Source organism: Nelumbo lutea, chromosome 7 (assembly GCF_056320005.1).
Source record: "Nelumbo lutea isolate HS-2025 chromosome 7, American lotus-T2T, whole genome shotgun sequence".
NCBI lineage: Eukaryota > Viridiplantae > Streptophyta > Magnoliopsida > Proteales > Nelumbonaceae > Nelumbo > Nelumbo lutea.
Genome location: NC_142690.1, coordinates 26,762,113 through 26,830,083, shown reverse-complemented (window position 1 = coordinate 26,830,083; position 67,971 = coordinate 26,762,113). Strand labels below are relative to the sequence as shown.

Genomic DNA, 67,971 nt, shown 5'->3' with positions numbered 1-67,971 from the left:
TTCATTGCGAAGTTCTTCCAGCTCGCTTAATTACAGAGCCCGGTGGGATCCATTTTGGGTTAGATCAAAGTTAAACTTTTTGATGGCCCAATAAGCCCGATGCTCTAGTTCTACAGGAAGATGACAAACTTTGCTGAAGACTAACCTATAAGGAGATATTCCAATGGGAGTTTTATACATCATCCGATAAGTCCAAATTGCACCGTCCAATCTGTCGGGCCAATCTTTTCGATCCAACCTAACATATTTTTGTAGAATACTCTTCATATCCTGATTGGAAACTTTCACTTGACCATTCGTTTGGGGATGGTAAGGGGTTGCTATCTTATGAGTGATTCCGTATTTGTGGAGCAAAGCATAGAATTGCGCATTAGTGATATGTAACCCTCCATCACTAATGATTGCTTACGGACACCCAAACCTAGAGAAAATGTTCTTTTGAACAAATTTCATTACAACTTCGTGATCATTGGTCCGGGTTGCTATCGCCTCAATCCATTTTAACTCATAATCAATGACCACCATGATGTATTCATAACCGGATGATGGCAGAAATGGTCTCATGAAATCAATACCCCAAAGATTGAAGATTTTTGCAGTTGGAATGGGATTAAGTGGCATCATGTCTTTACGGGACATATTCCTGACAGGTTGGCATCTTAGGCAATTTTTTATTGAAAGCATGGGCATCCCTAAATAAATTTGGCCAATAAAAGCCATTTTTCAATACTTTGGCCATCGTTTTCTTCCCCAAAAAGTGCCCCCCAAAAGCAAGAGTGTGACAAAAATTGAGGATACTTTGGTGTTCAGACTCAAGGATGCATCTACGGATTACTTGATCTGAATAGATCTGGAATAGCTCAAGGTCTTCCCAGATATAATATTTAAGCTATGAGAAGAATCTGTCCTTCTCATTCTTGGACCACCTTTCAGGAATTTTACCCACCACTAAATAGTTGACAATATGAGCAAACCATGGGGGTGTACAATGGGAAACCGCCAAGAGGTGTTCATCTGGAAAAGAGTAGTCATGCACAAGTTCACTCTTTTCAATTTGAATTTTGGATAGATGATCAATTACTACATTTTAAGAGCCCTTTTTATCCCGAATCTTAAGGTCAAATTCTTGCAAAAGAATGATACATCTGGTGAGCCTAGGTTTGGCCTCTTTCTTAGATAACAAAAGTCTTAAGGCCGATTGATCAGAGTAGACAACAACTTTGGTGCCCAATAGGTACGGGCGAAACTTTTCCAGAGAAAATACTATAGCTAACAGTTCTTTCTCGATAGTGGTGTAATTCAACTGAGCCACAGATAGGATGCACTCGCATAATATACTATCACAAGACATTTATTCACCCTTTGTCCCAAAACTGCTCCGATGGCGTAGTCAGAGGCATCAAACATTATTTCAAAGGGCAATGACCAGTCGGGAGGTTGAAGGATTGGGGCTTTGGTTAGTGCCTCTTTCAAATAATCGAAAGCCTTAAGACAAGACTCGTCGAAATTCAATGGGAAATCCTTCACCAAAAGATTGCATAGAGGCCTAGAGATCTTGTAAAAGTCCTAAATGAACCTATGATAGAAACCAACGTGTCTAAGAAATGAGCGGATTTGCTTGACAAAGGTAGGAGGTGGGAGTTTAGAGATTAGGTCAACTTTTGCCTTATCTACATCGATCCCTCATTTGGAAACTATGTGGCTTAAGACAATACCCTCTTGGACCATGAAATGACTCTTCTCCTAACTGAGTACCAAGTTTGTCTCGACACATTATTGAAGAACTTTTCGTAAGTCTTTCAGACAAGTTTTAAAGGAATCCCCAAAGACAGAGAAATCATCCATAAATATTTCTAGAAAGTTACCTACCATTTCCAACAAAATTGCCATCATATACCTCTGAAAGGTTACTGGTGCATTACGTAATCCAAACGACATTCTTCGAAAAGCGAATGTGCCATATGGACAGGTGAAATTAGTTTGCTCTTGGTCTTCATGGTAAATGACTACTTAGTTATACCCAGAATACCCATCTAAGAAGTAGAAATATTTCTACCCTGCAAGTTTTTCTAGAATCCGGTCAATAAAGGGCAGAGGGAAGTGGTCATTTTTTGTGACGGCATTGAGTTTCCTAAAGTTGATGCATACTTGCCATCCTGTGGTAAGATGGGTGGGGATCACTTCACCTTGATCATTGGTGACCATGGTGAGTCCACCCTTCTTAGGCACCACCTGCATAGGACTTACCCAACTACTATCTGAAATTGGGTAGATAATACCCGCATCCAACCACTTGACTAATTCTTGCTTGACCACTTCTCTCATATTTGGTTTCAACCGCCTTTGCATTCCCCTACTCGGTTTGGCATCCTCCTCCATATAAATATGGTGCATACAAATGGACGGACTAAGACGTCAATCAGTTTCCCTTCTTGTATAGGGGTTAAATTGGCTACTATAATTACTGGTAGTGTTTGGTCAGGTCCTAGAAACACATACTTAAGGGAATTCTAGCTGCGGAAGAAATTCAAGAGAAGGCACGGGTGGTTCACTCTTTAGCTCTGGGAGAGGTTCAACAGTAGGCCAAGACCAAAATGGGTGTGGGGACTTTGTTAAAACATTAGCTTCCTTCATCGGGTCATCCGCAATGACCGGTTCGGTTTCTCCATGGTTTCTACTTACATTTATTGTACAACAATCTTGTTCTGGGTAGGCAAAAGGACTTCCAGACTCATATAGGTCTTCACACTTTCCCTCCTTTTGAAGAGCTAAGATTTCTTTAGTAGTTTCTAACTATGGAACATTGGAGGTTGTAAGATCTTGGTATTGGGGAAGACCTAGGGATTCGTCTCTGGGGTCTACAACCGGCTGACTAAGCATTGAATCATTTTCCCACTGCAGGTTAGCTTCCATGAGTTGAATTACTTGGCTCTCTAATCTTAGGATTGACTGCTGCTGAGCTAAGATCAGCTGTTGGAGCTGCAAAAACCTATCATCAAGTGAATCGGTTTGATAAGGTTGAGGGGAGGTTTGACATGGCTGAGTCAGTTGAGTCGTAGGGTAATCATTGTACTCACAGCGAGTTTGGGCTTCAAACCATTGAGAGTGCACATCTGGCAAGGTGGGTTCTTGGGCTTGGGCCCAATAAGCGAAATTGAACTGATTTTCCCACCCAGGGTTATATGGACTAAAGGATGGGTTAGCATTGCGTTAGGAAAATCCGTTAGCTGCATGTACTTGCTCTAGAATAACCGGTTGACAAGGGCTCGCCGTAGGGCACTGACTAACATGGTGGGCCGGACTTGCACAGATGGAACATGTTGGGCAGGATGACAATGTTGGGAATGGACTAAATTGTTGACGACATGCAAAGACTTGGTCAGGTATTTGGGTCATCCCATTAATCTTGTCCAGTTGTCAAGATACATGGTTCCAATCTATTTGTGGCTTAGGTTGGAAGTAGTTTCTCATTTCACAAACTCTAGCAATTGAATTCATTTTATTTTGTTTTTAAATTTGAAAAAAATATTAATATTTTTTTTTGAAATTTAAATTCAAATTCAGATTTTAAAATTTAAATTCAAATTGAATTTTTAAAATTTAACAAAAAATACAAGAAATTCAAACACACGACCTACGGGCTAAACTAAGGTTTCCTAAACTAGTGGCTCAACCAATGTGAATCCTCTTACGTTCACTTGAAATTACACCACTTCCTTTTGTTAGCCAGGTAAGAGGTGGGGATATGGGAGGCTCCCCTTGCTTTCGCAAGGACCTAATTAAGTAACCACAAAACTCCCTTAGCCTTACCTGTTTAACCTCTTTCCTTAGATACCAACCACCGGTTATGGAAAGTAATTACAAACTTCCCTAAAATTCAGCACACTTTTGAACCAAATGTGAGGCTCCTTAAAGGATCTTGCTATCCAAATTCTAAAATAGGGTTTAGGGTGAACTACACGTGAAGGGTGGTGATTTTTGGGCCAAGGAAGGGTGATGAAATCCCCACCCTATCTTATTTAAGTTGGATTGCCCTTAAATGGATTAACGAAAAAAACACAATCAAATAAAATGAATGCAACTAATTACAATGCATGAATAATTATTTCTAAAATCCAATTCAGCAATATAACATAAAATAATAAAGCAAACTAATTAAGCAAAAGGAACAATTAAAATAATAAAAGGAAAACCTAACACATTCACAACTAGCGATGATAATTTAACAATTAAATAAACATATATGAAACCATAAATGGTGGGATGCAAATGCAAAACTTTTAAAATATTAATTAATTTTTTTATTTTTTTTATTTTTTAATTTTAATTTTTTTAATTCAAAAATTTTAATTTAAATTTCAAATTTTGAAATTATAATTTCAAATTAAAATTAAAATTTCAAAATTTGAAATTATAATTTCAAATTAAAATTAAAATTAAAATTCAGATTCAGATTCAAATTTAAATTTAAATTCAAATTCGAAAATTTAAACAATTTCCTATTTAACAATTAATTATTCAATTAAATAAAAAAGAATTAAATAAGGCAAAAAATAATTATAACAACCAGAAAATAAAAGAATTAATTATGCTAAAAAGATTAACAACTACCAAAATAAATTCTAACAAGGAAATTGCTATTCTAAAAATTAAATCAAAAATAAAATAAACAAAAGAAAATTATGCGGCAATAAATAAAATAAAATAAAATAAACAATTTTTTTAAATAAAAGAAAAACACAAACCTTATAAGACAAAAATTCGAACAAGAAATTAAAATAAAAAAGAGAAATAGATCTAGAAACAAAACAAAAGAAAAATAATACTAAAAAAATAAATCAAATCTAGAAAAATTAATAAAAAATTCGAAAATCACTATTCTACCAAAAAAAGAGTTTGAGATTAAAAACAAAAAAAATTAAAAATAAAATGGGATGAGTACACCTGAAACGCAATCCAATTTCTCTTATCTTCTCTTCTCTCCCGTAGTCCCACAATGCTCCGGTACCCCACCTTTTCCTATTACGTCTTGCAAAATCAAAGAGAAACAAGAATTAAACTAAGATAACAGATCAAGTAATCAAATGAAAATAAAAAATAATGAAACAGATCCAAACAAAGTAAATAAAAAATTTTCTCCATGCTTCCCTGGCAACGACACCAAAACTTGGTGTGTCCGGAAGCGTGTCGTTAACCACTTCGAAACACTAGTTTAATTATTTGTAAATAAGAAAATAAAATTTATTAATGCTGAAATTAAAGGTTTGGAATTAAACAAGACAATAACTAAATTTCAGAAATTAACAAAACAATTTAATAAAAGTGATCCGAAATTCGGATCCAGTGGCGGTAGCTGCAGATTGGCCGGACAGCTTGCAGGAACCCCTCCTAACAAGATCTAGGCATCCTTCCCCTCTTCAGCCCTCGAACCCCTCGAGACACCTTAGCCTTGAATCGGACGAATTCAGATACGCAAAACAGAGAAACGAACAAGAATTAAATCTAAAAGAGTGTTGAAATAAAAATAATGGAAAAGAAAATGAAGAAAAGATAAGAATGGTTGATCAGATCCAGTGGCAATAGTTGCAGATTGGTTGAACAACTTGTAGGAACCCTGCCTGAGAAGAACTAGGTGAATTGAGCTTAGCCTTGTGAACTAGGTGAATTGACCAACCCCTTTTCCAGGGCCCTTGGGGTCTTTTTATAGAGAATGGTGGATAAAACTGGGATTAGAGAGAAAAAAGGGAGGCGCCAGCTGGGTTTTTGTAGAAATATGGGCACCCTAAGGTTTAGAAAGGATTTTGTTCTAAGGTGATCCTAAGATTGATAAAAAAAATGAGTGGGCACCCAATATTATGTGGGACTGAGATTTAATGGCTAAAGACTGAATGGTGAAAATTATAAGTTAGGTGGCTTTTTAGGGTTAGAATGCTAAAAAGAGAATGCCCTATAATGGATAGTGGAGATTAGAAGGGATGGAAGGTGAGGATTTAGTAGTTAGGGTCAGTTAGGGTTTGTTAAGGATGAAAAGAATGAGTGGAGAGATGCCTTAAGGTTTTCTAAGGAGAGAGGAGTATGCTAATACATTAGGAGGGGCGCCATTCTGGGTTTAGTAGATAGGAGGCTCCCTCTTGTGTTTAGTTTTTTCACAAAAACACCCCTTCTCTCAACTGGACTTCACACCAGTTTCCCAAAAACTATATTTCAGCCTTAAAACTCTCCAATTTTTCCTAAGATTTGCATAGAGACCCTTAGAAGTCACAATATTGAATTTAACTGGGAAAATGAGACATTTTGACTATTCTAAGGCAAAAAATACCCCCTGAAATGGTGCCCTTAAGGCATCAAACTACAAAGTTATCATTAACTAGTTCATCTCTTCTCTTAGATATCTTTGAGGCACTCTACCTTATAGGATATTTTTTCTCATCATCATCATCACCATCATCCTTAGATTTGACTACTTATGTTAATGTTGATTGGGCATGATGCCCTGTCACAAGAAGGTCCACTCCTAGGTGATTCTCTTGTTTCCTAGAAGTGTAAGAAATGACAAATAGTTTCTAAATAAGTGAAGATCTCTTTAAACAATGATGAAGACAAAGTGGTGTTGTTATGTGATTAGTAACCAAGGTATCCGACTTGCTTCAAAGTGTTGCTGTTGTGGTTGGGAAAATCTCAATCATGTTTTTGTTAATGGATATTTGGTTAATAAATTATGTTAAGGTCCCTTTCATCAATGCTCAACATGTTGTGAATAGGATAAAATTATGATGGGGTCATGTAATTAGAGACTTGCAATCCCATCACTGTGCTAGAATTGTTCCCCTAGTTTTATTTTGAATTGTTTGGGAAGAGAGATGCAATCATAGAATGGAGGGTAAAGAAGTTGCATCATCAATTCTCATTAGAAGAGTTAATAAATGGATATATATTACCTAGGAGTAGCTCTAATAGTCAGTAAAATGAGAGAGAATAGACTAAGATGATTTAGGCACGTGTATAAAAAACCAACAACTATAATAGTTAGAAAAAGTGATTTGTTACACATTGAAGGGGTTAAAGTGTTTGGGGTAGACCAAAAAAGGACATGGTAGAACTAGTAAGAAATGGTTTAAACACTAATTAATAATGGATATAATTTTAAATAGAACAGATTTGAAAAAACAGGATTCATCTAGCCAACCTCACATAATTGGGATAAGACATGAATGATGACAATGATATATAAATCAGTTGTATGACCAACAATGTTGTATGGAGTAGATTGTTAAATGGTAAAAAATACATCTAAAAAATTGGTGTGGAAGAAATGTAAACACTTGGATGGATAAAATGAGAAAAGAAACTGATTGAGCTATGTATTTCATGGGTAAAATATGAATGAATAATGATGTATTTTATTGAAATAAAATGCAATATTAAAAAGTAATTTATTAAGCTCAGTTTGAAAAAAGTACAATGTACAGTACAAATACATACAAAATAATACAACATACAAGGTTTTTGTACTCTACTCGAGACATTTTGACTCGGTCGATTTTTCCGCATTCCTCAACTTTACTCGGTCGATTTTTCCGCATTCCTCAACTTGACTCGGTCGACTCTGCCGATTTCCAAGTTACGAGAAATCTTATATTTACATGCTGTCTATAGCTCCCAACCTGTCTATACTCTATGCGTGCTAAACTGCATTCCTAGAGTGGAATAAACGGGCTTACCAGGAGCGGGTGATGGGTGAGTGGGCGAGCTAATTACAGAACTGAAAAACTGGAAGAAGAAAAGGTCTGTACTTTTAGTGTTTGGGGATGATGGGCTGCTCTCTTCCTTTTCAAATTCACGCTGCAGCAGCTGCCGCCGCCGTCGCAGGTATTACATGTACCCCAAGAAGTGCTCTCATCTCTTTGGCTCCTCGATGCCTCTTCCTCCTTAACCCCAGCACCACTGGTAGTGGTAAAAAGCAAAGTTCACCACATCATCATGAGTGTGGAACTTCTGGTGTGTCGGAGCTGAGCAGCCCCGAACTCGTTGATATGGAGTATGCCGACCTCAAGCTTAGTGAGAAAGTCGGCCAGGTGTTTGATGCTTCGCCTCTTTCTCTCTAGCGTGCGGGTTTTATTCTTGCCTTAGCATTTTGTTTCCTGTTACGAATTAGAAGTAAATGAATGTATGAATGATGAGTTGGTATATTTATTTGGTGGATATGGGGGGTTGACGCAGGTGGGCAACGTTCGAATCCGGCAACATGTGAACCCTCTTAGCTCTTCTTTCTCGGTAAGCCTTCGCTGAACTAGAGGAATTGCTCGTTATCCGCTCTTTGTGAGTTTTTGATGTTCGTGTTTCACAGCTTCACAATGTGTTCGGAATTGTAAATGCAGAAAGAAAGAAGAATTGTGTTTGATGTTTTTTGTGTTTTTGTCCTTTACCGGTGTAACAGGTCCCTGCACAAGCGCCAAACTGGAATGAAGTCTTCAGAGACTCCACGCTGCCGCTCATGGTGGATATCGGCAGCGGTAATTACTACTTCTTTTGCCACTACTGCATCCTATTTGTTCCTTCTTTCTACTCATCCATAATATATAGTACGATCGTACTCTTTTTTTACCCCTTGATAGAGGATTCCCCAAGATAGAAGCATGTTTACGTAGTGTTAGTACATGATAATGATCTCTTACCCGGATTCAGTTCCTAATAACTTGTTTGATTGCCATCTAAACTGATTTCATATTATTGTTTTCCTTTGCATTTTAGACCACAGTCCACCATTCAAAATGGATCCGTACCCAATTGTTGACTTTTTAAGTGTACCCTTGTGCTAGTTGATCTTTTTTGGATGTTCTTGAAAATGAACTCAGTTAGTGGTTTTATTGATAACCTGAAATAGATCTATTTCAGGTGATGAGGATGTGGCTCAAATGCTGCGAAAAACCAAAATGAAATGATTTCTTTCCACATGGTGCCCAAACAGGATATAGATAATCGAAAACCAATGCAAGCACAACTGAAATATGCTTTTAAATTTCCTAATCTGGCATTCTTATGATTCTTTTCTTATTCAGATACTAATGGCTACATATTGCTTAAATAAAATCAAATCAGACTGTACATATTGTGATTGCGCAAATAAATTAGACAAAACTCTGTAGCACTGGATTATGTAGAGTTTTCTACAACAATGCACAAAACACAACCTCTGGATACAATCAAGAGTGACAATAAGTTGGTTATGCCAAGGCCAAACTTTGGGTGGTTTTGGAACCAAACCAATACCTTGCTTGGTTGTTGTGTCAAAAACACCTACCTGAACTTGGAAAAGTAGGTTTACCAGGAACCAACCGGTTTCTTCAGTGAAATACCGGTTGATTGGGGTAGCTAGGGATTTTTTCCCTGCAAAGAGAGGTCTAAGACAAGGGGACCCTCTCTCTCCCTTCCTTTTTACCTTAATAGTGGATGTTTTGAGTGTTATGATCTCTAGAGCCGACTCCAGAAATATTTTTATTGGGTGGAGAGTAGGGAGGCAAGAAGTAGTGGTTACTTATTTGCAATTTGTAGATGATATAATTCTCTTTTGTAAAGGAGAGACTAAGGAGATGATCAATCTGAAATTGTTGGTAGAAGGTTTTGAAAAGGTCTCTAATTTGAGAGTGAATTGGAATAAAAGTTGTATGGCTGGGGTTAATAGATCAGATGAGGAGGTGTCTTCCTTGGCTAGGTTGTTAGGCTGTAAGTGGAGTGATTGGCCTATAAAATACTTGGGTTTACCCTTGGGAGGAAACCCAAAGTTAGAAAGTTTCTGGTACCCAATCTTGGAAAGATTCACAAAGAAATTAGCAGGGTGGAAGAGGAATTACATCTCTTTAGAAGGTAGAATCACTTTAATTAAGCCAACTTTAGCAAATTTGCGAGTGTACTTCCTATCTACCTTCAAAGTGCCTGCCAATGTTGCAAATTAGTTGGAAAAAGTAATGAGAGATTTCCTCTGGGAACCTGGGGAGTCAAAAAAGGATCACCTAGTGAAGTGGGAAGTGGTCTCTAGGACAAAAGACAAAGGGGGTTTAGGGATTGGAAATATCCGTCTAAGAAACACAACACTCTTAGGTAAGTGGTTGTGGAGGTTTCCCAAGGGGCAAGAAAGTTTGTGGCATAAAGTGATGGAAAGCATACATGGATTGGCAGCTAATGGATGGGATGCTAGTCTCAACCCAAAAAGGTCTTCTCGTTCCTCTCCGTGGAAAGACATTGTTGGTAATCTTGCTTGCCTTTTCTCCTTTCATTAGGTATGATGCTTGTTCGGGTAATAAGGTCTTAATGATAGGCACCCTGCCCTTACTCCTTGTCCTTGAACAAATTCAAAGTCATCTCTACTTTTCGTGTTTCTGAAGAGTCGTGGGATTTAGGGTTCAAGAGAGGGTTGAGGGAGTCAGAAATAGGGTTGGCAGATGATCTTTTCTCCCTTCTAAATTCAGTGTTATTGGATCATTCTTGTCCTGATAATAGAATTTGGTCTGAAGAGTCCTCCAGTTGTTTTTCATACTCTTCTTTCTTCAATGCTTTAGTGCACTCTTCCAATTTAGTTTACTCTTTTTCTATAAAAGAAGTGTGGAGTGCTCCTGTACCTCCAAAGGTGAGGGTTTTTTGTTGGGAAGTGGTTCTCCAAAAAATCAACACTTTGGACTTGCTTCAGAAGAAAAAGACCGGATTGGTTCTTATCCCCTCATGTTTGTGTTATGGACACACCGCCCGACAGCGCACTGCGGCGCAGTCATAGGCAGCAACACGCACCGCCCGGCAGTGCCGCACAGCAGCCTGACAGCGCGCAGCACGCACCGCACGGCAGCAGCATGCACCTCATGGCAGCAACACTGCGAGACGCGCGCACCGCCTGGCAGCAGCGGTAGGGCGGGGTCCACACGACAGCTCATCAGGGTGGGTCCACACTTATCTTACCACATCAGCTCTGCTCACCAACTCGCCGACAGTTTCACCATTCCTTATCCCTTATCCTTATCTTATCTTATCTTAAGTAAGAGTTGTGTTACCTTTAGGAAGTAGGTAATTAGGAGTTTGAGTTTAAGTTGGATTACCCTAGCCTAGCCGAATCCAACAAGGAACCCCCTTTTGTAATCTCCTATTTAAGGAGCTATGAGTTGAAGTAAATACATTCAGTTTTCCAGTCAAGAGAAGAGTGAGGAGAGTTCGGGTGGTCTCTTGGACAAATCACCCATTCGGAGAGTTCGGGTGGTCTCTTGGACAAATCACCCATTCGGTTTTCCACAATAGGGTCTGCACGCAAGGGAAGGCGCAAGGGAAAGCAAGAGGTTCTCCCCGTGGACCGACCCGTGACGAGATCCTACGCGCGGGCCCATAACAGTTTGTAGCCTTTGTTTGAAGAGTGGTGAGATGGTAAATCATTTACTACTATCTTGTCCTTTTGTTACTTATTTGGGATTGGGTTTCCTTTCTCTTTGGGTGCAGGTGGGTTCCTCCTACAAGTGTGGTGGATCTTTTTGAATCTAGCTTTTTTCGTCAGTCAAAGAAAAGAGGAAGGGTAATGTGGAGAGCAACAAGGGCAGCAGTTGTTTGGGCAGTGTGGGAAGAGAGAAATAACAGAATCTTTCAAGGGAAAGAAAAATTAGCACATGAAGTCATAGAAGGGATCACCATTAAGGTCATACATTGGCTGAAATTGCTGGATCTGTTCAAGGACTTCTCTGTAGATGACTTAATTAGAGGGTGGAGTACAGTAGCAGCTTCTTCCTGCCCCTCTTTAGCTATCCAAGAGGACTGGTCGCCCCTGTTATCTATGGCTGTTAAGTTAGACTTTGATGGCAATTCTGTAGGTAATCCAGGCCCCTCTGGAATTGGGGGTGTCCTTAGAGCTGGGGGAGTATATGTCCTGGCCCTTTATTCTGGCCCGATAGGACTGGGGGACTCTCTTAGAACAGAAGTGCTGGCACTCCTACAAAGGCTCAAGCTGGCTAAACAGCTGGGTTTTCAGCAGTTGGAAGTGGAGGGAGACTCGAAACTGGTAATAGGTTGGATGCAAACAAACAGCTTAGGCGCCTGGTCCCTTAGACAACCTGTAAGGGACATTATGCAACTAACAAGGGAGCTTGATGTCAGGTTTAAATGGAGTAGGAGATCAGCCAATACAATGGCTGATACTTTAGCAAAGCAAGGAGTTAGTAGGCAGAACCTTTTTTGGGCTTGTTTGTAATTTGATGAAGGGTCACCTTGTTTTTTGAAGGTGACAGTTGTACTAAGTTTCTTAAAGAATTAATGAAAGTTACTGTTTCCAATAAAAAAAACCGGTTGATTGGGGGTCCACATTAAACTCACCAAGAAAATCTCCAAATTCAACCTGTCCTGCTTATCAATTGAATCCTTTTACACCAATGCAGACTTGATAGAACCATGGCTGGATTCAATGCAGTTACCAGGGTGCCGGTTTCTGCACTTGGGCCTTGGCTAGTATACAAGCCTAGATGCATACATAATCACTAGATTTTCTTATTTCTATGTTTTCAAACTGTCAAACAAACAAATAGAGTAAGAGAGAAACTCCTTGTGGTGGACTATTACCATCTATAGTATTTACTCAGAACGGGGGGGAGGGTGTCTTTTCATTGTTCCATTCTTCATGTAACTTCCCATGGCTTTCTTTATTATATTTAGGCTTTTGATACTATGGGTGAATGAATATCTCATTTAGAAATCCTGTTGATGTTGCAAAATATAATGAGGTTAGTTAAGGTTTTACTTGCAAAATGTCATGACTTATGCATGAAGAGTTAGCAAAATAAACACATAGAATATGATTTTACATATTTCATCCCTTCAAAGCCTTTAGAGAGAGTAAAGAAGAAAATACTTTTGACATCAAGCTAACAAGTCAGAATTCCCAGGTAGCGGCAGATTCCTCATATGGCTTGCAAAAAGGTTTCCTGATTCAAAAAATTATTTGGGATTGGAAATACGGCAAAAAGTATGGGCTTAACTCCTACATATACTTTTCATACTTTTCATGTGGGCTTAATTCCTACATGATCTTACTTGTGCAGTTGGTCAAGCGTGCACAGTTGTGGGTGAAAGAATTGTCTCTTAATAACATGTAAGGTTTCATTTCTCTTTCTGGAAAACAGATGAGAGATCACAATTTTATTTTTTACCCTTAAGGATTTTTCTTCTCTTTTGAATCACAGATATTTCATGTTTGCAAATGCCACTGTTTCTTTTGAACAAGTATTATCAACATATCCTGGACCTTTAGTATTAGTCTCTATCCTGGTGAGTGCATAACATGTGGCTTCCATTCTCTTGTACCAAAAGAATTTATAATTTATATGCTTCATGTTTATTTCCTTTAAGACCTACTCTAAGGTTGTTAAATGCAGTAGGGTTGCTCTGAATAGGATCTTGTTCATCATCCCCTTGCAGTGCCCAGATCCACATTTCAAGAAAAGGCATCACAAGAGAAGAGTTGTGCAGAAGCCTTTAGTAGATTCCATTTTAAAGAATTTAAGTGCTGGAGGACAGGTATATTTTCATTAGCAAGAGAGACTATTTGGTTATGATTGTTGGTGTATATTTGGTAGAGATCTGATGAATTTCACCTTGTAAATGTCAGCAAAAAGACTTTTGTTTTCTTCTATTTGTTTGAATAGCAAGGCTATGTTTCTTTAGGAGGTAGGTGTCAACACCCAAAAATGGACACTTGGGCAATTTATCTCCCATTTAGATATCTCCAATAACCAATAAACCATTGCAATGAAGTCCCAAACACATCAAAATCCCTATTTGCCAGGTTTCTGCCCAAACCTCCCTTGTTTACCCCACCTAAGAAACCTCACCTAACCAATCAAACACTACCAAATGACTCTTGATACCTTAAAACCCTTGCCTATCAAATTTCACTTTAAAATTCCTTCGTTTACCCCTTGATCAAAGCAAGATTCTGTTTTAGCTCTTCTTGTTGATTGAGATATATGATCCTTGCATCCCTTGTATCCGAGCATCTTCAAACCAATCAAACCCCACCAAGGCTAGGCCCCTTAGAAATCTCACATACCAAATTTCACCTAAAAATAGCCTCTCTAGCCTTTAAACTGGATAAGATTCCGCTTTGTGAACTGTTATTGGCTTTTATTCAAGACTTTCTATAAAGACCGCTGGAACAGACCAACAGAAAGCAGTTAATTAGTTTTACAAGAGAAGGCCACGTCAACACAACTAATTGTCCACTTGCAACAGTTGTAACAAAAAGGAATTAAAGAATGTAAACGGTATAAGTAGTGAAGCACAAAGGGAAATAAGATAGGAATCTTTCGACATCTCTCTCTCTCTCTCTCTCTCTCTCTCTCTTCCCTTTCAACGAATTCAGGAGGTTGGCTCCCTCGAAGAGCCCTAAGTTAGGCAGGTTCCTAACAAGTTGATATCAGAGCCAGCATGACCAACACAAGAGCCACGTCAGTAGACACCCGAATGGATCAGATGGAAGTAGAGCTCCATCGATTGTCATCAAATCTCAAAGAAATGAAGGAAAGTTTCACCGCTCTCAATCGATTGGAGCAAGTGGCAACGGACAACGTCAAAGGAAGCCAAGAAGAGCATAGTAATGAAAACAACCGCAGAACAGGGCCGACAGCAACAAGAGCAGCACAAATCGACTTCCCCATCTTAGGCGGCGACCCAACTCCTTGGATTCTTAGAGCCGAGCGGTATTTTGATTACCATGAGACACCTGGGCAAGATAGGGTGGCTCTGGCTTTGGTGCATCTTGAGGGGAAAGCTATCCTATGTTTTCAATGGTACCAACGGGGGCACCCTCGTCAATCTTGGGCAGACTTCACTGACGCCATGGCCATCCGTTTTGGATTGTTTGGGTTCGAAGATGACGATGAGAGTTTAGCAAAGCTGCGGCAGGTAGGATCAGTTAAAGGCTACCGGATGGAGATCGTAAAACTGGCCGTGAGAGTCCAAGGGTGGACGGAAAAGGCGCTGGTTGGAAGCTTCATTGGCGGTTTGAAAGAAGAAGTGCGACTGGAAGTAAAGGCGATGCAGCCTACTTCGGTCAAATGCGGCAGCGATAGCAAGATTGCATGAAGACAAGTTCGCTCGAGCCAGAAAGGTGCAACAGCCATGGGGTGCAGTAACCAAGACGGCGGCATTAGACAAGGAGGAAGGAATACTAGGCCCAGGCCCATCGGTACCCTTCAAACGGCTGACCTAGGTAGAGATGCAAGACCGTAGAGACAAACGACTCTATTACAACTACGAAGAGAAATTCGGGCCATGCCATCGGTGCAAGAAACAATAGGTATTTCTCCTTCAAACGGATGCCAAAGAGGAAGACGACTTCACACCGGTTGCGGGGAACCTGACTCAGGGTGGGAAATACAACCCAATGGGACATCGAAAATATCTCTACAAGCCCTTACGGGACTTGCGTCCCCACAAACGAGAGTTGTCGGGCTAATCTAAGGATGCCAACTGTCAATCCTCATAGATAGTGGTAGTTCCCTTAACTTCATAACTCAAGTCTTGGTGGATAAAATGAGACTCCTGGTTCAACCAACAATGGCTTTTATGGTTCATGTGGCCAACGGTAATAGCCTCTCTTACAAAGTATATGCATGGGCTTACTACTAAAGGTTCAGGGTCACCAGTTTTCAGTGGACCTATATCCTCTTCATCTCAGTGGAGCGGACGTGGTGCTAGGCATTCAATGGTTAAGACAACCAAGCTCCGTGATCTGTGACTGGGCCCATCTCACCATGGACTTCAATTAGAGAACTCTACAGTCCATCTACAAGGGCAAACATGCAAGGGACCAAGACCCATTAGTCTTGCAACATTATCAAAGCAAGTGGGAGATCCGGATCAGCCCATATTCATGCACATGGACTCAAATTGGACCAGCCCATCTTTAGCTAACAGCAGCCCAAATGGGCCTGGAGACTTCCAAAGCCGCCTACAACAACTCCTTCAGCAATATGGCAGTGTGTTCAAAGAACCCCAAGAACTTCCACCACATCGAGAGCATGACCACCGCATCCCTCTCATGCTAGGAGCTGCCCCAACCAATGTCACCCTTGCAACACTTAAGGCCCACCAGTTGTCCGCTAAAGAGTCCAAGTGCTCCTTTGGACAAACCAAGTTTGTTACTTGGGACATGTTGTAGAAAACGGAACTGTAGTAGCCAACCCAGATAAAATCTCCAGTATAATGGGCTGGCCGCAACCCAAAAGTGTGAAGTAAATGAGGACCTTCTTGGGCCTGACAGGGTACTATCACCACTTCATAAAAAACTATGGCCTGATAGCTACCCCATTGACCCAATTGCTGAAATGAGATGCCTTTCACTGGTCAACCCAAGCCCAACAAGCTTTTGAGCAGTTGAGACATGCAGTTTCGACACCTCCAACATTAGCACTACCCGATTTCACAAAAGACTTCATCATTGAATGTGATGCCTCCGGTCAAGGTGTTGCGGCTGTCCTCATGCAAGAGGGGCGACCACTAGCCTTTTTCAGCAAGGCCTTAACATCACAAAAGTGGGCTAAATCAGTTTATGAACAAGAATTAATAGCAGTGGTCTTAGCAGTTCAACGTTGGTGATCCTACTTGCTTGGGAGACGGTTCATAATACGGACCGACCATCAAAGTTCGAAATTTTTATTAGAACAAGCAATCCTATCACCGAAACAACATTGATGGATATCCAAACTACTGGGGTACGACTACACAATTGAGTACAAAGCAGGGGCTGCTAACCAGGTGGCTGACGCCCTGTCACAGCACCCACAATCATTTCGGTTACTAGTATCTTTCCCAACATCTCCACTCCTGGATTAGCTTTGAAAAGAAGCTCAATCCCATGTGAAGTTACAGTAGTTGAAAGCCCAAGTATTGGCAAATCCATCACCGCACCCCGGGTATACCATCAAGGATGATCTACTCTTCTTCAAAGGACGCCTGGAAATCCCGACAGATTCCACTCATCTCAGGAAGCTCTTGGAATTGTTCCATGCCTCACCACAGGTGGCCACTCCGGCATCCTACGAACACAAAAACGCATCGCCACACAGTTCCATTGGAAAGACATGCGTACATCCATCCAGAACTTCATAGCCAAGTGTGCAGTATGCCAATAAAATAAGTCAGCCACTACAACACCAGCAGGCCTCTTGCAACCACTCCCAATACCAACCCAAGTCTGGGATGATATATCAATGGATTTCATCACAAGATTGCTCGTTTCTACCAGCAAAATAGTTATCCTTGTGGTAGTAGATAGATTAACGAAATACAGTCATTTTCTACCTCTATCACCCATTTACAGCAGTCACAGTTGCTGAATTGTTCCTCCAGGAAATTGTGTGCCTTTACGGGCTCCCTAGCTCAATTGTGTCAGACAGGGACCCTATTTTTATGAGCCGCTTTTGGGCTGAAGTTTTTTGTCTGCACGGGGTTAAACTCTTCAAGTCAACAAGCTACCACCCCCAATTCGATGGACCCGTGCTTTAAAAGCGAAAGGCGCACAAAAAGCGACAAGTTCCAAATGTGCCTGAGGCGTAAGGTGAGGCGTGCGCCTTTTTGAAAAAGGTGCACAAAATTAAAGAAAAACTAAAAAAATAGAAAAAAACATAGAAATTCTAAGAAATCAGGAAAATATCAAAAAGCAAAGTGGGGGAAGAAAGAAGTAAAGAAAAAACTGAAAAAAAAAGAATGGGGTGGAGCCCTGTTTTACTGTTTTCAAATTAACATTTGCTGATAAAAAAACATTGTGTAACAGTGGGGCGGAGCCCTTGTTTTAGTGTGAAACAGACAAGAAGAAAGGGGCGGAATCCCTATTTTAGTGTAAAATAGTTCCAGAAGAAGAAACACAATGAAAACAAAGATTGAGCGGAGCCCCTGTTTTTCTGTGAACAAAAAGGAGGAGGAGAAGAAGAAGAAGAAAAGAAGAAGAAGGGGGCGGGCAGAACCCTTGTTTTCAGTGTAAAAAGCGAAGAAACAGTAACACAACGAAAAAAAAATGATTGGGTAGAGCCCCTGTTTTTCTGTGAAGAAGAAGAAGTACCTGATGCTGAAAGCCTGAAGAGTTGAAGATGCTGCAGTTAGTCATCCGACTGAGAGATGGTCTCTGATAATCGAACTTCGAAGGTGGCTGTTCGACCGAGTGTCTGAGATAACTGAGACAAGGCTGAATTTGATGATCCAAGAAGAACCAGGGTGCTGAGGGCTCTGAAGATTTTTGTGAAAGCCTTGCATGGCAAGTTTTTTCACTCTCGATTGGGTCTTCAATTTTTTCTTTCAAATATGCCATAATATATCCCAATATTTTGGCACATAGAAGGAAATAAATATTATATGTACGATTATAATCATCTATAAAACTAAATTAAAAAAAAAGAAAGGGCAACTTGCTCGCCTGGACCGCCTGGCACTTGGCCTGAGGCACAGAGGCGAGCGCCTTCCTAAAGTCTGGCCGCCTTGACCCATGTGAGGCGCCAACTCTAGAATGCGCCTCGCCCTCGCCTCGGGCGCTCCTTTTAAAACACTATGATGGACAGACGGAGGCGATTAACAACAGTCTCGAAACATATCTGAGATGCTTCGCGGGAGATCAACCAAGACAATGGGTGAAGTGGATCCACTGGGCTGAGTGGTGGTACAACACCACTTTCCATAGCGCTGCTGGGATGACACCCTTCAGAGCTCTATATGGTTGGGATCCTCCCCCTCTACTTCCTTATAAAAGAGGGACCACCACAGTAGCGACCTTAGAAAGAACAGCTGACACAACGAGATGAGGTGTTAAAGGAACTGAGAAATCATCTCTTACAGGCACAATAATGGATGAAGCGCACCTATGATAAACATCACAAGAATGTCCAATATAAAGTCGGTGATTGGGTGTTTCTCAAATTGCATCCTTTCAGACAAATTTCAGTAGCAAGCCGACAATGAAACAAACTCAGCCCGCGCTATTTTGGACCATTTAAAATCCTTGAGAGGATAGGATCTGTGGCATACAAGCTGCACCTCCCGACTACGTCAAAATTGCACCCTGTATTCCACATCTCCTTACTAAAGAAAGGGCTGAAGCCATGAGTCATTACAAGTGCGACCCTTCCCACATTTTCAGATGAAGGACAAGTGCAGTGGGTGCGCCATGGCGGAAGAGTCATCCCAAAAGCATTAGTTGTTTGGTCTAAACTTCCAGAAGAGGATGCAACCTGGGAATCCTACTTGGATCTGCAATCAAATTTTCCCACATTAGACCTTGAGGGCAAGGTTGCTCTAAAGGAGGGAGGGATTGTAAAGATTGCTGGAATAGACCAATAGAAAGCAGTTAATCAGTTTTACAAGAGAAGGCCACGTCAGCACAACTAATTGTCCACTTGCAACAGCTGTAACAGAAAGGAATTAAAGAATGTAAATAGTGTAAGTAGTGAAGCACAAAGGGAAATAAGATAGGAATCTTTCGGCATCTCTCTCTCTCTCTTTTCCCTTTCAACGAATTCAGGAGGTTGGCTCCCTCGAAGAGCCCTGAGTTAGGTAGGTTCCTAACACTTTCATTCGACCCAATCATACACTTGGTCTGCTCTAGGAATAATCCCATCTATCCAAATCATTTGCCCCTTAGATGGGAATACTCCCTCTCCCTACCCACGAATTTACTTAAATATCCCTTGAGAATTCTAAAATACCCAAAATACCCCTCACTCTTCTCTTCACTAGTATATCCCTATTCTCACTTTTCTTTGGATACTTTTACCCTCGAAAAATTTCAAAATACCTGAACTACCCCCCACTCTTCCTCTTATGAAGAATACCTCACCTTTCACCATACTTGGACTCTCCTACCCTCAAACTTATTTGAAATACCCAAACTACCCCCACCTTGAGCCTATAAATAGGGAGTGAGAAGGGGGCCCAAGACCATTAAAGGAAGCTTTGAGAATCAAGCCACTGCTCCTACCAAGATAAATTACTCTTGCCATGCTAACCTTCTCATTCATTCATTCTTTTTTTTTTTTCTTTCTTTTCTTTCTTTTTGTTTTTTCCATTTTTCTAGGAGGGAGGTTTGAACTATGTATTGTTAGCATCGAACCAGATTGAACAGGAACACCCTCCACCCATTTCTACATTCCTCACTCTTCCCTATTTTCCCCATTCTTTTTCTCCCATTTCTCTTTTTTCATCTTTCTGTGAGACTAAGGGGTGTTCAAACATTTAGAGGGGACTACAGCTGGCATTCTCAAAGCTTGAATAGCTTGATTGAAGATCTCCTCTTCTTGCATTCGAAAGGTGAGCTTCAAGTTCTCATTTCCCTTGAGTAGTAGTGACAATGGCTCTAGGTTTTATCGAAGGGGGTGTCTAAGCTAGTTATGCATTTTGTCCCAAGAATAGGTCTATGCCTTCGATGATCAATGCTGATAGTGCCAAGATTAGAATAGGATCCCTCTGGAATAAGCAAACTGTGGTCCTTGTCTCCTCCACATCATAACAGCGGTGGTTCTAGGTTTTGTCAAAGGTGAACGTACAAGTTAGTTTTGCATCTTGCCCCAGGTGCAACTAAGCCCATCCCTCAGTCGATTGTTACTTCTGTAGTTCAGCCATTGTTGATTTATTCTTTGATTGAGCCTTGAAAAGGGAATAGGGGCTTGCCCTGACATCCATGGCTTTCCCTCCTAAGTAGGCAGTTGGTTTCAAGAGAGGTGTAATGGGGGAGGCCCAGTACCACCATCCTCATTGGACTCCAACCTGAAGAGGGTGAACCGGTGAACAAAAACAAGGCAGCAAGGTGCTAATCCCTTCCAAGGTTCGGTCATTTCCTTATGAGAAAGAGCTTAGAAGTTTGTCCCAGTTCACACCATTTTGGACTTAAGTAGTAGTTGGTTCCATAAGAGGTGTCAAGTGGGGGGGGGGGACCCTGGTACCACAACCTTCATTGGACTCCAATCTGAAGTGCAGCCTGGTATTTGGAGTCACTATGAAGAATTCAGAAGAAAATCATAAATATTTTTTTCTCAGCATAGGAAAACCTCCTTGGGTTCATGGTTTGTGGCAACTTCAAGAGGCTTCAAGTCCGTCGTCAGATCAACCACTGAGTACAGATGTGGCTCTAGCTGAAGTGCAGCAACTGCTGTAAGACTCACGAGGAAAATCCTTGCGCTAGTCACCCTTCAGGTACCTCTGATCATCTTCTTTTGATATTGATCTTCCCATTGCTCTTTGTAAGGGTGTTCGGGCATGTACCAAACACCCTGTTGCTCAGTTTTCTTCCACTTCTCATTTGCCTCCTAAGTATCATGCCTTTATTTCTGCTATTTGTAGTCTGTTTTATGGAGGCCTTAGAATTACCTAAATGGAAAAATGCTGTGTGAGGAAATTTCTTCTCTTCAAAAAAATCACACGTGGGACCTTGTTGATCTTTCAGAAGGAAAGAAGCCTATTGGTTTTAAGTGGTTGTTCATAGTAAAACATCACACTGATCAGATCAGGGGCTGCTTGTGCGTCCTCTTGATTTATTCGAACCAGTGAGTGTAGAATATGAACTAAGAAGAAGAAAGCTTGGAAGGAAGAAGAAGAGATAAAAATAGAAGAAGTCGAATAGGGGTTAGTGGCTGCACCCACTTTACCCTAATATATTAACAATAATAATAATTATAGACAGTCCCTTGAAATAAGTCTAATTACAAAAAAACCTTAATGCCATGAGCATATATAAAATACACCCCCCTAACAACAGGAATTATGAATCATGTAGAATGGAAAAACTCTAGCTTCCCCCATTCTTGACTATGAGGTGTTTGTTGGTTTGCCCAACCTAATAATATGAGGGTTCTTATTTATCAAGTGTAAGTTCTCATGGAGATTCAACTTTTCTTCATTCTATTTATGAAGCAGGCTAGGTATTTGGAGTCACTTTGAAGAAATTTCAAAAGAAAATCATAAACATTTTTTTTCTAAACATAGGAAAACATCCCTAGATTCATGGTCAACGGAAACTCCAAGAGGCTTCAGGTCAAATTTTCAGCCTCACAATAGGATCACCTTGATTAGGTCTTCCCTTGCTAGCTTTCCAGTTTACTGCCTATCAGTTTTCAAGATCCTAGGAGGAGTGGGTAGGAAGCTTGAGAAGATGACGAGGGATTTCTTATGGAAGCTAGGGGAGGGGAAGAGGGACCATAGGGTCTACGAGTGAGCAAATGAGTAACTTCTACTTGGAACCTACCTTGAATTGACCCTACCCAATCTGTTATAGGGTGGAGACTAGAGTGACTGGAGTTTGGTTCCAACCCAAGCTGGTTCTAGGGTCTAGGGGTTTACCCTACCAGAACTGAACTTGCCTTGAAATAAACCCCAAAATACTTTTGAGGATGTTAAAATTTGAACCCAAGCACTTGTGGTTACAAAGGCCATGGTCTCACTTGACCATTGAGTTACTTAAGTGATTTGATTATTTATTTTCATAATATTTGAATGTGTAATGTAAAATGTAATATTTACAAAATTTAAATTATAATGGTAAGCTTTGAACCATATGTTAATATGTTATGATAATCTACATTTTAAATTACTCAATTTAATCAATAAAGATGATATAAGTTTTAAAATTGAAATATCAAGTTTTTAAAGAACATGTTTTCATTTTTTTTGAAGGGGGAGAGTAAAGAAGGAACAGGTTCCATGGATAGATCCTCGAACCGATTCCGGAACCGCTAAGGCTAGAACCGACCTTTACAGGGTAGGTTTTGGTTCCAAAAACCTAGAACCAACTCAACCCATGCTCACCTCTAATAGAGTCAAGTGGGATGTGGTTAACAAAAGTAAAAATTTTGGGGGCCTTGGATTAGGGAACATTTAGAAGAGAAACTTAGCTTTATTTGGCAGTGGCTATGGAGAATGCCTCTAGACAAGGACAAACTGTAGTATAAGCCTATAAGGTTGTGGTGAGTATTCATGAGTTGTTGGATAATGGATGGGATATTGGAGTTTTAGCTAGGGTAACCCAAGCTTCTCCTTGGAAGGCCATAAATGCCATCTTACCTCTCTTTCTTCCTTTTGTTAGGTATGATCTTTGTAGTGGTAATGACATAAAATTCTAGGAACACCTTTAGGTTAGAACCTCCCCTCTTAGGGTCCAGTTCTCTGTCTTCAAAAATGAACCTATATCCAAATTTCTTGATCCTTCTAATTCAAGAAATGGATACGGTTAGGATTTAAATTTTAGAAGGGGTATAAGGGATTCTAATCCCTACTATACTTGCTCTTTTACAAACCCTTGATGAGATCTATCTTGACCCTTCTAAATTTGATGGTTGGATATGGGATCCTTCCTCTTTTGGTTTCTTCCCTTCTGCTTCCTTCTTCAAAGTCTTAACCTAACTCTTTGCTAGTTCTCTACAAACTACAACCTTTTCCTATTAAGGACGTATGGTCTAAGCCTATTCCATCAAGGGTTGGAACTTTCTGTTGCGAAGTATTTCCATGAAAGAATTAATACTTGTGACCTTCTCCAAAAGTATAGACCTAAGTGGTGCTTAGACTTGTTCTTGGCGGGTAGCCCAATGGGATAGCCCAACTCAGCTTGTTCATTGTCGGGCTTGGACATTATTTTGGGCCCACGAGCTCGGGCTTAGGCCCAAAACACTAGGACCTACTTTTTTTGGGTCAGGCTTGGGCTTTCTTGAAAAAGCTTGGTCCGAGTTCAAGTCCAATAATATTTTATATAATAAAAACATTTTCTATATAATAAAAATATATAATATATTTTTTCTTTGTTCCTCTTCTTTTTTCCCAAGCCATAGTGAGATCTTCCAACATTTTGGGTTCTAAGGTCATTTAAATGAATAAATCAGTTTTTCTATTGAGTGAAAAATAAGAAAAAAGGGAAATTGTCTAAAACTCACCATGATTTTTCAGCATTTCTCTTAAACTCACCATAACTTTTCAAAACGTCTAGGGAACCCCATGTCAGTAACTTGACGTTAAAGAGACTAATGGGTTAATAGATTACCATTTTACCCTTTGTTATATTCGACCCATTTTTCAATATTTCAGGAATACCCCTGTTATTGTTCGACCCAAAATCCATTTTCAGCTTCCCACGATGGGTCAACAGGATTCCCAGTTCTGCTGTTAATCTTGAGGTAGCAAAGATACCTGAACAATAATAAAGACGGATCAAATTTGCATTCTCACTAATAGTTTCAATTCTTTGAGGAGACAGGAGTGACAATCTTACTCTTCCGTACCTGGAACAACAATCACTTGAGTCCCTTGCAAAAACTCCATTTCTTCTCCACCTCTCCCAAATACATATAATAAACCCACAAAACATTTTAGCGGACACCCTCTCCAAGAATGGATAGCATTTCCAAAAATTTGCTTAAGCCATTTTGTATAAACATTTCAGAACAAAAAGTTAGCAGTGGATCCCCTCCTTTTAGCCTCATGACTGTAGCTTCAACTTCAGCAAAACTTAGAGGAAACTCATGAATCTCTTCCTGCAAGACCCATTAATGCCAGGCAAACCAATATCTAAAATCCAATTTGAATAATAACCAAAACAAAATCTTCAGAAAAAAATAAACAAATATAGAAACCCACGGTTGCCATCACATGAGAAGTTTAGAGAAGAAAAACAAAAAATATAAGTTTCATCTTAGAGACCCAAAATAAAAACAGGAAAAGCATGCAATCCGTAATTAAGATCCAAAAAATGGGCATTGGATTTGTACTGCCGATTTGGAGTTCAAGGTAGAACTCTGGCTTCAGAACCATTAGAAGGAGAAAAAAGAAGAGGAGGAGCTTACCACTGGTTGGTTCCATGCCATCAAAAAATCGGTTGTGCAGGGTTTTGCTGAAGGTCTTCTCACTTAGTAGATCTAGGGATTGGATGAGAGAGCATGGGAGGGGAGTTTGACTGAGGCTTCCAAATCGCGTTTTGGAAGCTTTCAGAATGGGGTTTTGTAGTTGGGGGCTTAAGAACATTTTAGTCATAAAAATATGTTTAATATGGCTGACTCACCATTCAGGGGCAGTTTGGTCATGAAAATTGCATTTATGTTGACATGGACAACTTTTGTCAATGAACACTAATGGTGCTCTAATGGATGGTGAGTTTTAGAAAACAAAAACTCATTGTCATGGGGTTCCCTAGAAGTTTTGAAAAGTTATGGTGAGTTTAAGAGAAATGCTGAAAAGACATGGCGAGTTTTAGACAATTTCCCATAAAAATATCTTTTTGCCCAATTTACAAGTTGGGCATCAGGCTTTATAGGAGGGCCTGGGCTTGGGCTTAAGATCTAGGTCCATTGGTTGGGCTGAGCCCGAGCTCAAGCTTGAATGTATTCTGTTAATAAAAGAGGCAAAGCCTAGCCCGAATCCGACCCGTGAACAAGTCTAGTGGTTCTTATCCACTCACTAGTGTGTTATATGCAAAGCCAACAATGAGAGTTGCTTTCACTTACTAATCTCCTGTCCTATTGCTATTGGTATTTGAGAATGGTTTTTTCCTGTTCTTTGGCTGATGTGCCAACTGCCAAGCTTGTTTGCTCCAACATTTTTTGCCTGGCCAAAGAAAAGGGGAAGGCTTATGTGGAGATGCACAAGGATAACAATAAATTGGATGATCTGGGAAGAAAATAATTCAAGAATTTTCATGGAAAAGGAAAGGAGCAAAGAAGCCATGATTGAGAGCATTATGATTAGGGTGGCACAATGGATAAAATCTATGGAAACCTTCTCACAACTCTCAACAAATGACATCCTTAGAAAGTGGAAGGAAGTGACTGACTCATCCACAAATAAGATTATCAACAATCGTTTTTGGTCTCCACTGGAAAGAGGATTAATAGAGGTTAATTTTGATGGAAGTAGTTTGGAAATCCAGGGATGTCAAAAATAAGAGGGGTGTTTAAGGATGATGAAGGCCAAATAATTGCTCTGTACTTAGGTAGTTAGGTCCTGTAGAAGTAGGTGACTCTCTAAGGGTGGAAGTTATGGCTATGCTGGAGGGAGTACAAAGGGCAAGAAATTTGAATCTAAGAAAGTTAGTTATTGAAGGAGATTCAAAATTGGTAGTCGGCTGGTTACAAACAAGGTTCAAAATTTCACAATGTGTTAGGTTGTATAAGTCGATATGTATCGTTATGACAAAGGTCTGATACATGGAACATGTGCAAGTCGTGTGTTTGAATCGATACGGGCATGTATCGGCCCTTTTTGAGTTTGTATTGGCTGGTATGGGCCTGAAACAGTCCGATACGTCCTGATGCACTTAATTTGTTTCGGGTCCCCCCTCTCTCATTAATTTGTTTTATGTGTTTGAATCGATACGGGCCCGAATCAGCCCTTTTTGAGTTTGTATTGGCTGGTGTGGGCCTGAAGCAGTCCGATACATCCCAATGCACTTAATTTGTTTTGGGTCCCCCTTCTCTCATTAATTTGTTTCGTGTGTTCGAATCGATACGGGCCTGTATTGGCCCTTTTTGAGTTTGTATTGGCTGGTATGGGCCTGAAACAGTCCGATACATACCAATGCACTTAATTTGTTTCTGGTCCCCCCTCTCTCATTAATTTTGTTAATTTATATTTGAGGCCAAATTCTCTCATTAATTAGTTAATTACTCCTATATTTAAGTACAATTTCTCTCTCATTAATTAGTTAATTACTCCTATATTTAAGACATATTTTCAAATTTGAATTTGAATTCTAGCACCTAATTTGAATTCTCTCACTAATCTCATTTGTTACTCAATTACACAAGCCATTGATTTTAGTTCTTACAATTGTTAGAATATAAACTACAAACTTTAGCAATAGCAAGATTTGAACCTTGGTCATTAGGTTTTAATGACCATAAGTTCACCACTAGACCACATTCCATTTGTTTGTTATGGTCATATGCTTTTTTATTTTTAAGTAAATTTTCTCTTTTCTTAGTGGATGTTTGTCAATAAATGCTAAAATTAATTATTAAATTTATATATTCTTAAATATTAAGACAAGTTATATATTGATTTTTTTTTGAAAATTAATGTATATACATACACAATTTAGTTCTTCCATCATTTTTGAACGGTCACTAATTGCGTCCAGATATCTCACTTTATATAAATCATAAATTATAGGTTTTTACATTTAAATAACTTATTTGCAATAATATAAAACTTGTAATTATTGTTATTTATATATTTTTTTAGGATTTATTTGAGTTTCCAAGCATATGCATGCGTATCTTGATTTTTTCTTCATATCCATGTGTATTCAAAATGTATCCTGATATGTCTCCTAAAATTGTCTTTCTGATACACCTTGTGTTCCTGATATTTGAACCTTGGTTACAAAATGAGGATGTAGGGATGTGGAACTATGGCAACGAGAGAGAAATTTAGATGGCTGACAGAAGACTTGGAAGTGAGGCTACATTGGGTCAAAAGAAGTTCCAATAGTTTGGTAGATTCTTTAGTCAAACGGGGGTGGGAAGAGATCAAATGTTTTGGGTTTAGTTGTAAAGGTCTTTTGGGGAAGAGTGTTTATCTCTCATTGACTATATAACTTTGTTCTTCTTACTTTTTTTTTTTTTAATAAAAGCACGATTATTGATAAAAAAAAGCTGGGGGAGATTATAATATGAGAACATATAAGTGGGATTATCTTATCCACCAAGTCCCATATGATAGTCCTTATGAGGTCATGTCCCTAGCTGCTTCAACATTCAAGTGGGAAAACTCTAGGAGGACAAATAAGGATTAAAGAAGCATAGTCTGCTTTAGTGATTGTGGTTATAAAAGTTTTTTCATCTAAGCCATGTTTTACCTTCAGGAGAAAAATGATGGGAGGTAAACAGGGTGGCCTTTATTTCTATTTTCTGCATGTTCACAACTGACTTTTATCTTCTAGCTGCTTACCTTTTTCCCTTTTGTTCTCTTCCATCTTGTTTAGCGAGAGAGAGAGAGAGAGAGAGAGAGAGAGCAGTTTTCTTTAGCCCTTGGTGTAGATGTGAATGTAACTCAAAAGCATTTTTCTTAACATGGTTGTGTTATAGGTCTATGTTTTGGTTCAAAGTTTAGGCCAGCCCAAGGCCCAAAATAGGATTTTGGGTTTGGTTTGGGCCTACACCTGGCCTGAACCCAAAGTTCGAGTTTGGACCTCAGGCTGGGCCAAGCTCAAACCAGAAGAGCCCAACCCAATGCTCAACTCTATCATTTAAGTCCATCCAAGATCACCAATCCTAAGTGGTCTTCATTTGCCAACTCAATAGTATCAAATTTGAACTTGATAACATCCAAATTTCCATGATGAGAGGAGAAAGGGATTTTGTGGGTTGCATGAACTCCACTCTCAGAAAAGGATCTTGAAATGAGTTGGCAGTACCACTTTGATAACAGAGTCCAAAAAGATGTCCTTGATATCCATGCCTCCATCATCAAGACCCTATCAGTGACTTGAGCACAAAGATAGTGCCAATTTCACAACTTTTAATCTATTTTTTGGTAAAAATAACATCTCTCACACATTATAGGAGCAAATTGCAAGTACACCATAGAGAGAAAAGAGTTTCCATATCTTGGAAGCATTTTTTTTTTGGGTATTACATAGTTTGCATAATAGGGGAACTGGGGGGAGGGACAGAGCAGGGTGCACGTCAGGCTCTCTGGCCATACCATGGAGAGCCTGTAGTTCCATGGGTTTGATCTTGCACCCCTAAACTACTGGGTTATCGGCTATCTTGGAAGCAAATTGGCTAGGGAGACTACTATTATCTAAATTTATTATCTCTTGTTTCCTCTTTTGGTAAATCGCTATTTGCACTCTCTCTCTCTCTCTCTCTCTCTTTATTGCATACCTCCATTCTCTTTTCATTAATTTAACAATGGCTATAACTAATAGTTGTAAATCTGTAATTGCAGTTGAGTTCCTATAATTTAAATTTTGAATTAAAAGTAAGGCCTGTTCTCCTGCAGTGAGTCTATTCTTAGTTTTTCAAGTAAAGAAAAAAATGCAGTATTTTCTTTAACCAATTTCTTGATTAGGTAATTGAATTCTGGGTATATGTGATTCCTACATTTTTAGTCAATCCTCTCTATTTGAAAGTTGAATCCAAATGCTTCTGTGTTAATTTATTTGTTCTTAGTTTGAAATTTCAAATCAGTGTTCATGCTCATTCCCCTGGGCCTATTCTTGATCGAAATATAGAGCTGCAAATCTCTATGTTCATATGCATTTCTCATGAATATTAAGCTTGATTTGCTCATTGAACTGTACCTTTTGGTTTTGCCTCCACATACATTTGGTTGCGGTTTCCACTTGCAAGACGTTTTTTTTTTTTCTTTTAATTGATCGCTTGCAGACTTTATGCTTGGTAATTTCATTTGCTTCTAGGTACTGGAATTACAAGATTTCATTTTCTTAGTAACGATTGTACAGGTTTTCATTCAGTCAGACGTATTTGAAGTGGCACTTGACATGAGGAATCAGTTTGAGTCTCATAATGATATGCTTGAACATATTGATGTCATTGATCCTAGTGTAATATGTGATGATCATGGGTGGCTTTTAAGCAACCCAATGGGGATACGGACTGAAAGGGAGATCCATGCAGAATCTGAAGGGGCAAAAATTTACAGAAGGCTGTACCAGAAACGAATGTGATTTGTCATATTTGTACAATAACACCAAAAGAGAGCACAATTAGTGATGAAGTCCCTCTTTTACTGATGCCTGTTCTTCTGGAATGAACTACTCTATGACTCGAAGCATTCACTGATCCATATTTCTGGTCCTTAGATACGTTTTCCTCCTTTCCCATTCCCCATATTGATGGGTTTAAAAAAGTTACTACTCATTGTTAATTGACTAATTCCTTTCCAATATTTCCAAATTTTGGTCTTTCCCTTCTTTCCTTCTGCACCTACCTTTTACTTCTTATGTTATATCTACCAAATGACCCATGTGATTTCTTAGTTATATCTATTTATAATTAATACATTTGTTTATTGGGAGTTCCCTAGCACACAAGCTCTTTTGCTATGCAAAATATGTTTCTAAAATTTTTCTAGTTTGTTGACCCAATTTGGTGGTATTTATTGTGGTTCGATATTATCTTGCATATAATGTATAGTAATTTTCTTCATTTTTTTTTATGATATTAGGGATTGTTAATGGTGTTCTACAGTTGCTCCATGTCAGTTTTAACGTGGCGTTAACATGTATCTGTAGAGGGTGTTTTGATTTCATATTTGGTGTATGCACGTCAATTTCCCTTAATAGACATTTAAAAATATATTCTTTGTTGTGTGTTTTTTCTGATTTCAAAACCGAGTCTGAAACCCAAAACATGTTCTGAGTTTCTGGTTTCAAAAACACGTTTTATATGGTTATTTAATATCATGTTTCATAAATCATATAATTTTTTTACTACAAAATTTGTTTTTATTTTAAAAACCATTATTTTGGGGGGCATTTACAAAAACATGTTCTTGAACTCCTATTTTGTTTTCAAAGAGAAAAACAAGTTGATTTTGTTCAAAAAACAGTACATGTTTTTGGAATGACAAAATATTAGTTTTTAAAACAAAAGCAATTTTTCTAGTATGGAAATTATATGATTCATGGAACATGATGTTGAATAATCAAATGAAACTTGAAGTGAAAAAAAAAAAAAGAATTAATCAAATGAAACATGTTTTTGAATCCAGATTCAAGAACATGTTTTTGGTTTCAATTTTGAACACAAAAAACACATTCAACCAAGAACATGTTTCTTGTGTTTTTGTTTTGAGAAACAGTCTGCTTTCAAGCAAGGTTTTGATTTGTTTTTGGAATCAGCAACAAGAAAAACAGTTCACATTTATGAAAACAGTTTTTGATTTGGTTTCAGTTTTGCAAATAGAAAACACATGCACAATGGGTCAACCAAGAACATGTTTTTGAATTTTTGTTTTGAGAAACAATCTGTTTTTAAGCTAGATGGTTCCAAAAGTTTGTATTGTTTTCAGAAACGAAATCCAAGGTTTTTAAAACCGAAACAGAGGATGAACCAGCCAGGGGTTTGGTTCTTGGGTATCTGACAAAAAATAAAAAAATAACAACGGTTAAAACCATTTGAATGGTTAACCGCCCGAGTCAGCAGTTTGCTGATCAAAATCAACGGCTTTTGGGAAAAATCCGGTTTTGGGGAAAAATGGAACCAGTCACCTGACTGGTTCTTGACTTTTCTGGTCCAATTGTCTGGTCCGGTCCAGTTTTTAAAACCATGACAAAATCAACTTGTTTTTCTCTTTGAAGACAAAAGCAAAGTTCCAATAACTTGTTTCTGTTTTTATTGCTGATGTGGAGATTTCAAAAACAAATACAAAAACATTCATTTTGTAAAGGCAGTCCTCAATATGATTTTTGCAATAAAAGATGGCGAAAATTAAGAAGATCGGTTATGGTAAGAGGTAGTTCTCTACCTCAGGAATCGTGAAAAAATTTCCATCGATCTGGAGGGATAGATACTGAAAATTGAAGTAGCATTGATGCATTATGTCCAATCTTATTACCATAGATTGCATTGGTTGAAGAATGGTAATGGTGATTGGACCTTAGATTTGAAGGTGATTGAAGACAGTATCTGCAGTTATTTTAAGTCATTAGTCTCAGCTGAACAACCTGGTTTTGAATCTATGTCTGAACACTTACTACTTGTATTAGCTTGGATGAGAATATGCACCTTTGTGCTCCACCTATAGATGAGGAAATTAAAGCAGTTCCTTTAAGTGTGGCCCCTTCTGAAGGCTCTAGACCTTGATGGACTTCATTCTCTATTCTATGGAATGGTTGGAATGTTGTGGGGGAGAACCTTTGCCGTTCATTCGATCTATGTTCCACGCTTCAGCTCACATTTCATCAATTAATGGCATTGTCATTGTTTTGAACCCCAAAAAGGAAGAGGTACAACTGCCTAGTGATTTTTGGCCCATTGAATTTGCAAATATTACCTACAAAATTGTGGCCAAGATATTAGCTAGCGGCCTGAAGCCTTTGTTGCACAAGATCGTCTCTCCATATCAAAATGCCTTCACACCTGGTAGACAAATACTAGACAATATAGATTTGAAAAAGGGAGGTGATGCACTCCATGAGCAAACGCTCCTCAGGTACGAGCTAAAGCTTATGACTATGTTGGATGGTCATTTCTGCTTTTTATTGCATGAAACTTCTGGGTTTTTCTAAGGAGTTTTGCTCTCTTGTGAAACATTGCTTGGCTTCTTCTTCTTCTATGTGAATTCATGTCAATGGCGCACCCAACAGAACATTCAAACCAAGACTGTTCTCTATCTCCATACTTATTTATAATTTATTTGGAGTTATTTTCTAGAATGCTGATGGAGTCCATCATGACCATTGAACTCAAAGGGTTTAAAGTTGGGAGGTCTCATTCAAGCCCGAATCATTGGTTTTTCACTCATGACCTTTCGATTTTTGGTGAAGCAAATATGATTGAAATTCAAAAACTAGAATCCATTCTTGAGCTTTTTTGTGGTTGGTTAGGGCAAGTGGTGAACTTTGACAAATCTTTTCTATATTTTCTTTAGCAAGAATACACCCACCTCCTCAAAGGCAGCTATTACATGAACCGATTGGGAGTGATTGAAATGAGGAAGGATGATGTGCACTTGGGAGGTCCTCTTCTTGATGTTACCGAAAGGCATTCATCTTGGAGATTTATTGTTGATAAGGTGAATTGAAACTTAAGGGGTGGAAATCTGGGATTCTCTCATGCCAGAAAGGCTACTCTCTTTAGATATACACTTGCATCCTTACCCTTTTACCGTATAGTCAGATGTTGTATTTCAATTTCTATTTGTCGAGAACTAAACTCTATATGTAGAGATTTTTGGTGGTGACTAGACCTGTTCATGGGACAGGTAGCTCGATGGCCCGGCCCGGTCCGGCCTGCACCCTAGTTGGGCTTGGTCATGTAATTAGGCCCGCGGGCCTGACCTCGGGCCTAACACAGTAAGTCCGATTGTGTTATGGGCTGGGCTCAGGATTTGTCAAAAAAGCTCGGCTCGACTCAGCATTATATATTTTATAAAATACATAATATGTATTTTATATATTATATAAAATATATAAATAATATAATATTTATTGAATGCATATATTTATAATTTAATATATACATTTTTTTTTATTTTTTTCTTTATAATTTCTCTCTCACTCACTCGCTCTCTCTCTCTCTCTCTCTCTCTCTCTCTATTCAGCTGCTTCAGCAGTAATAACAACATGGGCTAAATTTCGGACTTGGGCCCAAGCCCGGGCTTTGGGCTTTTTATGAGGGTCGGGCTCAAGCCCAAGTTGAAGGCCTGATGGTCGGGCCGGGCTTGGGATCGGGCCTTAAAAAAATCTGTTAATACAGAGTGAAAGCCCGGCCTGGCCCGGCCCATGAACAGGTCTAGTGGTGACCACACATGCCTTCTATGTTTTCAAGGTGAAGAAGAAATTGTTAACCATTTAGGTGGTGTTCAACACTGTGTTCATCTTGTGGGCAGGACCATGGTGTCGTGAACCAGTCCCGTCCACACCCCAATATAGAGTCAACGGGAAAAACTCGAGGATACGTCCCCTCCATGGTTTATTTTTGATCCCATACTTCAATGTCTCTCGAAAACCCTATTATCTGTTTCACATTGCCTTGGAGGTCTCCACCGCTTGCCCGCTGAAGCTCTCCACCGCCCGCCTACTGAAGCTTCTCCGTCACTGCAATTCTCCACCATTGGTAAGTTTCTCTCCGCTCGCTAGTTTCTCTCTCTCTCTCTCTCTCTCTATTTCGCAAAGATTCATATTTCCACAGACAACCTGATGAAAAAATGACAAATGAATGTTAGCTCATTTTTTTTATCAGACAAAACTAATGAATGTTAGCTCATTTCTCTCCGCTCGCTAGTTTCTCTCTTTTTCATCAGACAAAAAATGAATGTTAGTTCAGGAAAAACAATCGCTATTTATCAGAAATGAATGTTAGTTCTCGAGGAAAAACAACTTGCAAATGAAAGGTAGTTTGGTTTCATGTACGTAGCTTTCTGTATCTTTCTGCAAGAGTACTGGCTGTTCATTTTTTTTTTTATCAAAAATGAGCTTTCTGTAGCTTTCATTTCTATCAGAAATGAACTAAAAAAATGTTAGCTCATTTTTTTATCTATCTATGTAGCTCATTCCAAATTTGATTGGGCCAACAGTGCATCTTTGAAAGGTAGTTTGGTTTCATTGGACAATTTCATGTTGAGTGTCTTGTCTTAAAGCAAATTCATCACCTGATGAGAAAACCTTGAAAAACAAGTTTGCAAAAGTTTTTTATATGCTGAGAACAGTAACCTCAACCTCTCAAGTGTTGTGAAACAAAAGATTTCACTTTGATCATCAGATCTCTTCCTTTTTAAAGAAGGGGTCCAGGGTATAGAAACTGGGGGAGAAAAAAAAGATTAATTTATGAATTCTAATATGTAATGGATTGTTTTATCAATTGTTTAAATATTATTTTTAATATTTTTGTCAATCAAATATTAATTATTTTACTTATTATTTTAATTTTTATAAAATTTTAATGTTTTTATCAATAAAATAATATTTTTAAATATTTAAAATATAAAATTTTAATTATTTTACTATTGTTTTATAAAAAAAGTAATATTTATTAGTTAATATTAATTCATTGATGCATTTTTTAAAATATTTATCATATAAAATGCAAAAATTAGATATTTATGATTAACTGTGTATATCATTCATAAAATGTATATGAGATACATGGAATAAAAAAAGTGTGGTGTGGATTAGTCCACACCACGCTACAAAATGCTACTGTGGGTGTGGACTGGTTCAATCCACACAGTTTGCCTACAATACAAAACAAATGTGGACTTTGACGTAGTGTGGATTGGTCCCTGCCACAAGGTGTGGTGTGGACTAGTCTACACCCACCAATTTCTCACCCACACTACAAAACACTCCCTTGTTCTTTCACTACCTAGCAGTCCATCCAATTTGGTTTGCTTCCTCAATGGAAGGAATTGAATATTTGTAGAACCATATCTTACATCAATGGTTAGAAGAATAGTACTATGTTGATAGTCTGTGTTTAAGAATAAGCCCATCAATGATAACTAGGTTTTGATCTCCATTAACACTCATTTTTGATATCCTAAGGCTTTGTACAGAGGATAATGGATCTTCTTCAAGATCTTCAAGTTGTCCCTCACATATACACTCTTTACAATGGTCCAATAAACTTCATTAAAATCAAGGACAATTTGATCCCCAATGGTCCAATAAATTTCAAAATTTCAAGATCTAATTCATCAAAACTCCAATAAACTTCATTAAAGAGAATTACAATGGTCCAATAAATTTCAAAATGTGACTATCCAGTACCTACCGTTAACTAGTTCGTTACTCAGCTATTAAGTGACATTTGAAAAGTAAAAAATGCCCAAAGAATGTCATCTAATTCTCTTTATCAACCATCCAAACATTGACAAATAAAATGAGTAATCCCAAATTCTAGATTCTTCTAAATAGTCACCAACTTTTTTGAATAGAAGAGGCTAGGATTTGGGACTGTTCAGTTTTTTATCAACGTTTGGATGGTTGATAAGGAAAATTAGATGGCATTCGAAGGGTATTTTTGACTTTTCAAATGTCACTTAACGGCTGATTAACGGATTAGTTAACAACATGTACCCCATTATCACATTTTGAAAGTTCAGGTATTGAATTGTCACATTGAAAATTCAAATACTAGATTGTCACATTTTAAAGTTTGATGACCAAATTATCACTCCAACCAAAGTAAAGGGTACTGATCGAAAATATTCCCTAAAATCAGTACATAGGGTGCTTGGAGCTTATCCCATTCAGCAGTAGGGGTGATTGTCAGAAATCATTACTGGGAGGGCTCTAGCCATTAAATGTTCCTCCCTTGAAGAGTTCTCGAAGGCTTAACGTGTATGTGCAAAAGCAATACAATTATTCTCAAATGCAAATATTTTTTTATTTGACATAATCAATGTTTTCCTCTGTGACATTAATGAGAATGGCACATGTTGCTATTGCGATCTAGCCAGATAAATTAGTGAACACTGTCTACCATTTTACTGGTAAAAGCTCTATTTCTACAATTTTTTCATCAACCTACAACCTTATCCCTTTTGTGGATCATTGAATAGTTTTTATTTTTTCAATTAGGTTATTGGAAGAAGGTCAAAGTTGTTGAAGACCCCCCAAGAGAGTACCTGAATCAGAAGATACAGAAGAAGAGTCTGACTTGGAAGAAGAGGATGGAGCCAAAGTATTTTGTCTCTTCTTCCTTGCTGAAAATCACTTTGCTGTTTATGATATGTAGATTCTAGACATTCCGATCTTGTGGGGTTCATCGTCCACAACTGAAAATGTAGAAGAAAAAGGGTCCAAAGACCCGACTGTATAATCCAGAATGGGAGAGAGGAAAAAATGAGATAGGAGTGAGAATTTTCAGATAAAGCCCATTAATTCCAAATTCTTCAATTTGCAGATGACTATATGTTTTACTCAAAAACTATAGTTGCAGCAGTCATTAATTAGATTCAAAGAAGTCCTAGAAAATTATGCAAAAGCCTCTTGGTTGCTCTCAAACTATAACAAGTCAACATTGGAAGTTGGTCAACCTAAGTGATTCAGTCAAACCCGAAACCCGAACATAATCAAATGACTTTGTCATTTGTATAAAATTAAGATGCATGTAATGTGATTTGAGCCTTCACCATTTGTATAAATAACAACTATTATTTCCACCAAGCTGTAAGCTTATGACCAACTTATTTGTTAAGTGGAAGTTAATTTTTTATTTTTTGTTTTAAGACATAAATATAAGATTAATGAGTTTGGACAGGTTGGATTGGGTCAATGTGGGTTTGGGTTGAATTCAATCCATTTAATTTTATATAATTGTGTCATTAATGGGTTGATGAATTAGATGGATTGAGTTGAAACTCAGTCCAAACCAAAGCCAACCCAACCCAACCCGCTCAAAATCATTTAAATTGTGCTTGCTTGCGGTGTAAATAGGACTGGTGTAACTAAACACTTCGGTCATGTATTTGTTGATGTTTGGATGGAGTGTATTTAAATATTGAAAATCAATGCAAAATTCCATTTACATCAAGTTTTGTATTGATAATTGATATAAATATTTATCGTGTAAATATTTACATCGATAATCACACATTTCAATTTACAACGGTTTATAACTTTAAATCAATCGGCGTACAACTCCATCGGTATAATTTTACTTTTTCACCGTATTCAAACACAGCCTTAATTGTTGGACCCATTTGGACATTACTTCACAAAAATTGATCAAAATATCTGGATGCATCAAAGGATTTTTTCTAAATGGATCATTTCTATTATTCTCTAAATTTAGAATTGAAAGATCACACATTGGTTGTGTTTTCCTACAAACAACTTGACGGTTGAACTAAGCCTCTGGCTATTCCGCCGGCATTGGCGCAAGATGATTCCACGTTTTGGTTCTTGCAACTGAGTTTTATATCTTCTAATGTGATATCTGTACATGGGTGCTTGGAGCTACAGTCCAATTTCACAGCCACTTGTGTTGCGGACGTTCCTTGGATGTGTTTGTATGTCACCTTGCTGATTTTTACGCCTGATGCCTGTATACATTATATCACAACCACTGCTAGTAAGCTATTCTTTCTTTTAATTGGGTAATCATGGCCCTAGAGGCCCATCAGGTAAGCAATAATCCTTGGATCTCCTACCCACCCCTCATTATAGCTGTACATTGAGAATATCTCCCATATTTGAATAGGGAGACGTTCCCAATGTACAGCTATAGTGTCGTGTGGGTAGAAGATCTGAATTGGTGGTAACGTACCTGATCAGGGCAGCCTACGTCATGAGGGCAGTAATTTTGATCAATTATAATGGGATTCTGGACATTTTCCATGGTGGCATTTTGGAAAAGGACCCCTTTCACAAATCCGTTGCTGGGCCTTCCCCAGCTCTTAATCCTCAGCCCATTTTGAGTACCGTTAAAAGTAACGGTTTTAACTGTCACGTTTTGCACTCCTGGTTCGTTGAGAGACCGTCCAAGGCTTCCAATGCTGCAGAAAAATTGCTTGAGCGGTGTTTCCCATATCAAAACAACAAGACATATTCATAGTTTTGATTAATTTCGCCTCAATTTCATGAAACTTTGCAAAATCTTCACTCTTTTGATCAGCCTTTGAAGGATTTTTAAAAGATTGAATATAAAAAATGAAAATTTATGTTTAAATATATAGTAGTCTGGCTATAGAACAAATGTGGTGAAAACTGACCATTTGAGGGAATCGGAATCAGAACCAGAATTGGAATTCATCAAAATCAGAATCAAAACGGGATCTATTCTCATAATCTGTTTGGTTTAAATAGAAATGGGAATGAGAATTGGAAATAGCTGGAATGGGATTTCATTCTTAAGGGAGAGGAGAGGGAATACCATTCTACTAGGAATGAGAATGGGATTTTGATTTCGCTCAACCAAATAGTTGAAATTAGAATAACCCATTTCGATTCGGATTTCAAATCCAAACCCCTATTCCCCTAAATCAAATGAGCCCTGAACATTTCAGAAAAAAAATATAAAACTATGAAGAAAAAAACTTAGATGAAATAAATAAAACTTTAAAAGAGTGAAATGGTCCTGTAGAATCTCACAGAACAAATGAATCCCTCAATTCATTTCGTATTGATGCATCATGTGCAGCACATAGTGCAAAGGGTATATCTCACCTGATGCCATGTCCAGGTCCACAAACGATGTTTTCGATCCATAAATTGGTCGTGCCGGGGCCAATTGAAATGCAATCATCTCCGGTCATGATGTTTGATCTCAAGATTGTGACTCCGGTCGACAATTCTACATCAATTCCGTCGGTGTTGGGGCTGTTGCCTGAGGCCATGATCGTGACCCCCTGCAAATAGACGTTCCGGCAACCGTCGATAGCAATGTGGAATAATTTGCTGTTTATCGATGATAATCCTCTTATCACAATGTTTCTTGAGTTAACGAAGGAAAGTGACTGCATAAACAAGCATTAGTAAGGCAAAATTATGAGATATTATAGATGCATTTCTCCTAGTGGGTATCTTAGGTTCAGAAAGTTATTTATGTAAGTAAATGCATTTATTTGAATATAAGTGTTTTTTTTTTTTTGAAAAATGTTCTGATACTATCATGAAGATATTTCTAATACAGGGTGGGGATGTGCTGTGGGTAGCCCCTTGTGGGGAGGAGATGTGATATCGCAGATAAGAAAATATATTTTGTATGAACCCCACAAAAAAAACATAAATATCTTGCTTAATAGAAACCAAAATCCCATATCACTGACCAGCTTTCCCCTCTACAGAAATCCAGAAAACCAACAGGTCCTTAAAAGAAATCAGAGTTTAGATTATTTGTTTACGGGCTTTTGAGAATTTGGTGTACCCTGGCTCCGACTGGGCAACTCTTCCCTGCAGCCTTACAAGCCCACAAAGACGACCCTTGCCCATCAAGGGTCCCTCCAGAAATGGAAACTCCATTGACGCCCTGGAATGTAAGCCAGTATCCAGAGCTGCCGAGAGCCCAGTAGTCGGACGGGGCCACCAGTGTCCCGTCGATACGTATTGTGATGCCTGTGCTTCTGCACGCGCCGCTGAAGACTGCATGGTTGAGTAAATATCTTCCTGGTGGCACGTAAATCATCGCCGAACTGGCCGAACCACATGCCCCTGTCCATGCATTGAGAAATGCGCCAGTCGAGTCAGTTGTGCCGTCTGGTTTGGCACCATAACTGACTACGTTATAACTTGCTGCTGATGCTGCTGTTGAATTGAAGAAGAAAAAGAAGAAGAGAAGTGGGAGAAGAAAATTCATGGGCTTCAACATTTTAATGAGAGAGGGAGAGAGAGAAAGGGAGGAACTGAATGATGGAGAAGTTTTTAGGAGGCTTTTTCAGAGCTATTTATATATAGGATTTGATGGTGCTGGAAATGGAATTAATAAAGGAAATAAACACTGTAAACTAATATTTAAAACCAGAGATTATGGTTAATTACATATGCCATCCATTAACCATTAATGGTTAATGCTGCTGCATGCTCCACCATATCTAAACGTTGATGCATGTAGCCATGCGCTTCGGTTCGCCGGAGAGATTTCAAATTCTTGATCACTAAAAAGGCCAATAGGTCGTTGGATTAATATTGTAACAGCTCGATTGTCACTTTGTTATAACTTTGAGGGGTTAGGTAATAATAGGTTGACAAGATGACAGCAAATCATAAGAAAAAAAGTTTGGGATTTTCTTTAGCTTTTCTTATTATTCTAACAGAAATGAGCAGTAAAAGGGGACTTCTAAAAAGGGTTTCTGTTGAGGAAACGAGATGAATGTTCTTCTCTTTGGATCTTTCTATCACCTTCAACGGTGCAAGTGCACCACTCACGATGGACACGGTGGGTCACGTGCCCGAGCCATGACAATGCCTCGTTTGGGGCACCATGAGCCAGTCACTCTCAACATCAAGGAAAGGAATTAAGGTATTCTCACTTAACTGAAATAAATAAATAAATAAAATAAGAAAAAGAAAGAAAGATGGGTCTCTTCTCTTAAGCATTGCATTTGAGCAACATCGATCTTTTATTCATAGACTTCCTCAATTTGCACTTTGTGTATTACTTTGGGCTTAGTCAAATAATGATTTTAACCAGTGTTTTTAAACTGTTGTTGATTTGGATGGTTGGACCGTTTGATCTGAAATTATTTGGGTAATTGGTTTTATTTCACCTTTAATCCATTTCTTGACAAAAACCATTGATTTGATTAGGACCCGATGATTTAGGCAATTGAACCTTTAATTTATTCAACTTGGAAAATGGTTTTTGGCTGTTTTTTAATTTTATTTATTTTTAAATCAAAATGAGCTACTCTTTCAAGTCAAATGATGTCTCTCTAATATTGTTTTTCCCGACTAGTAATTCTAGAGAAGGGTGCATGTACGGTCTCTGTGCCGTTGTCATCACTGTCAAAGATTGCGAGCAATACTGTATATGACTGGGGTTATCTTTCTAGCCCGGCCCATGGTCTGAGGACAAATTTTATGAGGACTGGATCTAGTCTCGGTCCATCATAGTGTGTAGGGCCCAGCTATTTTTACTTTTCTTTTTCCCTGGTTAAATTTGAAAAGAATATAAATACAAATATATCAATATAAGTATATACAAAATAGTATAAAATATAAGATTTTACACTTTACAAATTTGTATTTAAACTCCTTCCAAACTGAGACTGACGTGCATATCGTCGTCCTACATATGTGGGAGGATCAAATGACGAGCTGATTTCTTCTGCCATAGTATGTGATATTGTAGCAAATGGAAGCCGTAAGGCCCGTAATATAGGACGAGGAGAAGGTGCAAATTAAGTTCGGTAACGATACAGGGGCTGTTTGGTAACAATTGAAATTGCTGAACTAAATGATTTATTATTTTTTAATGATTAAAATGATTAAATAATAAAATATTTTAGGATGGGTTTTTGCTTCAGAAACGGATTTTGAAACGAACGGGTTTTGGGATTTTAAAACCTATGTGTTAAGTGTTAAATTTAAAATATTTTGAATTCTATATAAAGGATAATTGGAAAATATTGGAAATATTGACCTTTGTTGATGTTATTTTATTTGTTTATATGTAACAAGAAATGATAAGAAATTAGATGTGGACATTTGGTCCCAACCTGCCCCACCCAAGATTCAAAATTTTGATATGATATGTCCCGTATCATATCGGGGTGTGACTCCTATAGGGGCTGTATCGGATATATCGTATTGTATTATTGGTTTAACAATACACCCCTACTCGGGGGGTCGTATCAGGGTGTGACCTGGTTTAGGGGGGTAGTTAGACTGACCCCTCTGAACCAATTTCAAAGAAAAAAAAAAAAAAAGGGAGAGTGAGCTTCAATACGGGCTGATACGCCCTACCGATGTATCAGCCTATATCAATATTTTAAACTTTGGCCCCACCCTTAAATGTGGAGAGGATAGGACCGGTCATAAAAGGTTTTGCTTCATATACAAGAAGGGTTTGAATTCTGAAAAATCCAACCCACTATGAATTTTAGAGAGGATAATGTAATTCTGAAAAATTACAAATTATTATTATTATTATTATTAAAATGAAATGATGAAATGTCAGTCAATCCGCTTTCCATTACCTACTCTACGACATCGCATATGAAGACACTTGGTTCGGGAGATGGAGTTACAGGTTCGGTTTTGCCAGGGGAGCTTCGAGGTCACAGAAGAACAATACAACGATGCTCTCGAGATTAATCTCGATCATATCATGTCGACACCAACTATGACAAAAACAACATTCATTCATTCCCAGCTACGGAGATTGGTGGAATGGTTGTTTAAAGATGAGTAGTTGTAGAGCATCTACCCTCATTTTTTAGACAATTTTGTCTCAACAGACTTGTGATGGAAATACTCCGAGGAAACACACCCACCACTCATTTCAATCAAGTACCCAAATCCACACTCTTTTATTTCTTCACACAAATATTCCTAAAAAAAGTAAAAATGTGAACGTCTTCATCCCATTCCTTCATTCGCGACCTTTTCATCTTTCGTTGAGGCTGAAGGGGAAGGATGAGATGCATAGAGGCCAACCGACAGCATGAGATGCAGGAGCCGTTATCGAAAATGATTAAGGCCTTCAACAAATTAAACACTGTGGCCAATGCAGTGAGACCATTGAATAGGTTTTATTCTCTAATATGTCCCTTCACACAAAAGTTCATTAGACTTGAAAGGTAGACGGTATAAATCCATCTATACCTTGTACTGAAACTTAATTAGTTATAATGGGAGTAAAGAGAATCAAACATTATCCCATTTGGTCAACGTGCCACCGATACCATCTCAAAAAACCATTAAACCAAAAAACTTAAACTGTTAAGTGAGATCCTTGAATAGGTTTTATTCTCATACACTCTCATCCTTCAAAAAACTGTGCTGTGCTAGAATTTTCGAGGGCGCTTTTAATGGGAACCTACTTCACCAGCATTATGCAGAAGGGGACTCTTGTTGCTAATGCCTTTCAAGGAATCCCAAGGAAAGGATTCCTTGCTCTTCACTTGATTGCTTTCTTCTCCGGCTACTGCCGGTACCTAGTTGCAGGTTGGTCACTTGCATTTAGTTAATTCGAGTTACAAAGCATCTACCCTCCTTTTCCCCTTCTCTCCTATCACAAACTTTTTCATTCCTAGATTTGAACCTTGAGTTACATTGAGAATAATGGTGGTTTTCTTGGCGTTGGTGACACTTTCCGCATACCAATTAAATTAATTCATTCATTCCAGTAGATGGTCATTTAGGACAATACAGGTATGAGAATCAACTATAAGGAGATTTAGTTTAGGTTGGGAAATGTATTCTATCAGCTCTAGAATGGCTCCCATCCCATGATGTCATGCTATCTATTGAATCTATTCTCTCCCTTTTTGTTGAAGCATTCTTGCCTTCAAGTACTAAGATCATTGTTAACTCGGCGAGATTCGTGTGCGCTGCCTCTGTATACCAATTTCTGTAAGTCTTAGCGATTCCAATGTTACTCTCTGCAAATGGATTCTTATAGTTGCAAAGCATGTAACCATTGAAAACCCTTGAAAAAAAATTGTAGAGAGAGAGAGAGAGAGCGATGTGACATTAACCAGTCAAATCTCCAACGGGATAGAGGTCTTGGTCTAAGCTTTAATGAGTCCAACCACAAAAGGGTATTTTTGGAATTTTGAAATATATATTGATCACATGATGTTATGTGTCAACGGTGTGTGATATAAAGTTAATGGTAGGGGAGGTTTTAAACAATTGAAATAAAACTTAGAGGGTACCTTAAGATAATATGTAAACAGTATGAGTAGAGTTAGTCAATTTACTAAACCTTAAGGGCACTTAAAGCTTATGTCTCATTCTAACAAAGACTTAAGCCTCACATCAAAGTTATGAGCCTTACGCCTTGAAGCAAAACCCATGCCCCTCACCTCAAGGCATACACCTCATGCTTCAAGGCTTAAGCCTTTTAAAACAATGGGCAAGAGAACTTAGGTGGATGGTGGACTTACCTGTTGGTTTCAGTAAGAAAATAGTAGACCACCAGAAATATCAACAAAAAAAATATGATTTATTTAAGGAAAATGATGAGAAATCAACAATCAACGTCAACGGCAAGATATCTGGACTTATCAGCGTGTACAATGACGGCAACGGCATTGTGGGAGTAGGGACTCTTCTCTACTAAGGTGACGATGGTGTTTAAATCTGAATAAAATGCCTATGTCTAGCTGGCACAGACATGGCATCATTATTTCAAAAAACGGTTGAAAAACATTAGCTGTTGGGGGCCAACAGCCTATGCTATTGAGAGAATTTCAGGGAATGCCACGTTATCATGAGAATGGATAAATTAATAATTACATATTAATTTATTTTTACTAGAAACCAAAGCATGGACATGAATAGGTGAACTGCCAGAATGTGCCCAACCCAGAAACTATCTCAACAGCCTATGCTGTTGGGCCCCAACAACCAAAGTTAATCCAAAAACAGTTATAGAACCAAACATGTTAATTTCCACATGTAACCAAAACATGGTTATCTTTCCCATCTTTAATGAACCAAATACAATAAATCTCATTATCTAATTAGTACAGCACATTATATTGGTAACTCTCACTACTTTTCCCATCCTAAAACTCAAATCACAACAGCTAAATTGAAATAGCTAGTAACATCTTTGTCCATGGGAACAATAATGCTGTCAGACAAAGAAATGGAAACTAGGCTACAACAAGTTCCACCAACCCAGCCATTAGCTATTAAAGAAGAAAATTAATCAATAGTTTAAAGTAATTTATTAATTAATTTTGGCATCTGGAAAGGTATTTTAACAAGTTTTAGGGTTGGTTTGGTTTGCAATCAGAATTAGAATTGGAATCAGAATCAAAATTTGTCATAATCGAAATAAGAATGGTTTATTTCCAAAATTTATTTGGTTCAAACAGGAATCAGAATGTGAATTGAAACGAGATGGAATGGGATTTCATTCCCAAGGGAGGGGAAGGGAATGGCTATTCTCTCAAACGGAGAATGCCATTTCCATTCCACTGATTCTGCCTAACCAATTAGTTGGAATTAGAATATTTAATTCCAAACCCTTATTCCTATAAACCAAACGAGCCCTTAATTTTCACCATTGAAGATCAGTATGGAAAATTAGTTCTTGGTTTGCTAAGAACAAGTAATAATCAAAAGAAAAAAAAAAGTAGGGACACAAATTCCAAGTTAGGTTTTCTATCACTTTTCTATGGGTGTGTTTCCTTTAAACTTTAAGGAAAAATAATAAAAAAGAATAAATAGCTAAAAATACTATGAAAACTATACTAGGCATTCCATAACGTGTAGGATAAAGCTCCCACTATGGCTAAGTTTTGCGATGTTATCCATCACCAAGCAATAATAAAAAAATAATAAAAAAAAATTGGGTAAAAGAATTAAACCTCCCCTGAATTCTGTCATAAATACTGAAACATCCCCTCTTTTTTGAAATTGAATTAAGAAGTCCCATATTAAAAGGTATTAAGGGACAAATTCATCAAAATCTGTTAAAATGTGACGTCATATGTGAATTAATTTTCTGAAAAAACCCAAATTTGCCCTTTACGGTTCCTTTTACCAATTCAAATCACTCTCTTTCTCTCGTCACTCTCTATGATGTTGTTTAACTCCACAACAAGCACAAGTTTTGATCAAGGAAGATTTGGTCCGACCTTTCTATTACGTGACATGTGGCAGAAACAACAGCTCGGCAAAAGGGGCCAAGTCTAGGTGGGAAGGGGACACCAGCGGGCTGAACTCCCTATGGGGGGCCCGAACTCACCCTTTGTAACAGCTCGGGATACACCTCGCCGAACTGACCCACTTTGTAACAGCTCGGGATACACTTCGCCGAACTGACCAACTCTGTAACAGCTCGGGATACACTTCGCCGAACTGACCCACTTTGTAACAGCTCGGGATACACTTCGCCGAACTGACCTGCCCTATAAATACCTCCGAGCTCAAGACTTCGCCTCGCTCAGCACTTCGCATCACCTTCTGGACACCAAAACCAAACAAGTCGTACCACGCCTGACACTAAGGAAGTTCGTGCCCAAGGGCACCGCGCCTGACTGACTTGGGATCTGACGTTTGGCCGCAGCACCCTAAATGGCCACTTACCACCGCCACTGACACCGCCATCTCCAGTTAAATGACCGTTAGGCAGTGACGGCTCTGTCTCAGCAGAAAGGATGACAGCCGAATTGACAAGCACAAGGGTAATCTTACTTGACCTGACAAGGGCCCCGGGACGAGTGCACGAAGTGATTATAAGAGCCCTTTGCCCCCCGACAACAAAGGTATGCAAACTTTGCGCTATCTGGTATTACCTTGCTTTTGAAGGATTCTAACTTGAGCTTCGGAGTCTCTACACTGGGTTCCCCCCGAAGCTTTCCCATCTCCGTTTCAGGTTCCCTGCTACCCCGTTCGGAAGCAAGGCAGCGGACAGCTAAGACCGGCCGGATCGCGCTCCATCAATTGGTGCCGTCTGTGGGAAAAACGCTTCAAAAAGCCTCCCTCCAAACTTCGATAACCCCTTTTCTTCAAAAAAAAAAAAACCTAACACTCATGGCCTCCTCCAGCAACACCGGACGTGGCACGGAGACAAATGCCACCGGGGAACAACTTCAAGTCCCCGTGGTGTGCATTGGACAGTTCACCATCCCCCTTTCGGCGGATGGGATCCCCAGCTTGAACGCGCCACAAGTAGTGGCACCCGTAAATCCTCCTACCACAAGCATCCCCTTTCCTCCCCCCATTGAGACAACCTTCACTGAACCGACTGCCGTCTCCCTGGCAGCCAGCCAAAACCGGTTGGAGGACTTGATGCAGTGCATGCGGGCAATGCAAGCCCAAATGCAACAGTTCCAGCAGCACCAACTTCACCAGCACCAAGTGCTGCACAACATCTCCCAGTATCACTATCAACAGCAGTTCCCCCAACTGCCATTGAACCAACCACTACTTCCACCTCGCAACCCCGCTCCGAGGCCGGTCAAGGCCTCCCCGCAGGATGGACGCCCCCACCAGGCGAAGGCCTCCCAGCCCCAGAACCACCCTAACAGCCAGGCTTCGTCCCCAGGCCGAAGAGAGAAAAGTGTCATCCCCGCCTCGCAACCCGCAGGCGGGTCGGGAACCTCACCCGCGAGGTCGGCACCCCGGCGCTCCAAGCCCGAGCTCCTGTTCACCGAAAACCGATTCAGCGCCCTGGCGGCGGACTACCAGCATTCCGGGCCCATCGAGCTCGGTAACACGGAGGCCAGCAGCGCCAGTACAAGGCCCGCTCAACGGTGAAGACGCCGGCGAAGTCGTCGAACTGCCACCCGTGCCTTGTCGGAATCCAGAGGCAAAGACATGAGATCGGACGAGGTAGGGGCTGCCCCGGTTCTCTCGGTTCCTTCCCCCCTCGCATCGGAACTCCTGGTGGTCCCCTTACCCAGAGACTTCAAACTCCCACCTCTGGACAAGTACGACGGGTCATTCGACCCCAACGATCACGTTGACGCCTTTCAATCCCAAATGCACCTCGCCAGGGCCAGCGAATCGTGCATGTGCGTGGCCTTTACCACCACCCTCAGGGGGGTAGCCCGCACTTGGTACAGGAACCTGGCCCCCGGGTCAATAAAGTGTTGGGCCCAGTTCGTGCAGGTCTTTACCGCACACTTCGTCACTAGCCAACGGTGCCCCAGAACAGAAGAGAGCATCTTCGGAGTAGTCCAAAGAGAAGGAGAATCCATTCGGGGCTACATCAAGCGATTCAACGAAGCATGCTTGCAGATACCGCGGTTGGACCCCGCAGTGCAGCTCGCGGCGGCTAAAAGAGGGGTGATGCACAAAGAATTCAAATGGCACATGGTGGCCAACCAGCCTGCAACCGTGGCCGAATTCCTCAAACTCGCAAATAAGTTCATGAGGACAGAGGAAGAAATCAACCAACGAACCGAAGGCGGGAATGAGAAAAGAAAGAGAGAAGGCAAGCTCTCCAACCCGGTGAATAGAAAAATCCCAACCCGGGAGCCGAAGCCGAATCAGTCATTCCGGGCCCCCCTAGCAGTTCGGACGGAATACACGTCGTTAAACACGAGGCGGACGGAGATTTAATGACGATCAAAGATGCCCCGTACGTTAAGTGGCCACCTTGCCTAAAGGGAAATCCGAACGAGAAAAATAAGAATTTGTATTGTAGTTTCCATAGAGACCATGGTCATAGCACCGAACAGTGTAATAACCTCCGGGACGAGATAGAGGGGCTCATCCGTCGCGGATACTTGAGAAAATTTGTGCAGCACAACAATAATAACAATAAGGCAGGTCGGCAAGGGGAGCACGAAAAGGATGCCCCCGAGTCTAGCAACAGACCTGCCGAACCGTTGTAGAAGCAGCCTCCGGAAGAGAGGCTAGTTCGGGGAACCATCCATGTAATAGTGGGAGGTTCGGTGGTAGCGTGGTGTACCTCGGCAGCAGCCCGGACTTCAGTTCGCGAAACGGCCCTCGAAGAACGGATCCCCCCAAAGAGACCAAAGACCGAAGAACCAATCTTCTTTACGGAGGACGACGCGCGAGGAGTCCACTACCCCCATGATGACGCGCTTGTCATTAAACTAAGGATCAGCGACTTCGAGGTCAGGCGCGTACTCGTAGATTCGTGCAGCTCAGTGGACATCCTCTTCAAATCAGCATTTGACCAGCTGCAGTTACAGATGAGCGAGCTGAAGCCCGTGAACACTCCCCTGGTGGGTTTTAGTGGAGAGGAAGTCAGGCCCCTCGGAAAAGTAACTGTCCCGGTGGAAGTCGGCACATGGCCTTGTGCAGTCAGACTCAACCATGATTTCCTGGTAGTCACGACCCCCTCCCCATACAATGCTATAATAGGGCGACCGATCACGCATATCCTACGGGCGGCGGTCTCCACCTACTATTTGGCCATGAAGTTCCCTACGGACTTCGGTGTAGGGGTAGCGCGGGGCGACCAGCTCGAGTCCCGCAAGTGTTATGTTGCCGCCCTGAAGGGAAAAACCAAGGCGGTCGATGACCTCGAACTGGAGCGGCCTACGGAGCAAGGTGAGGAACGAGCTTCGCCTACGGAGGAAACTGTCGCAATCCCGACTTCAGCTACAGACCCAGCTCGCACACTAAGCATCAGAGCTTCCATCGAGGACCCCCTACGAACCGAACTGGTGAGTTTTTTACTTCAAAATTTAGATATTTTTGCCTGGTCTACGGCCGACATGCCTGGCATTAGCCCCGGACTGATAACTCACAAACTTAATACTGACCCTGTAGTCAGACCCGTTAGACAGAAGAAACGCAACTTAGCCCCAGAGCGCTGGAGAGCGGTCGACGAGGAGGTCGAGAAGCTCCTCGCAGCAAACTTCATAAGGGAAGTCCATTACCCGAGCTGGGTGGCCAACCCGGTGTTGGTAAAAAAGGCAATCGGCAAGTGGCGCATGTGCGTCGACTATACCGACCTGAACCGAGCTTGCCCGAAAGATTGCTTCCCCCTCCCCAGAATTGACCGCCTAGTGGACGTGACCTCGGGAAACGAGTTGCTAAGCTTCCTGGACACCTACTCGGGCTACAACCAAGTTAGGATGGACCCATCCGATGAGGAAAAAATCAGCTTCATAACCGAGTTCGGCCTGTATTGCTACAAGGTCATGCCCTTCGGACTAAAAAATGCCGGGGCGACTTTCCAAAGACTTGTAAATAGGCTATTTCGGCCCCTGATTGGTGCGAAGATAGAGTGCTATGTGGACGACATGGTCGTCAAGACTCAGTTTTCACAAGAATTAATACAAGACTTAGATTCTGTTTTCCAAATCATGCGTCAGTTTAGCATGAAGTTGAACCCCAACAAATGTGTCTTCGGCGTCACCTCGGGCAAGTTCCTAGGCTACATTGTGAATCGGCGCGGTATTGAGGCCAACCCGGACAAAATAAAAGCCATTCTAGATATGAGACCACCTCGGAAAGTAAAAGAGGTTCAGAGGTTAAATGGCCGCATAGCCGCTCTAAGCCGCTTCTTGTCCAAGTCAGCAGACCGCTTGCCTACCCTTCTTCAAGGCAGTCAAAGGCAAAGGGTTCGAGTGGACCCAAGACTGCCAGTTCGCGTTCGATGAACTAAAAGGTTACCTCGCTAGTGTGCCAACCTTAGCCCGGCCCGAAGTGGGCGACGTCTTAGAACTGTACCTCTCGGCAAGCGACGAGGCGGTCAGTTCGGTACTAATAAAAGAAACAGACCGGGTCCAGCGACCCATCTATTATGTTAGTAAAATTTTGCAGGGAGCAGAGACAAAGTACCCGGAGATAGAAAAACTAGCATACGCCCTAGTAATAGCAGCTCGGAAACTCCGCCCATACTTCCAGGCTCACACCGTCATCGTCCGGACTAACAAACCTCTTAGACAAGTTTTACTCAAACCCGAGGTTTCCGGTCGACTGACGAAATGGGCCATCGAACTCAGCGAGTACGACCTCCAGTACAAACCGAGAACCGCTATCAAGGCCCAAGCTTTGGCAGATTTTATCGCCGAGTGCACTTTCAGCCACGAAGCCCCACAGGTCGAGCCCGAGATCCCCATTTCGGACGAACCCGGAGCTCCTGAGCCCATAGAGTCCGAACCCCGTGAAGTAGCAGCCAGTGTGGCATCTCTCCTGGTCAGTCGAAGCGCGAACTGGGATGAGGAGCCCTGGATCCTTCACGTGGATGGTTCCTCGAACTGGCAAGGCAGTAGAGCTGGAATAGTCTTGTGCGGCCTGAGCGACACAAAATTAGAATATGCACTACGCTTTGAGTTCGCGGCATCCAACAACGAGGCAGAGTACGAAGCATTGATCGCCGGGCTGGACCTAGCGCGAAAGGTAAAAGCAAAGCACTTGGTCATCTGCAACGATTCTCAGCTCGTGGTGAACCAAGTTACCGGCGAGTACGAAGCACGCGATCTCTCCATGATCGCATATTTGGCCAAAGTAAAAGAAGCCCTGCTGAACTTCCAGTCACACGTCATCAGGAAAATCCCGAGGTCAGAAAACACTGATGCCGACGCCCTGTCCCGGTTAGCCAGTACAAGTCACAACAATATGAGAACTGTGTACATAGAGGACTTACCTCGGCCTAGTATTCTCGGGGGGACAGAGGAGGTCGCTCCTGTCTTGGAGGCAGAGCCGAGCTGGATCGATCCACTCGCGAGCTTCTTGATAGACGAAACCCTCCCTGCAGAACGCAATGCGGCCAAGAGGGTGCAGCGCCAGGCAGCCAGATACGTCATAATAGACGAACGGTTGTACCGACGGTCGTACATGCTCCTCTATTTGCGTTGCCTACGACCTGCCAAAGCCGAGTTCGTACTCCGTGACACTCATGAAGGCCTGTGCGGTGGACACTTGGGGGGCAGAGCACTCACCCAAAAGGCACTTCGACAAGGATACTACTGGCCAACGATGAAGGCAGAAGCTGTCGAGCTCGTCAGAAAATGCGACAAGTGTTACGAAGTGGATAGAAGCCGAACCTCTGGCAACTGTCACGGCTCGAAACATACAGAACTTCTTTTGGAAGAACATAGTATGTCGGTTCGGGTTACCTTGGGTACTAATCTCCGACAACGGCAAACAGTTCGAGGATATCAAGTTCCAAGAATGGTGCCAGAACATGGGGATTCGGCAAATTTCATGTCACTCGCGCACCCGCAGGCAAACGGTCAGACGGAAGTAATGAACAGAGCCATCTTGCGCGGATTGAGAGCACGTCTGGATCGAGCTAAGGGATTGTGGGCCGAAGAGCTACCAAGTGTCTTATGGGCTCACCGAACTACCGAGAAAAGCAGCCACGGGAGAAACCCCCTTCAACCTCACCTACGGCACTGAAGTAGTGATCCCGGTGGAAATCGAAATACCAACATTGCGATTAGAAACATACGATGATCGGATGAACGGAAACGAGTTACGTACCAACCTTGACCTACTGGACGAGGTAAGGGACCTCGCGCACATCCGAACAGCGGCATACCAGCAGCAGGTAGCTCGCTACTACAATAGCAGAGTAAAGCAACGAAGCTTCTGAGTCGGCGACCTGGTCCTTCGTAAGATTATGGTGCCCGAACCCAGCATGGGCAAGCTTGGACCTAATTGGGAAGGGCCCTATAAAGTAAAAAGAGCGCTCGGGGGCGCATACGAACTCGAAACCTTGGAAGGCAAACGAGTACCTCGAGCGTGGAACGTTGTGAACTTAAGGCGATACTACCTATAAACCACCAAGCGAAGTGGACGAAATCAGGTCCTAGGTGCCACGAGGCAAGCCAAGAGGAACTTCGGCGTAGACAAACAAAGAAGAGCATATTATCAACTCGACAAAAAACCAGTTCGCGGCATAAAAGACCGCGGAAATTTAATAACCCGGACAGTGGCAGACAAAGAAACAGTTCGGGGAAGATGAGCAAGGGGAAAAAGACATATTCCATTGCAAGAAACAGTACATTGACAAAAAAAAAAATTTACATGCCCAGAGCCACTTCTTCGCCATCGGAAGGCACTTCAACAACACCCGAAGGCCCTGCCTCTCCTTCAGAGTCCGGCTCGCTATCGGCAGCATTGGCCATCTCCTGAGTTATACGCGAAGTGGTTATGGCACTTACATCGAGGTCGGGGTACGTATTCCGGATCATCCACCTACTCAACTTGAACCCCCTCCTGTAAGAGTCCACCATCAGATCGTCAAAATGCGGAGAGGCAATGTAGTCTTCAACTGCCTTCTTCTTGGCGTCTTCAATGCCTTGGGAAAAAATCTGTGTTCTCTCCCTGATGTCCTCTTGAAGATATTCGACTTGATGCTGCAAATCCAACTTCAAGTCCGCCATATGCTTGACAACTACCCCCATGGCCTTTGTGTCACGCTGAGACCTCGCCTGCCTGGCCATCACGACGCGAGCAGCCTCTTCAGCAGCATAAGCAGTCGCCTCAGCAGCCCAGGTATTTGCCTCTGCAGCACGGAAGGCTTCTTCAGCAGCATGAGCAGCAGCCTCAGCAGCTCGCGCCTGTTGCGAGCTCCTCTCCACTTGGGCCGCCAAGGCATGAATTGAAGAATTCACCTACCAAAAGAAACAAGTGAGCAAATAACAACAGAAGCAACAGAATAAAAAAGGAAGACGGAATCCAACTTACCACCATGGCATGTGTTACGGCACGGCAAGCGACCTGATTCAAGGGAAGATCGGTCCACGCCGCGACCTCCTCAGGGAAAGTAGCGTTCCTACTCTTCTGAAGAGCGTAGTTCGGCGTCAACACGCTCCTAAACTCCCCTTGAGCTCCCGAGCCTGAGGGCCCAGCCCGCGTATGAGCAGACCCAGAGTGAGTAGGAGCACTTGAGTATGCAGGAGCGCCCGTATGAATGGCCTCAGCGTAAGGCGCCCCGGCAGTTTCGTGCACCGGTGGAATCACTTCGGGCTCCCTGGGCAGATCCTCCGGCGTATGGTCTGGAACTTGGGGCTCCTCATCCAGGGGCAGCTCGGTACGAGTTCGCTTGGCGACCCGCTTCCTCCTCTTCATACCTTGGAACAAACGCCCCCCACGAGTTCTCTCCGCGTCCATGACACTTGTAGAAACGAGTTCGACATCAGAAAAAACGAAAAGAACAAAGCAAGCAAGAACCGCATAGCTAGAAACCTACCCGAACTCAGGCTGGCTGCAATAATCTTGGCCTCCGTTAAGTAGTGGTGGCACTTTAAGCCTTGCCGTGCCCATTGCTGGGGGCCCTTCATCGTCTCTTTATCGAGAGTCACGCCTAAATCGGGAGTGGCCTCACCCCACCCGGTCTGAAAGGGCCATCCTTGTGCACTTCGCACGTCGAAGTAGTCCCGCTTCCACGCCGGGACCTTATTAGGAAGATCGTGCAGAAGCTTAAAACCTTAGCGAGGAGAAAGGTAATACGCCCGTCTCCCCCAAGGAAGAGAACCCGCCTGTCTCTTGAGCATCAAGATAGAGGAGAATATCTCTAAGTCCAAGGGGAAGTTCTGCTCACAAAAAAGGAAAACTGTCCCCACCAGGTTTCGAATAGAGTTCGGATGAAGTTGGCCAATGGTGACACCGAAGTGGTTTATGACTTTAACGAGAAGGGGATGGAAAGGAAGTCGCAACCCCGCAGCGAGCTGCTCTCGAAAAATCACGATCTTGTTAGGACCGTGTTCCCAAGGAAAGCTACCCGAAGGAATAAAATATGTGTACCCCCCAGGAAGATTGTAAGACACAAGTATGGATTGAATCTCCTCAGGCATCATGGTCGAAGGACCAAACCTGTCTAGCATCCGACCTCAACGGGAGGTAGACGCCAAACTGTCTGAAGCGACTCGGCCTACTGGTTCATAGTCCTCAAGCTTCACCTCAGGATCACTGAGGCAGTCGGGGGACACGACTCGGTTGGTGGAACCTACATCGGCCCTACTCGAAGAATCGTCTGAGCTATCAAAGCTAGACATTGGGGAAAAGATGGATTCAGGAAAGTACTCACCGGAAAGTTTGAAGAACAAGCCAAAGAACCGTGAAGACTATATACCCGGCCTTGACGCGAGCTGGAAAAGACTTGGACGCAAGCTGAAAGGTTGGACGCGAGCTCAGTAGACACACCGCAGAAGTGACAAACCGACTGGGGTCCCCCACTATTTATAGCTACAGTAACCAAGAATCGACCGCGCAGATCGAAGATGATCTGACAACCCACGTTCTTACTGACCACACGACCCTTAAGGTCGAGACGTGATTGGCGCACGTCTTTCCGAAAAAAGTGAAACGTCAGCGCACGTCTTTCTGAAATCGACATCGCTTCGACACGCGTCTTTTCGAAACTGACGCGCTGCACGTCTCCCTGACAGTCGCCCGCGCACGTACAGCGGTGGCGCGCCTTTTTGAAATGACCCATTTTCACGTCCCAGCGGCGCGAATTGGTTTAAAATTTAAAATGCGCGCTGTCACAACCATCAGCATTCTTGATTAAGCACATTTCCAGCCTTCTCGGAAGCCGAAGGAACCCTAGCGAAAGCAACTCGCGCAGTGAAGATTCGAAGGGCGGGACAAATCCACCTGCTACCTCGCGAAACTCCCCGCACCATGGCAAGACCACCAGGCAAGGAGTGGGGGGCAATTGATGAAGGAAGATTTGGCATGACCTCTCTATTACGTGACATGTGGCAGAAACAACAGCTCGACAAAAGGGGCCAAGCTTAGGCGGGAAGGGGACACCAGCGGACTGAACTCCCTACGGGAGGCCCGAACTCACCCTTTGTAACAGCTCGGGATACACCTCACCGAACTGGCCAACTTTGTAACAGCTCGGGATACACTTCGCCAAACTGACCAACTCTGTAACAGCTCGGGATACACTTCGTCGAACTGACCCACTTTGTAACAGCTCGAGATACACCTCGCCGAACTGACCTGCCCTATAGATACCTCCGAGCTCAAGACTTCGCCTCGCTCAGTACTTCGCATCACCTTCTGGACACCAAAACCAAACAAGTCGTACCACGCCTGACACTAAGGAAGTTCGTGCCCAAGGGCGCCGCGCCTGACTAACTTGGGATCTGACGTTTGGCGGCAGCACCCTAAACGGCCACCTGCCACCGCCACTGACACCACCATCTCCAGTTAGATGACGGTTAGGCAGTGACGGCTCTGTCTCAGCAGAAAGGACGACGGCCGAATTGACAAGCACAAGGGTAATCATACTTGACCTGACAAGGGCCCCGGGACGAGTGCACGAAGTGATTATAAGAGCCCCTGCCCCCCGACAACAGAGGTATGCAAATTTTGTGCTATCTGGTATTACATTTCTTTTGAAGGATTCTAACTTGAGCTTCGAAGCCTCTACACCGGGTTCCCCCCGGAGCTTCCCCATCTCCGTTTCAGGTTCCCTGCTACCCCGTTCGGAAGCAAGGCAGCGGACAGCTAAAACTGGTCGGATCGCGCTCCATCAAGTTTCATCTTCAATACTTCTACAATGAATTGGGTTTGTTTCTCTGCTTTCATCACAAATAATAAAGGTGCCGTGCTCAAAACCGTTCTTTGCAAGATTGAATTCAAGGTTCTGGCCTCTGGGTTTATTTTCTTAGTTGGGATAGTGATAGAGGAACCAAATGAAACCAGGGCGTTAAAATTGTTAGTGTTTGGGTTCGATTTGACAAATGGTTTCAAGTTAAAAGCATGCAAAGGGGTATCCAATGGAAAGTTGGTTGTGTTAGGTGAGAAGAATAGGCAGGAATTGATGTCTTTTGGAGGTCTCAATGATATCAGGCGTGATAAAAGGGACTACGATGTGCTTAAGTTGAATGAGATGATGAGTTTGATTCAGTTCAGGTTTTTTGTTTTGATAATTTGAATAATTATTTATGTTATTTGAGCAAGGATTAAACACTAGAAAAAGAGCACCCCCTAACGTTGTAGAGATGTGTATAATAATTCCTATGTAAATAAACCCAAAGCCCTCTATCTTTCTAATTTAAGTTTCTGTTTTTTTTTTTTTTAATTCCTCTATTTTCAGTTGCAAATGGCTTCAGCAACACCCCCAGATATCTTGTTCCATTTTCAAGCCTCCCCAGGGAAAATCCCATACTTGATCACTTTTATTGGTTTTAAAGTTTAATAATTCTTCCTTTTATTCTATATGAATCCTCTATTTTAATCTTCTTTTTATTCCAAGCTCTTTGAAATATTGGTTGGAAAAAAAAAAAAAAAAGAAACAGCAAGAGAGATTCCCCTATTTTGAAAATGTGAAGTAGTAAGGATAGAAAAGACTTTTTAATGATTCCATTAGATATAATTCTCATCAGGGAGGTCTTAGTCCAATTAAAAAAAAAAACGAGGGGTTGTTTCAGTATTTACAAGAAAACTCAGGGGAAAGTTAGGAGACCTTTGGCAAGTCTTTTTAGGAAGATCTTCTAAAAGCTTAAGACTTCAAAAGAATGATGAGTTTTCATAAATAGATCTTCGAAGACCAAAGACCGTTTGATTTCAATTTTTTTCCAAAGATCTTCTTAAAGGCTAGAAAGACCAAAAGACCATTCGGCAAGTATACTTGCCGGTCCCTCTCACATACATGTTAAATGTGCAGGACCCAATAACACATTCAAACATGCAAATATTACCTGTGGGTCCCATAATACAATTTTAACTAAAGAATCCCTCATTTTCCTCTCCATTTCACCAATATTTAATTTTAAAGCTCAAGATGAACCAAATAGCTGCTCCTCCAAATCTATTTGATCCAAGCCCCGTTAGGTCAATCTAATCCCACAAATGATCTATTCATGGTGTGGCGGTGGGCTTGCCGCCGATGGGCTCGGCCTTGGTCGCAGGTGATTGCCGCTACAAGTGCTGCTGCAAGCTTGCAACTGTTACTACCACTAGAAAGTAGAAACCCCTGCAAAATCGTCGCTACAAAATCACCCACTGTTGCAAAATCACCGACCGCCGTTGCAAGTCGGTCGTCGGACCTGTTACTGCCGCAACTGTTATTGCTAGAGGGTTGGACCTACTGCAAAATCAACGTTTCCGTCGTAGATGAAGTTCACCACCGTCGCCAATCGCCGTGAATTGCCGTCAACCGCTGTGTATTGCCGTCGAACACCGTAGGTGCGACTGCCACAGGTGGTTAGTTGGGTGTGAGGGCTAAGAGGAGGGAAGGGTTAGAACGAAAGTGGAGCCATTCTAACCTTAAGCATGTAAGATTTGGGGTTGGGGATATGGTAGCCATTTAACTTTTTGTTTTTTTATTTTATTAAATCAACAAAAATAAAAATTTATACCCACGAATCGCTGTCTAGGTCGAACAATTTAACGGTTTGATCGCCCTATCAATGGTTTTCTAACTTTTTTAACGTTTTTTTAAAGAATTACCGGTTTATAATATAGCTGGACCTAGGGGACTGACTGATTACCGAGTTTCCAATCCGGTCCGGTTTTGAAAACCATGTTGGTGTGTATAAGCTTCTTGCTATGTTCACACACCACTTGATAGTTTTTTTAGTTGTAATGGCCCAAACAGAATGGAGAGCACTAATGCAGGCATTGAAGATTCAATGGCCCAATCCCTTCAAATATAGAGAATGAAAGTGTTTATTGATGCAGCTGCCATAGTGAACGAGTTAAACACGGTACTACGGTAGACAATTATACCAAGTGGATGGATAAAGCATTTTTTGATATGTTAAGCTGGTGGCATCTTCTTTTGAAGTTAGGTATATATCCAGCAAAATGACACTGTGTTAGCTCATACCATGACATATAAATATAATACTTGTATATCTAAAGAGAAATGTTTGTACATGTATAATCCCAACTGGGATCTGCTCCTCACAGTGCTTGACCTTACAGCTATAAGAGATGTTTTCAATGTGTGGCTGGAATATGATGTGAGATTGGTGTTAGGAGTAAATTCGGGTTCGTATAATCCTTCGCTTTGCATGAGACGCTCCGATATCTATCCCCTAATGAAACCGGATCTGCTCCTCACACCTGGCGCCTTACAGGCGCCTCACACGTATATCCTATCGGGAGATGTTCCGAATGCATGGTGATGTAACGGTGATGCCTCCTCTTGGTTGTAAGTTTGTTCTAGTGTAATGGGTGAGTTGTTTTAACGTGTTTCGTGTGTCAAACTGTCCGATTAGAATAATCCGGAGAGAAAGCTGGAAGGAAATTGCACCGGTTGCTTCGGAGTTAAAGCTTCCGTGTTTCGTGTGTCAAACTGTCGACCTCCTATTCCTGGATTCTAGTTGAAATTTGAAATGGAAAGTTGTGTTTGATGCGCGTGGTGGGTTCGAAAATCGAAATTAATTTCTCCCTCCGTCTCTCCGGCTTTCACAATTTTCGCAACCTTCTCAGGAGTTTTCTGTGGGAAGATCGGTTAGCTCCCCCTCTCTCTCTCTCTCTCTCTCTCTCTAAAACTTTACTATGTTTTTATCTTAACAATTTTTGCTCCTGCCCATGAGTTTTGAGGCTCTTGTGACAATTGAAATGTCATCTCCATAGGATTTTCCAACATGAATATTCCCTGGTTGGATGTTATAGACTGCATCGTTTAGAGATTGTTGATTAGGTTTTACTGATTGTTCCGTTTATCATTTATTGTTTTCGCACTCTGGGATCAATAAAAATTGCATCCGTATTTTGGGCGTTTGCTATTGCTTTCTTTTGAGGAAGCTTCTCGCGTGTTAGCTTTTTGAGAAAAACTTGCTTTTCTATAGAAGAAGTTGTAGGAGATACGTTTTGGGGTGTTTTGACAAAGGGAAAGATTCATTTGATTGATAAGCATGTGATAACTTAATATTGATTTTACAAATGAAACAGTCAAAGCAAAGTTGGTGGTCTTTGGATTGGATCAATATGGGTTGGGGATCCATTTGCTTCAAAGGTAGGAATCTGTAGAAACCAGAGAGATGATCCTGTATTTGGTGGGACAATATGCCACCTGATAACAAACAGCCACGAAGGACTGGAGTTTAATCTTAAATATGATATTCCCTCATCGTTTTTGCATTGTTTGATTTCCCTTCTAGCAAGAACTAGGAAGGTAAAGAGAGCATTTATTCTTCACGAAGGGAATCCATGGAATATTTGAATTGCTTGCTCTTGTTCCTTTGGATTAGTTCTTAAATTCTTAAAGAAAAGGTAAACGGTATGGAAATGGTTCACCATGAAACACAAGATAAAATCTGTTGCCTTTCTGTTTGTATTGCATGTGTTTTTAACTCATGGTTGAATCAAATGCTAGGACAGATTGACTTGTCACCTGACCTAATTTCTAGGCCTATTTCATCCCGAACCACTAGGGCTGTCAATGACCTAATTTCTAGGTCTATTTCACCCCAAACCACTAGGGCTGTCAAATCTAATTATCCCAGATTTGGATGTTAGAGCTTGCATCTGATTAATAATTGGATTGGATGTGGATTTAATCCCATTCAATCCGACTAAAATCCAAGTTTGATAAAAAATATTATTTTATATATATGTAGTATAACTATATACATAGATATTATGTACAAATATATGAAGTTTATAACTAATAAATAATATTTTATATTTATATACATTTTTATATATGTATAAGATAAAAATAAATAGTTTTTTAGAATTTTTTATTTTTATTTTTGTGATTTTAAACACAACAAGATGGATGCGGATTAAATCTGAATCTGGTCCGAGTCCGGCATTTCAGATTTAGATCCAAAGGTTTGATACTCGGATCAAATGTGGATGTAACTGAATCTGATTCTTTTACATCCCTACAAATCACCTTTTTGAAAAAAAAAAACGAAAAAAGACTTGGTCGACTACTTGATCACTTGACCTATTGAATCACTAACCCGTTTGATCCGGTCAATAGGTTACAAGTTAGACATTAGTTCTCTTTTTCTGTATTTTTTGTTTTCTTTGTATTTTTAGCCATTTCAATCATTAACAATAATTCTCATTTATCACACATATTTTCGTTTAATATTATGAATATATAATATTGGAGACATGCTCAGTTTTTTCTACAAATTATATGAAAGTTAATGTATTTCTATTTTTATTATTTTTATTATTTGATTTATAACATCATAAGTCAACCTGTTTTACCTGGATGGTTGAATTGTTGGATCACCACTTGGTGTGAAATACGGTTTCAATCAGTATTTAAAGCATTGACTTTTTATTTGTGTTTTCAACCCATTGTCAAAGTGTCTGTCAGAATGGTCAACGCATCAGCTGACCAGGATTCAATATCCATTTTAATACTAAACTTCTTTCCTACAGAAAATCATTTACTCAGTCAATGACCTGTTGACCCAACCAGTTGAAATGTTTGACCCAGTCAATAAGGTCACAGGTTTTTTTTTGGTAAAAATAAGGTCACAGGTTAGATAAAAGTAAGTCTTATTTTATATTTTTATTTAATGTGATGAATATATATATAGTATTATAGATTTGCCCAAATTTTCTGAATCATTCTATACTTTTTTGTATTGTTATCTATTTTTGAATGCCTCCGGCGTATGCCTCAGAGGTATCAATGCCTCTGGCATATACGCCTCAGGGCATTTTGGGGGCGCCTTGCCTGGAGACGCACCATCAAGCATACACCTCCCATGCCTTTTAAAACAGAGTCATACTGTATTGTTTTCTTTGTACAACTTCAGTCTCTCCAGCCAAGTTGTTGATTTGTAATAGGCCATTAAGAAAGATGGTGAACCATGGTTACAGCCCATTCAAGATTGCATGGTGCTAGCATTGTCAGTTCTTCAATCTTCATTGCATGCAACAATTTCTTTAGAAAGCTCAGGGAGCAAGAGCTACTTGGTACTTCTGTGGTTTGGATTTAACAATGAGATATGCTCTTTTGGAAAAACAATCAATCCTTGTTCTTAGTCACTTTGGTTTTGTTGAGCGAACTAACTGTTTGTTTTTTACCATGTTTTTATTCTTCAGCGGTACACAAGTTCTCTGTGAATAGGTAATTCCACAATTTTCTGGAGCAGTTCAATTGTCCTTAATATCAACATTAAAGCAGCTGTAGCAAGAGGTGTAATCCTCTGTTTTTTTCTGTATTTCATCCTAGCTTTTGTACAAGTTATACATTCAGCTAGAAAAATAGGCAATGCTTTCATTGAAATGGACCACTCTTCCTCTATTATTACTTGTTTTCCCCTACCACTTACATTTATGCATCATCTGTTATTCCTCATGCCATATTTACCCATATTTACTTGACACATGCAGATAGGATGTTTTCATGACTTAGTAAGATTCACCAGTTACCAGGGGAGAAAAAACCTTTTCCTGTTGAAACTAAGGAAAAGAATGTCAGTTGTATGTGGTCAAAATTGCAATGTACATTACCTTTTCCTACTTCTAGGAACTTCTTATGATTACTTGTGTGATGATTGAGCATGCACCATTTGACATCTATAACATAATGCATTAGAATTTTGAAACTAGAAAGCAAACTGTGTTAACCAGAAGTGGCTTGAAAATATGTCATTATAGTGATACTTGTCTCATTTGTTGCTGTTGATGCCATCTTCAATAGATCGAGTTTATTTGTCTAACAGATCTTTTTTCTATCAGTTTGTATAGCATCAATTTTACACTCAAGAAAATGGATGATAGAAAGGACAAGAATGGTAATGGGACAGAAGAAAGAGGGCTTTTTTCACACCTTGCTCATGGTCTTGCTGGACATCCTCCTGGACATTATCCACCATCACCATGGGCATATCCTCCACAAGGCTACCCCCCACAGGGCTACCCTCCACAAGGCTACCCTCCACAGGGCTACCCTCCACAAGGCTATCCCCCACATGGATATCCTCCCCAAGGTTACTCACCACAAGGCTACCCACCAGCAGGATATCCTCCACCACCAGGTGCATACCCTCCAGCCGGTTATCCTGTTTCATCTGCTCCACATTATGGAGGTATGGTTGCAATGCCCTTACACCCAAAATTTGCTGTGAAAGGAGAGTTTTGTTGAATTGCATATTTCTTTTTTTTGTGAGGATAGCATCCATGAAACGTAGAGAATAAACGGCCATTACCCAATGTTAGTCCTTGCTATCCAGGGTCTTGGGGTGAGTAGATTGGATATCAGAACTGATAATATGGTATTTAATAGATTTTAAACATTAGACGGGTGTCATACAGGATGATAAATTCTCAGTATGGCCTGTAAATGCTTGAGTGCTTCCTCATGGTAACAGCAAGAGAACCATTTAAGCCTCTTAAGAAAGTCCTTGCAATTTCTGTATTGGTTGTTAATGTTTACTTCTGCTTGCTTATGTGGTTTAGACCTATGAATTAATAGGAGGATTTAATGGATTCCATATACTGATACATGATGCACGCCAATCTTCTTGTCGTCACTTGTCTGCAGAAGTTGAATGCAAGTCAAAAGCCTGCTTGTGAAATTATATACTCCCTTCCTTGATAGCTGCTTTGACTTGAGCTAAACAAATCAAAATCTGCATGTGAAACTATATGCCTTTGCTTTTGTTGTCCCCACATCATTAGGTTTTTATTTACAGGACCCAGTTCTAGCACGGGGGCATTGCTAGCTGGAGGTGCTGCTGCTGCTGCTGCCGTTTATGGAGCTCACCAGTTGTCACATGGTGCTCATCATCTGATGCATGGCCCCCATTATTTCCACGGTTTCCACAAGCATGGCAAGTTCAAGCACCATGGCAAGTTTTTTAAGCATGGAAAGTTCGGCAAACGCTGGAAACATGGGATGTTTGGAAAGCACAAGTTCATGAAGTGGAAGTAATCATCCTCTTTTGAGAGGGAGAAAACTTTGGCTGCCTACGTTCCACAGCCTGGGCTGCCAACAGGGCAGGTTACTTCACCGAGCAATGCATGCAGCAGCAGCAGCAACACTGTTACACCAAACTTGTGTCAGCTAACGTGTTAAACAGGGAGAGCCCGGTTGACAGATCAGGCTGCTGAACTTGCACAGCCAAGTTTATTTCTCTTGGAGGACTGACTGCACTAATGTTTGGTTGCTACTATTACTAGATTAAATTCTGGGTTTTGAAACATTATCTCCTATTTAAGGGTTGTAATTACGAGTTTAACTTGTTACTATTGCTTTTTCTATGGGATTTACTTGATTAAATAAACCAGCTATCCTTCCTTCCAAGCCTGATTTGCAGCACTGCTTTTTATTCCATGATTTGGGTTATCTATACATGAAGTTGGTGCTATTACTGCTCTATGACTTTGGGGTATGAATGAGATTGCCCTTGGAGAGCCAAAAATTTCTAAAGCTACCTGACTGAATGTGATTAGTTACTTCCGCTGGATGGTGGCGTGGAGTGGAACCCATTGGCCATATATGCACCTATGGGCTCCGAGATGTGCGCCTAATTGGGTATGACATTGATGAGGTGACATTTACATTCATTGTTCAACCAAAAGCACCAAAACCGACTTTGTTTAGCAAGATTTAAACAATAAAAAAAAGGTTTAGAATGACAATACATTTATGTTTATCATTCAACAAGACCAAGATCAATTCAGTGTCTTTCAATTATCTGCCACCCTATATTCATCAGACTCAACAGTCAGAAGTCTTGCATTGGTCAATACAGAAATATAAAATATAAATAAAACAAGTGAACAACCCATTCTGTTCTCTCCATGTGAAATGATGTAGATGATCGATGAGACTTGAGAGCAGGGAACTTCTGGATTGGACCGTGTTTATCGTCCTGCACTAACATGATTTAACACTCGTGGTCTTTCGGATCAGTACATTGGTGTAATTTTTTTTTTTAACGCCTTGCATTGGTGTAATTTAATTCATAGTTCTAATATCTTAGCTTTATGGACATTGTTATAAACAAAAACTCGTAGATCGGCAGGAGGATTTTGCTGGAAAATCGAGTTTCTCCACAAAACCTACTTTGAAAACCAGTGACGCAAAAACTGAAGCTGACATCCAACTAAGAAGCTGCCGGGTTTAACTGGGTGGCTCAACCAGAAAGATCACAAAAACCATACAAAACTGGGAACAGAATGCTCTCCACTTCATCATGTATCCGGTTTGGCCATTCAATCGCAACTTGTTTATAAAATATTGCAACTACTAGGTATATGTTTGGCATCGATGCTACAGATACAGCACTGTTTTTTTGAGAAAATGGTATCTTTTTTTTTTTGTTTGGAATCGTTGCTGCCAGGTAGGATGTTTTCTGGAGTAACAACAACTTTTTCTGTTTGGTACCAATGCTCCAGGAAACGTTTTCAGCATTGGTACCCATTATCCAGTGCCACATCACTGCCACCTCCTATTCTTGTTGGCAGAAATGAGCTGCAACTCCAGGAAACATCAAATTTGGCATTGCTCAAGTCATGCCTTTCCGATTTCCAAGGCATGGCTTGGAGCACCATTTTTTATGAAAAAACGGTTCCAAACAAACGTTTGTTTCCTGAAGCACCGTTTTTTCTAACGTGGCACTGATGTAGCAGCTCTGGAGGAACGGCAACGATGCCAAACAGACGCTAGATATTTTGCATTGAAATTGGTTTTGCACCAATTTGGTATGAAACTACTTGCCTCATTTTGAAAAAAAACTATTGTCTCCTTTCGTGTTATGGGCCTCATGGCTTTCATAAGGAGGGGACGCGGTCAAGATTGCAATGCAACCACCAACCCCAAAACAATAGTAGTATTACTAAAAATTAACACTCATATAGGCACCTAGCAGCTATTTGTATAAAATGAGCAATGCCCATGATATAGGATTGCAATTATGTAAGAATTTTTGGTATATTACACGTCCCAACCCTAATAGGACCCATTATCAAAACCCTATAGGGTTTGGGTTTGGACCCTAGGATACATGATACCCAAATGCGACTATATTTAATACAAGTATCTACTCTCATTACCTGATCATAAACCCATGTATATATTATTATGGGAAAATATATGATGCTAGAAAGACATGATACTAGAAGAATAAAACCCCACATGAAAAAGTATATGATTTGTTACCACTTTTTATGTGGTTATAAGTTCTTCTGGTATCATGGTCAAACCCTAATAAATATATCTTTGTGGTTGATTTGAGAGTGTATGAACCGGTCATTTTCTACAATAACAGATAGACTAATAGTATTTATTTTCCAACATAACCATAGGCCACCTGAATAACCAATTGGGTTTACAACAAAATTTTCATCAAAATTTAACAATTTTAATATTTTCTCTCCCTATAAGGTTTAATCTCTTTGGAATTAATTATTTTAAACAACACTAGCAGGAACTTGTGCAGTGCACGAACTTTGTTAAGTGAAAGCTAAACAATAAAAACACATAATAGTAGACAATTGTTTTATATTTTAACATTTTAAACAATTAATAATTATTTATCTATTTTTAATATTTGGTTATTTAAAATATTTATTTATTGAAATATTTAAATAATATTTTATATTTTAATTTTAGATTTTATTATTTGAATAATCTGTAAAATTATAATTTATATTGTTATTACATAATTTCATTATGAATTTCATAAAAATATAAAGTTATTAATAATATGAATATTATTAAATCTGTTATAATTATTTTCGTGTTTTTAATAAATATTTTAAAGTTAGTATATAATTTCATTATAATATTTAAATAATTTTTTTTAATTCAAACTTTCTTTAGATATATATATATATATATATATATATATATATATATATATATATATATATATATATATATATATATATAGATAGATAGATAAAAAGTGGGGGAGAAGATAAATAGGAATTAGGGATAATAGAGATAATTTAAGAGATAGTGAGGGCTAGTGGTGCCAAGTGACTAATGGGGGATAGAAACAAATTGGAGCAAGGATTGACTTTACAAATGACTCTTATATCTTTCCTAAAAAATAAGTGCTAACTATATGAGTTTTATTAGTTTCCGAATGAAAACCAAAGGAAAAAGGTAAACTACCATGCTAAGGTGGCAACTCTATAGGATTTTAAAGGGAATCTTGCACACCCTCTAGGAATTCAAGATTTGGGTAATGGAACAAGCAAAGGCCATATGACGTGGTCAACCTTGTTTTAATATATACTTGCAGGGATTTATTAAGAGAAAGTCAAAAAACTAAAACTTATAACTAAGGAATGCAAAAATAATTTACAAATATAGTAATTTGGATTAATTATATTAATGTTTTTAACAAAAAGAACAAATTATTGCTAATTACTTAATAAAATAATTATTTTTTCATATTATCTATTTTTTTCTATTTTATTTATTTTATTTTACTAATGATTAAATGTTACAATTGTTTTGTTATCATCACTTAACTATTTAAAATATTTAAATATTAATAAATATATAAAATTAGGCTATAGTCATAATCAAATTAATCTAAGCCCGAATTCAAGGTTTAAGACTTTGGATTATGCTTGGATTGATCTTCATCCTGACCCAACCCACCCAAGTTGCACGCACTGTGGCATTCGTAGTTGGACTAAAACAAATCAAGTGCAACCCATTCATACATTATTTTTGAGTTTTTTAACTATTTTTAGATAATATTGAAGTCAAAGGAGCTATGGGGGATGGGTTACCCCCATTATATAGCTCAATGAACCAAAAAAATATAAGATCTTAGGCCAAATTTTGATAGTGTATCAAAAATTTGTAAGGTTGCATGGCCTAGCCCTACGCACACCTCAAGTGTAATAATATTTGTTAGGGCCTAGGACATGGACAGGCTTGCCCATGTTAATTATAAAACTATGATATTCACCATATATGCATAGAACTTCCAAGTGGGGCTTAGGAGTTGCTTAACTTGGACCCTATCCACTAGGGCCGTCATTGGACTCTGAAAATTTAATACCCGACCGGCTAGACAGTGTAATACACAAGAAATATGATATCAAATAATAAGCTAAAAGGAATAAAATCAAATGTACCACGAACTTCAATCATTCTAAGGATTAAAGATGACAATCTGACTTGCCCTCACTGAGGTTTAGGAAAATTAACCTGAAACTCTAGTGGGCAAGGACTTAGCGGAGGTAGTATTAGTCCACCTGGCCCCAAGTCTAACCCCCGATAGATAATGTGTTACTTTATATCATGTTAGCAAGCCTCATGTGATGCATAGAAAAATTCCGAATCAAACAAAAATCTTCACTTGCTCTCTACAAGTTTTCTCTCTTGCGAT

At 40.3% G+C, this 67,971-nt stretch overlaps 3 protein-coding genes across 6 annotated transcripts; 2 read left to right on the top strand and 1 right to left on the bottom strand.

The window, feature by feature from the left end:
• The first annotated feature begins 7,660 nt into the window (after positions 1–7,660).
• LOC148845826 (uncharacterized) lies at positions 7,661–30,069 on the top strand. Of its 2 annotated transcripts, none has more exons than XM_088956016.1 (8): positions 7,661–8,075; positions 8,221–8,274; positions 8,438–8,513; positions 12,906–12,985; positions 13,062–13,111; positions 13,203–13,287; positions 13,438–13,536; positions 29,447–30,069. In XM_088956016.1, the coding sequence occupies exons 1-8, from the start codon at positions 7,809–7,811 to the stop codon at positions 29,669–29,671; spliced, it is 936 nt and encodes a 311-aa protein (XP_088812142.1). In that variant the 5' UTR covers positions 7,661–7,808; the 3' UTR covers positions 29,672–30,069. The 2 variants fall into 2 exon arrangements, with proteins under 2 accessions (XP_088812142.1, XP_088812143.1); XM_088956017.1 differs by having other exon boundaries at positions 7,667–8,106.
• Positions 30,070–37,211: 7,142 nt separating this feature from the next.
• Positions 37,212–40,247, bottom strand: LOC148845825 (polygalacturonase-like). The gene is made up of 4 exons (XM_088955213.1): positions 39,540–40,247; positions 38,840–39,129; positions 37,941–38,169; positions 37,212–37,716 (listed from the first exon to the last, which is right to left on the bottom strand). The coding sequence occupies exons 1-4, from the start codon at positions 39,978–39,980 to the stop codon at positions 37,498–37,500; spliced, it is 1,179 nt and encodes a 392-aa protein (XP_088811339.1). The 5' UTR covers positions 39,981–40,247; the 3' UTR covers positions 37,212–37,497.
• Positions 40,248–58,556: 18,309 nt separating this feature from the next.
• On the top strand, positions 58,557–63,917 carry LOC148845824 (uncharacterized). 3 transcript variants are annotated; one of them, XM_088954807.1, is made up of 5 exons: positions 59,002–59,143; positions 61,712–61,805; positions 62,003–62,113; positions 62,351–62,700; positions 63,307–63,917. In XM_088954807.1, exons 4-5 carry the CDS (start codon positions 62,382–62,384, stop codon positions 63,543–63,545), a joined length of 558 nt encoding a protein of 185 aa, XP_088810933.1. In that variant the 5' UTR covers positions 59,002–59,143; positions 61,712–61,805; positions 62,003–62,113; positions 62,351–62,381; the 3' UTR covers positions 63,546–63,917. The 3 variants fall into 3 exon arrangements, with proteins under 3 accessions (XP_088810931.1, XP_088810932.1, XP_088810933.1); XM_088954806.1 differs by lacking the exon at positions 62,003–62,113 and having other exon boundaries at positions 58,903–59,143; XM_088954805.1 differs by lacking the exons at positions 61,712–61,805; positions 62,003–62,113 and having other exon boundaries at positions 58,557–59,143.
• The last annotated feature ends 4,054 nt before the right edge of the window (positions 63,918–67,971 follow it).

Bases quoted from the DNA above. Each gene is read 5' to 3' on its own strand.
- LOC148845826 (XM_088956016.1), top strand. From the start codon at position 7,809: ATGATGGGCTGCTCTCTTCCTTTTCAAATTCACGCTGCAGCAGCTGCC. The intron at 8,275-8,437 runs GTAAGCCTTCGC...CCGGTGTAACAG, and splicing joins CTCTTAGCTCTTCTTTCTCG to GTCCCTGCACAAGCGCCAAA. The intron at 13,288-13,437 runs GTGAGTGCATAA...ATCCCCTTGCAG, and splicing joins TAGTATTAGTCTCTATCCTG to TGCCCAGATCCACATTTCAA.
- LOC148845825 (XM_088955213.1), bottom strand. From the start codon at position 39,980: ATGTTGAAGCCCATGAATTTTCTTCTCCCACTTCTCTTCTTCTTTTTC. The intron at 39,130-39,539 runs GTACACCAAATT...TTGTTTATGCAG, and splicing joins GTTGCCCAGTCGGAGCCAGG to TCACTTTCCTTCGTTAACTC. The intron at 37,717-37,940 runs GTACGTTACCAC...TAATGTATACAG, and splicing joins ACGTAGGCTGCCCTGATCAG to GCATCAGGCGTAAAAATCAG.
- LOC148845824 (XM_088954805.1), top strand. From the start codon at position 59,043: ATGCGCGTGGTGGGTTCGAAAATCGAAATTAATTTCTCCCTCCGTCTC. The intron at 59,144-62,350 runs GTTAGCTCCCCC...TTTTTCTATCAG, and splicing joins AGTTTTCTGTGGGAAGATCG to TTTGTATAGCATCAATTTTA. The intron at 62,701-63,306 runs GTATGGTTGCAA...TTTTATTTACAG, and splicing joins ATCTGCTCCACATTATGGAG to GACCCAGTTCTAGCACGGGG.